This window comes from Populus alba, chromosome 18 (assembly GCF_005239225.2).
Source record: "Populus alba chromosome 18, ASM523922v2, whole genome shotgun sequence".
NCBI lineage: Eukaryota > Viridiplantae > Streptophyta > Magnoliopsida > Malpighiales > Salicaceae > Populus > Populus alba.
In genome coordinates, this window is record NC_133301.1 from 7,119,086 (window position 1) to 7,191,174 (window position 72,089).

General features: G+C 34.6%; 4 protein-coding genes, 1 long non-coding RNA gene and 1 pseudogene across 10 annotated transcripts in view; 4 read left to right on the forward strand and 2 right to left on the reverse strand.

Annotated features, from left to right (window-relative positions):
• Window positions 1–14,478: 14,478 nt before the first annotated feature.
• On the forward strand, window positions 14,479–17,424 carry LOC118062676 (IQ domain-containing protein IQM1). Its single transcript, XM_035076512.2, has 8 exons — window positions 14,479–14,610; window positions 14,826–15,354; window positions 15,440–15,554; window positions 15,653–15,718; window positions 15,852–15,940; window positions 16,067–16,154; window positions 16,265–16,597; window positions 16,708–17,424. The coding sequence occupies exons 2-8, from the start codon at window positions 14,870–14,872 to the stop codon at window positions 17,155–17,157; spliced, it is 1,626 nt and encodes a 541-aa protein (XP_034932403.1). The 5' UTR covers window positions 14,479–14,610; window positions 14,826–14,869; the 3' UTR covers window positions 17,158–17,424.
• Window positions 17,425–25,984: 8,560 nt separating this feature from the next.
• Window positions 25,985–33,320, forward strand: LOC118062675 (protein IQ-DOMAIN 6-like; annotated as a pseudogene).
• LOC140954966 (uncharacterized) lies at window positions 28,171–29,154 on the forward strand. The gene is made up of 4 exons (XR_012168657.1): window positions 28,171–28,521; window positions 28,603–28,665; window positions 28,742–28,923; window positions 29,005–29,154. It is a non-coding gene; the product is annotated as an uncharacterized lncRNA (long non-coding RNA).
• A 5,407-nt stretch (window positions 33,321–38,727) lies between the features above and the next one.
• On the reverse strand, window positions 38,728–42,136 carry LOC118062674 (cytochrome P450 711A1). Of its 2 annotated transcripts, none has more exons than XM_073406159.1 (5): window positions 41,703–42,136; window positions 41,000–41,179; window positions 40,055–40,844; window positions 39,783–39,878; window positions 38,728–39,505 (listed from the first exon to the last, which is right to left on the reverse strand). In XM_073406159.1, exons 1-5 carry the CDS (start codon window positions 41,924–41,926, stop codon window positions 39,176–39,178), a joined length of 1,620 nt encoding a protein of 539 aa, XP_073262260.1. In that variant the 5' UTR covers window positions 41,927–42,136; the 3' UTR covers window positions 38,728–39,175. The 2 variants fall into 2 exon arrangements, with proteins under 2 accessions (XP_073262260.1, XP_034932401.1); XM_035076510.2 differs by having other exon boundaries at window positions 41,000–41,152; window positions 41,703–42,133.
• Window positions 42,137–62,774: 20,638 nt separating this feature from the next.
• On the forward strand, window positions 62,775–70,627 carry LOC118062673 (mediator of RNA polymerase II transcription subunit 15a). 5 transcript variants are annotated; one of them, XR_012168602.1, is made up of 10 exons: window positions 62,775–63,342; window positions 64,312–64,701; window positions 65,490–65,619; window positions 66,033–66,073; window positions 67,194–67,264; window positions 68,194–68,268; window positions 68,527–68,683; window positions 69,216–69,397; window positions 69,496–69,712; window positions 69,851–70,627. XR_012168602.1 is itself a non-coding variant. In XM_073406132.1 (9 exons), the coding sequence occupies exons 3-6, from the start codon at window positions 66,046–66,048 to the stop codon at window positions 68,626–68,628; spliced, it is 276 nt and encodes a 91-aa protein (XP_073262233.1). In that variant the 5' UTR covers window positions 63,949–64,701; window positions 65,490–65,619; window positions 66,033–66,045; the 3' UTR covers window positions 68,629–68,683; window positions 69,216–69,397; window positions 69,496–69,712; window positions 69,851–70,627. The 5 variants fall into 5 exon arrangements, 1 of the variants encoding a protein (XP_073262233.1); XR_012168604.1 differs by having other exon boundaries at window positions 64,312–64,397; XR_012168605.1 differs by lacking the exon at window positions 64,312–64,701.
• Window positions 70,628–71,304: 677 nt separating this feature from the next.
• Window positions 71,305–72,089, reverse strand: part of LOC118062671 (cuscuta receptor 1-like) — a 1,653-nt gene continuing 868 nt past the window's right edge. The window contains exon 4 of the mRNA XM_035076508.2: window positions 71,305–72,089. This exon is cut by the window's right edge and continues 93 nt beyond it. Coding sequence (XP_034932399.2) covers window positions 71,320–72,089 — 770 coding nt within the window. The 3' untranslated portion in view covers window positions 71,305–71,319.

The following is a 72,089-nucleotide window of genomic DNA, read 5'->3' on the forward strand; positions in this document are numbered from 1 at the left end:
AATTTTGCATAAATCAACCAAGCTGCCTTTATCGGAGTGGGATTTATAATGGGAACCGATTCGGTGAGTTTGGTGGTGGGATTTGCTCATTTACTGCTGTGCTTCATTTGGTTTCCTTGTAATGATGGAATGGGGACCAAAACACATTGGTTCTTGGTCAAGAAATAAATGTGGTGACCAATCTTGAGTGACATCTGGAAACGTCCTTCCAAATGCTGAACATGCTGCAAAAAACTTCGAACATTTGCTGAGGTTGTCAATTACTAACCATACATGCCCAGAGGTGCTCGCTTTCATTTCTTTGTAACGTGTGGTGCTCTCTTGGTCAAGATTCACTGTTGTCATTAGAGTAAAAAAAAAAACTCTAAGGTGGGCAAAAAACCAACTAAACCAGATTTTTCCCAGATTTTTCCCTCAAAAAACCAGATTTAACCGGACTAGACCGGTGCGGTTTGAACCGGTTTCCTGTCCGGTTCGGTTAATTTTTAACAAGAATACTGTAATTCGGTTCAGTTGGTTTTTTGGGTCTAAACCGAACCGAACCGGACCGTGAACACCCCTAGTAGAGATTAATTCCCTAATTAATGAGATTAGTGTTTTGTTGAATGGACAGATGTTGAAACTAGTTCCTAGTTAATGGAACTAGTGTCTTATTGAATTGACAGATGTTGAAACTAGTTACTAGTTAATAGAACTAGTGTCTTGTTGAATATGTGAGTTGTGAAATCATTCCCTTATGAAATGATTTTAAATTTTTAATTGTTGTAAAGTGTAAAATTAGTAACTAAATCTTTTGTTGTAATATACTTTTGTGTTTAAAAATTGTAATGTTTAACTTATTTAATTATGAATGATGTAATTCAAGGAAGTTGGTTTATAGTCTTGTTATATATCTATTTAACCATATTTGTTTTCTAAAAAACAATGATGTATTTAATGGAGTAAAACTTTAAATAATTGTTTTATGGAATATCAAACTATTAATTCTACCAAAAAAATGGGAAGTTAATATTATGATTGAGTTATGAAATTCCTGTATGATGGGACATGCATTGTGATTAATGTTGCAAGTTGAGAAATTATTGAGTCGATAACTTGGTATTGAAAATACAAAGGAGATTCTGTTAAAAAGTTTGGTTAAAAAAATTTGTTAAAAAAATTGGTAATTACAAATAAATTATCATAAAATTGTGATTTAAATTTCTAGGATGTTACACCAATACATGGATTAATAGCCACAATATCATGAGACCATGATGCTTACAAGGTGAGTTCAATGACATTTCAAATTCTTGTAGTATCTTCTTTATTGTAAACTTTATTCATATTCTTAGAGAGAGGAATCATGTCGCAAATCATTTAGCAAAGTCCATAGAAAAGCAGATCTATTTCCTTGGTTTTAGTTTGTTTTAATTTCAAAGTTTGGTTTTTGTTATGGTTTTATGGGTTAATAGGTTATTGTTTTGTTTAGTTTGTTTGGTTTGTGAAGTATCTATTATGTTGTTTCTTTCTCTAGCTATAAGAGATCTTAATGAAGTTATCATCTTTTATATATAAAAAACAAATTGGATAAACAATTGTTTATTTTAATACGAAGCTATGATATGATTTTTTTTCATTAGACAAAAGAGGGGATGAAATGTGTTTTCAAATAACATGTATTGACATTTTATACACACACACTATAGATGGATGAAAACAATGAATAGCAATGCTTCGTGCATGTATAATTTAATCAAAAAGTCATTTTTCAATATTAAATGCTTTTCTATATGATATTCTCGCAATGTCTTCACCTAACTCTACATTCTCTACTCATTTTCATAGTTCCTTTTCCTTTTTATTTCCTTCCACCACAATCTTTTCTAAAATACAACTTACCAAAGACAATAGACTTCTGTAGCTCAAGACATTCAAGTCAAAATGGACAAAGGTCAACATTGACAGAATACGAAATTTGACTTTTAAGGCTGCGATTTCCATGATATTTCTCTTTTTATTTTTCTTTCCTTATATGTATAGAAATGTATGGATGTTAGCTTTCTAATTCCACTGGAATCACTTCGTTTCAACCGCTAAAGCTCAAGTTTTGTACAAAACATCGACTGGAGGTCAAATCTGTCAATTCTCTCCAATTTACTTTTTTTTTAATCTTTCATCCAAAAGTGCCTTTAAAACATAAAACAAAGAATATCAAGGCATTTTTGTATAAAACATAGGCAAAACACTAGGTAAATGTGTGTAAAATATCAAATAATATGGTTGCATCATCTAACGTTGTATTATATCGAAAGAAATTGTCATGAATGGTTGTATGATATTATGAAAGATCTACTGTTGTATTATACTGAATGTTAATTATCACGAATAGTTGTATGAGTACTACGAGAGATATATTGTTGTATTGTATTGAACATTAATTGCCAAGAATGGTTGGATGAGTAATACGTAGGGTGTATTGTTGTGTTATATTGAATGCTAAACTATTATGGAGTATTTTTTTGTGTATTAAAAAGGATCTATTATCGTGTTTACTGAATGTTAAACTATTATAGAATTTCTATACAAGTATCACGAAGGGTCTGCTATTATGTTACAGTGAATGTCAAATTGTTATAAATCGTTTGAATGAGCAATTCAAAGGATATTACCATGTTGTAGTGATTTCATAAACCGCCTCTAGAATATATGATTAACTTCGGCTAATGGCTAACTTCAGCTAATGGCATCTAAAGTGGATGGCCAGGATCAGCTATTGGCATCCGAAATGGATAATCGGGATTGACAACTGATTAGCTTTAGCTAATAGCATCCCAAATGGATGACTGGGATGAACAATAATTAGCTTCGGCTAATGGCATCAAAAATGGATGACCAAGATAAATAAATGATTAGCTTCGGTAATTGATGAATTATTAAGGGTGGTACTTACAAAAGAAGAAATGAAAGAATTATGCTATTTTGGTCCATGAATGAAATGTAACATTAATATTCTTTATCATGTTTTTAAATTGCCTATAATGCTAGAAATTATCTTGTGCTATAACATGGATATTATACCAACATGGCACGTGAGAAAATCCATTTTGCGGCTCACACATTTTGAAAAGAGCTATATTTTCACATGTTATGGGTGATATGAGTTTTGTATAAATAAAGGTGTTAATCGCTCGATTAGTCGTTTGACCTCTTTTGTAAAGGCTTGTAACGAAAAAATTGAAATGGAACATGGATGTGTATGTGCAAACATGTAGATATGATGTGTATGAATATACATATATGGTATTCTTCTTATAAGAATGTTATGTTGTGAAATTACATGAGGTTAGGATAACGAAAGTACTAGTTGTATATCTTACCATTCGGCACTCTTGTATGAACTCGTGATGATAACGAGACTAGAATAAGAATGTGAATTTATAAGTATGTCAATATGATGTAATATAAACCTATAAGTATGAAGATATAATATTATGGGCATGTGTATTGCAAACCTGTTTTATGAGAATGTTGATTTACATGATCCTACGTGGATTGTGTCTTGTTATTGAATGGAATGCAATTATAAATCTATAGAATAATCGATACAGTGAAAGATATCCAAAACCGGACCTAAAAAAAAATTCCATTGATTTTGGCCTTGAAAAAGTCAAGTCGTTACAACCAGCACCCAAACATCCTTTTTTATTTAAGAGATGTATAAGTGTAAGAGAGGAAGAGGAGGTGACCTTTCCTCTTCCCCAAAACCGGCCACAGCAAGGTGCAGCAGACCTCTCTCTTTTCCAACTAAACAATCTAGCTAGTTACATGTCCCCTTCATTGAATGTTTGAGTAAAAGGAGAGCTAGATAGTTAGGTTAATTACTGAAACCTTGGAAGGAGAGGGAGTATAGTAGGCTGATTGGACAACAGAAGAAGGGAGGAAGAAAATCGAACAGAAAAAGAAGAAACCACCAAACCTTACACTAGGACTGTCTAAAAATGTGAGGCAAGACCAATATCCTTCCCTTGGTTGGTCGTCACCCTAGATTTCAGACAAAAGAGAAGGGGAAAAAAACTCAAAAATAAAAGGGATAGTGTTCTTGCACCTTAACTCAAGAAATTTCAACTAAATGAACAGACCTAAGTAGAACAAAAGAATGAATGAAAAAATACACAGACCTTTACTCAAGAAACATGAACGATTTTGAATGCATGAACTTAGGGGAGGGCCCAATATAGTGAAGGCTGGACAAAATACAGATTAATATGACGAAATGCATAGATTTTAACCTTGTTAGAGTCTTAAATAATGCTGGAACCAAAACATAGTTTATGCTTGTGCTAATGATGTGACTTCTGCATATGAGATTAAAGAAATTATGTGAAAATATGTTGGAATGTTACTATGTGCAGAATCGTGTTGTCATTGAACCCTAGAAGCGTGCTAGAGCTGAAACAGAAACCATATTATGTTGCTGTCTTGATTTTGTTATGTGATTGATGAAATTACATCGTTATGAACCAAGTGAACGAAGGTGTTTTTATAAAATGTTGTTGTGATTATACTTGTGATAAAGATAAAGAATTGCATGTAAATTAGAGAACAATGGACAGCAGTGTCCGGTCAAAAGGAAGAGGGCGAAACAATGAAATACCTGTGAAACTCTCATTTTCTGGCTATTCTAGACTTGACTATTTCTATAGGATGTAGAAATTTATTAATGTACGGCTGTACAGGGAGTGAACTTTAGGACACTTGCTGTAACACTTTTTACGTATCTCCAGTATGAGTGAGTGCTGCATCTGGATCTCTGAATGTATAATAGATTTTAGATTTGCCGCTTCCTGAATTTATATTATTCAATGGACCATGTTGCTTGACCAATTGACCATCACACGCCTCTCCTGATAGGAAATGCATGTCAAACATAGTGTAACCTGCTCTGAATTTGCCAAAAAATTGACAGCTCTTTATTCAGAATTTTAGTGTCAGTACTTATCAGTTTGAAACTTTGATAAGCATTTTGGGATTTCAGGTTTACAAGCAGTTTGGGATTTCATGCTTAAGGAGCTACTACGATATGAGTTTCTTTCTTCTTGCAATGTGATGTGGCAAATATTTGGTTAAAATTTTAATGATTATTACGTCTCATTAGAGAAGATGAGAAAGAAATTTGATTTTTCTCCTGGGCTTGGAAGCAAACCTTTCCCTTTCCTTTCCTTTTCTTTCTTTCTTTCTCTTTCTTTCTTTTAAAGATGGCAATGTGATAGTTTCTTTTTTTTGTTTTTTTAATTCTCCTGAACTTTCTGGCAAATCACAAAAACTAATGCACTTGTGATTTCTGGAAATTTTAATCCCTTTTTCGGCTATCGGAGACAAACTTCAAATATATTACATGTTCCAATACCACCTTTGTTCTTGAAGGCCTGCTACACCTCTCTCATTTTGGTCGTGCGCTTGTAGAGCATTGGGGGAATGATGGAGGAGGTATCATTATCAGATATTTGACCAAATGTGAAAAGAAAAAAAGCAGAGAGTAAAAGTATTGTCACCAAATGTTTTTCTTTATCCTGTGACTGCTCATTAATCTGGATTAACAATGTTGTAATTAATAACACCTTCTCACTAGTCGCCAGGAGGTCACAGCGAATTAGAGTCGCTATCCAGTCCCATAATACTTGGTCTTATTTGGCAGGACGAGATTATTTTCCCTAGTCAGAACGAGCTATAACCACTCTGGCTCGAGTCAATTTTCTCTGAAAGTGGTTTTCCTGTTGGCAGGCATTTGGTTTTGGCATAAAAGTGTCCATTTCCATGTGAGAGATCCCTAGCCACCTTAATTGACTGTTTGATGGGAGTTGCCTACGCTTGTATTCATAACCAATGGTTGGTTTGGAAAAAAATAATAAAAATAAAATACACGACGGATGAACAAGTCCATTTCTTGATGCCTGGAATTTGATCGTTTTGGAAAGCTCGTCTAATTTTCTAGTTTTAGTTGTAGTCAAAGCTGATCAAGATTGTATCAATTGCAGGAAAAACAAGCTAGACTTGAATGGGAGGAAATAACACTTTTGTTGAATTGCTTCTGGGTGTTAAAATGATTTACTTTTTTTATTTTTTAATATTAATATAGAAATAATAAATTAATTAATTTTAAAAACTAACAAGATAGTGATGCAACCGCTGTGCTAAACAGTTCCTACCTTTGCAGCACAATTCAAATTTGTCCTTGAATATACTGTACGTATTATTGAATTCAAATGCGGTTTTGGACGTCATGTTTTCCAGGGCGCCAACTTGTTCGATGGGATTGATCGACCTCCCATTGCTGTCATTCATGGCTAAAAACGTGTTTGGCTGTGTATAGCAGGTATTTTTTAAATAATTTTTCATGTTAAAATATGTTAATGATATTTTTTATATTTTTTAAAAAATTATTTTTGATATCAACACATCAAAACGATTCCAAAAAATATAAACTGCATTAAATTTTAACAAAAAAAAATTCAAATTTGTTGGAACGCGGTTTCCACCGCGTTCCCAAACACATAAATAATAAAATAAAAGTAGCTGACCAGTAAACTACTTGTTTTCACTTAACCCCCCACTAATTTATGTTTAACAGGTAGACCTTGTCTGTGGTCATAGAAATAACAAGTATATTACTGAATTCAATTATACAATATAGTTTTGTTATATTACGAATGAAGTGGATGGGGCTGGTAAAAATTTCATGAAAACATACTTACACATAAAAATTCAACTCTACTTAATTGTAGCCACGACGATCCTAAATTTATATTAACAAAACTTTAAAAGTTTTGGATGTTTTACTGTAGCAATCACCATGAATACTTACTTATTTTATCATTCACAAATTAAATCTCAAAACTAGCTACATGGGATAATTTTGTTCCGCAAAGATTAATTGTTCATTGCCAAATTCAAATGAAACAATTAAGTATTTTTATTTTTACATTCCATAAAAATAATTATTATACCCTTAGATTCAAAAACTTTTAAACCTGACATACAACAGTGTTTTTATATTTTTCATTTTGAAACATACTAAATAACTTAAATATCTTTAAAAATATATTTTTCTTTAACTTAAATCCATAGGTATTTTTGTATTTTTCTTCGGGTTTTTTTTGTGTTATTATCATGGTGAGAGATGAGTAATTTTGTAATTTTAGATATAAATATTATTAGAAAAAAAGCGGTTGATATGTGCATTGCACGTATTAGTCCTTGGGTGATGGTCATTTTATTTGGGTAGCGTGTGTAGTGTTGCTCTATGGCCAAACACAGATTTTAAGAGCGGCATTTAAATCTTCCCGTCGGCCCTTCATTTCTAAGCGGTGCATGTCATGAACGAAACTCTAATTAGGCATAAGCAATCTTTTCTTCTTCTTTTCTCTCCTTTTTTAATTTTTGTGCCTAACCTTGCAAATTCTCAAAGAATCCCTTCATTTTGTTTTTCCTTTAAATTTAGTCCATTTTCTTTTAAGCTAACCTTTTCAACATTTATTTAATTGGAGATTGGACTCCGTTAGTTTTTTTTATTTGTTTTTTGTTTTGTTTAATTAACATTTTTTAAATAGTAGTTGTTTTTTTCATTATTTTTATGTAATTAATTTTTTGAAAATATTATTTTAATTCATCTATAATTTTTTTATGATTTTCTATAAATGAAATTTATTTTTTGGATAATATTTATTATATGTGTAACCTTACATAATTTTTTTTTCCATTTGATTTCATTCAATCAATTTCTTGTGTTTCGCTATTTTTATTATCATTTGATTTAATAAAAAAATAATTTTGATAAATAAAGTCATTAAACATAACCGGGTAAATGGTCCGTATTGTAAGGTCAAATATCTTGATCTACATCTATTTCTTGATTTTTTTAAAATTTTATATTTCGTTATTATTAATGATTTTTTTTCATTTATTAACACAAATTATTCTCAATTTATTTTATTAGATGCATGCATAATTTTTTTTTTTTACAATTATGCTTTTTTTTTTTATGTTAAAAAAACGTTGGAGAAGCCTGCATATTCAATTTTTTATATTGAAAAAAAAATATTCAACCTGCGACGCAACACAGGTCAAATATCTAGTTATACATCTACAGATGAACAAGCCACTTTTTTTTTTTTTTTTGGCAAATTCAAGGTAGGGGTCTTCAAGGTCTAAACTAAAAGTTTAGAAATAATCCATTGCCTACCTTTCTTAAATCTTTTAAAATTATTTATAATGGAAATTGCTAACTTTTTATTTGAATTCAAAAGACTAATCTTGGTTATTGAGTCAGATTTAAAGTCCTTGATTTGTTAAAGAGTAATTCTTTGTTGGTTCAAACACTGTTATTTTAGCTTGCAAAAATATTTGGATCCACATGCTTACCATATAGGATTTTTGAACATTAACCATCTATTTTTCATCAGTTTCACCATTACTTATAATACTAACTATCAGTCGTCCATGTTTTTGGTATCAATCTCGAGGTGACATCTTGACCATTCACTTTCCATCTTCTCTCCACATGTATCAAATTTCTTTAAAAGGCAACAATAATCCTAATTCTTTGTTATTAGAAGAAGAAATGATGTCATGAAATTAACCAACACCTTCAATTTCCCTAAGCCTGTTACAACTCCATCCCCCTCAAAAGACCTTTCCCTTAAGATGAGGATGAATGTTCTTTAACCATTGTTCTCTACTCATGTAGTATCCTCTAGAATTTGCCTTTCCCATTGAACTAACAACTCTTTATTGGCTCTTCTTTTAATATTTTACTATTGATTATTCAAGATCTTCACTAGTTCAGGCTGTGGAGTTCCTTTTAGCCTAAATGGTAGGAGTTTAGGCTTTAAAGTCATGTCCTTACCCATATATTTTTTTTTTCAAAAAAGAGACATAAAACATGGAATGGACCTTCTTTCCTCTAGAAGCTTAAGCTAGTAAGCTACTCGTCCAACTCTTTTAATTACTTTGAATGGGTTGTTATACTTGTAAGCTAACTTTTGTTTCTTTACTTGATGAATGCTGGATTAGAGGTATGGCTAGAGTTTGAGGTAAGCACAATCACTTGTGCTATTCGTTCAAAATTTACTTGTAAAAGTAGGATCTCTATTTATGATAATATTTTCTGATAGTCCATATAACTTGAAAACATAATGTGCAAATACTTGTGCTACTTGAATTATTGTGTAAGGATGAACCATGACTATAAAATGTTTATATTTGGACAATATGTCTATCACTACTAGAATAACAAAATACATGTTTGAGATAGAAAGACCCTCTATGAAGTTCATAGAGATAGAAAATCAAGGCCTTTTAAGAACAAGTTGTGGTTGTGAAACCCAAAAAGCCTCATGTTTGTTATCTTAGGGTTTTTCCATTCCATGAATGACCAACTTTAGGGTTGTTGTAATGTCCTCAACATTTAAAACATTATTTAACATATTCAAGGTTATAGGTAAATGTAAAACCAAAGATTTTTTTTTTTAATATGGTTTCTCTATTAAAATTTCCATATAATTTCCCTTAAATTTTAACATTTTCAAGTGTTGACATCATTAATAATCTATACAAATCACAATTTAACTTAACATCTAATATCCTAAATTATTCCCATATTAAAATCAATCATAAACTATATTTATCCTTTCGACATCCTATTTAACATTCCACATAATAATCATCACATATTTATCTTATAAAAATCAACATAAACAAGGTATTAAAGAATTGTAAATTAAATCCCATACATTCTTATTTATAGTATAAAAATAATAATATTATACATTAATATTTTAAAAAAAAAAAACTAGAGGATTTAAGTTAACAAGTACATTTTTAACATTAAATTTAATTACATATTAAAAGACCTTATCAAAATTACATTACATAAGAAGTTATGATATTTCTAGATACAACATTAAAGAGTACCACCCCAAGTAACAATAATTAGTTTATTGCTCAGCTCGAACTTGTAAGGATTTTGTAGTCAAATTAATTTAGATAAGAAACACTATCTAACAATTAATATATCTAGTTGGAACAATATTTATTAAATAACACACATCGTTAACCAACTCTTAAATAATTTGATTAATCCATTAATATCCCAACTAACAATACTATTAATTTCTCTAATATCATTAAAGTCATTTAGCCCAACACATCATCCTGGATATTTATCGCTTTGATGCTTCTGATCTCCTTAAGACAAATCAATCAAATAAAGTCACGATCATCAAATAAACTAACATCTTTAGTACCTTTAAGGGTACTAGTCAACTTAGATTCTCAGTCACAAGTCACACTGATGCCTCTAATACCACCTAGAGTACAAGTCAATTTTAAATTCATGTAAGTCAGTCAATTTTAAACTCTCGGTACACTGACGCCTATAGTACCACTTAGGATCCTAGTCAATTTTAAACTCCTGGTCCTCAGATAAATTGATGCCTCTAGCACCACTCATGATACTTTTTAATTTTGAAACTTTATTTTTCGTTACTCATGCTACAATTAACACACGCGCGTGCGCGTGCACATACACATATAAGCAATACATATAAAAAAAAAATCAGTTATTTAACATGAAATTTTAAGAACTTAAACGATGGAAGAGCAAACACCTATCTAGTGCTTGAGCTCTCGATATAGTCCTTTACTGTTGTTTTGAACTTGCAGCCTTTTTTGTTACCATAGAAATCCAAACATCATCACAATATGGACATCATTGGAAACTTATTCCAAAAAAAAAATCCAATCTTTTTAAAAGTTCCTATCACACACACACACACTTTTTCCTTTTACATCCATACTAACTTATTTAACAAGAAATCAAGGAGTATTTGACTCTTTCTCATTTGCTAAATTTTTGGGCGAGCTTGGTTTATAATGGTACTATATTTTGGTGTTCAAATTTTTCCTTCACTTTCCTCATCCTTTTGGTTATTAATACATTTAATCATAAATATCCTATCAATTTAAACAACTTAATTCATTTCTTTCAAAATATCATAGGCTAAATTTTTCATAAAGGAAAATATGAGTTTTTCTTACACTTTTTCATGCAATTCTATTCTTATTCACTCTTCACTTATTTTATTTAACACAATTGGATACAATTTCTATGTCAATTCAATCAACCACTTATATCCCCTCTTTATTAGGCAAATGGCCGAATTGTGCTTCTATAGATAAAGTATGAAATTTTCTCAATTTTCTATGGTTGATACATTACTCACTCATTTTTCATATAATGAACATAATTCCAACCAAAATTCATGAAAATTTCATTAAAAAAAAAAAGGAAGTAAAATCCCTTGCTGACCATAGGCCAAAACCTTCCAATAATAAAAGGGTATGTTCTTTTTCTTGGATTTTAGAAATTAATTTACTAACCATTAATTAAATTCTTTCTTATCATAAATTATAAGTCAATTGATCCAACAAGTCCAAGTTCTCATTTACACATGCACAATCATTTTTTTTTTAATTTTTCTTTCAATTATCACTTAACTCATCTATTATTCATATCTAAGAACATAGAAACAACAATACATAATCATAACATACATGATCCAAACTTTCATCATGAAATTAAAATGACCCACTTCTCAAATTGTAACAAAACTATAATCAATCAAGGTAAAAGTGTTTTGTTCTTTCAAATAACACTAAAACAAGGATTCCCTTTGTTCTTCCTCACCCTCACTACTTATATCAAACTCTAAACCTTAGTTTTGTAGTTTTTAATCCTTCCTAAAAGCTTAAAATATCTTCCTAAATCCTTAAAAGCTTCTCTAAATACTTAAATCTCCCTTTCTTAGTGTTTTAATGAGAGAAAATAATAAAAAAAAGAAATCAAGAAATTATTGGCTCGTTCCTTCTCATTTAATCAGCAACTCTTGGCTTTCTTGAGAAGCCAAAAAAGCTATTTATATACCCTTATCATTGATATTTACAATATTGCCATTAAACTTTAATTTAGGTAGTTTTTCATTTACCCAGACATCCCATCTCAATCTATTTTTATAGCTTACCTTACTTTGAAGTTTTAATCCATAAAACTTCATTTCAAGTACTTTAATGTGTGTGTATGTGTTTTATTCCAATTTATTAGTGATTTAAAATTTTTTCAATACTTTACTAGCACTATAATATTTTTAACTGGGGGTTTACATCCTCCCAACCTTTAAGAATTTCATCCTTGAAATTACACCTCTTACCTGCATAAAGAAATAATTCAGGATACTTTTTTCTTATTTTTTATACTCTTTCCCAAATCTCTTTTTTGATTTAGGAGTTTCTCTATAAAACTTTTATCATAAGAATCTTCTTCCTCTTAAACTCATTTTCATTCTTATCCAACACTTTTACAGGTTTTACTTCTAAGGATAAATCTTTCTCTATCTCCAGAGGAACTTACAATTATACTTGGGATGATTCTACTTCAGCCTTTTATAGCAGCAATACTTGAAACACATAATGAATATTGGCTAATTGCAAGGCAAGGCTAAATTATATGCTATATGACCAATCCTCTTCATAACTTCAAAGGCTCTAGTATACGTTGGTGCTAGCTTTCCTTTCATGCCAAACTGTAGCATATATTTTTAAAGGGTAACTTTCAAAAATACTTTATCTCCAACATTGAATTCTAGAGGCAACCTTTAAAAAATAATTTGTTTCCAACACATCATCAATCTTGCCCAATTACGGGGGGTAAGGCTAATTTGTTTGCTAAGGACCAATCCTCTTTATAACTTCAAAGGATCTGATACCTTGGTGTTAGCTTCCCCTTTATGCCAAACCGTAACTTATGTTTAAAATGGGAAACCTTCAAAAATACTTTGTCTTCGACATTGAATTTAAGAGGCAACCTTAAAAAATATCGTCTCCAACACATCATGAATCTTGGCCAATTGTGAGGGTAAAGCCAATTTGTATGCTACAAGACCAATTATTTTCATAACTTTAAAGGGACCAATATATTTTTGTGCTAGCTTCCTCTTCATGCCAAACCGTAGCATATATTTCAATGGGGAAACCTTTAAAAATACTTTGTCACCAACATTGAATTCTAGAGGCCTCATTTTTATTATCTACATAACTCTTTTGTCTATTCTAGGACACTTTCATTCTATCTTTTACGATTTTTACCTTATTCATGATAATCTGCACCAACTCTAGCCTAATTAATTTTCTATCACCAACCTCCTCTCAGCACATAGGCGTTTGACACCTTCTATTATAAAAAGTCTCATAAGGAGTCATTTCTATTATAGCTGGGTAATTGTTATTGTAAGTAAACTCTATAAAATATATGTGGTCTTTCTAATTTCTCCCAATCTTCACTATACATGCTCTTAACAAATTTTTCAGTGTCCGAATTGTTCCTTCAAATTGCCCATCAGCCAAAGGGTGGTGAAATCTCTATCTCTATATTAATTATGTGTTTGAGAGTGAGATTCTTTCTGTTTTCATGTGCTTCAAATTGCTTTTTTCTTTTTAAAAAATATTAAATTGATGATATTTTTAGTGTTTTTTTTTAATAATTTCAAAATCCTTAGCACGGAAAGCAGGCTGAAAGTCAGTAACTGCAATGAATGTCCAATGATGAGGCATGTGGACTTCTCTATTATTGGGATGTTGCCACCGTGTCCCTGCATTTTTATTTTTACTTCATTTCTTATTCTCGAGTAGAAAACATTAATGGTATATTATTATGCATGGATGCATGCCTGGACAGTGTTTTCTAATGTGCACTTGACTAACATCTTACGTGCTTTTCTGTAGAAACTTTGCGCAAGTATGGAAGTAAAGTCAACAACGAGTACTAAACTTTGAAAAGTTGAATTTCATTCAAATTAAAAAAAATATCAATATACAGTTATTGGTAAAACTTTGTTTTTATATTAACTTCACAATTATTCTTAAATTAGCTTTCATATGTGTACACACATTTTTTAGAAATATATATTTTTTTAATTTTCTACTTCTGCTATATCATAAGATTAATAATTTCAAATAAAAAATTAACTGATTTGAAATAAAGATTAAAGTTATAATTTGGTAAATTATTCATAGCATTTACATGAAATGAAAGAGAGGATTTAATAGAAGAATTCGATATTATATATACAATATTTCTGATTAGCCTTTACATTAGGGATTTGTCCTCTTGTCTTTTCCAACCCGAAAGAACTTAACAACTAAATAAATTAATCAGACATATATATATATATGCCTGGTTGATTGCTTCAACCTTTCTCCATAACTTCCTTGAAAGTCCCTAGCATTATCCCTCCCACCCTCCAAAGCCGTACTTTGGCTAGCAGACAGCAGCAGCGTCGCAGGAAGGAAATAGGTTTACTTTTTGACATGTTTACTTTGACTAAAAATATTATGTTGATTTTTCAAACCACTACCCCTATCTATATAAGATAGGATTTGGTAGTTAAATCGACCAAATTCATATCTTGCTCCTAACTAGCTAACCTCTCTTATACAGGAACCTCACACACACAAAAAATAAAGAAAGTGAAAGAGAGGCAGAGTTCAATTTCGCAGCCATTGTTGTGGGCGCTCTAGGTGAGCTATCTTGATTTAAGCCCTTCTCTTTCAGTTTTATGTGGATCCAATAGTGTACATTTTGATGGGTTATTGCAGTGGACTTGATGACTAATAAATAATTAGATTGTTTTCATGACTAAAGATTAAACCCTTTTATTTTTATGTTTTTTATTCTTGCTTTATTTATGTGATTATCTAGTTGACACGTTTGTGACTGTTTTCATGATGAACAGGCTTGTCAGTTCTGATACCACACATCAAGTTTGCTGGATATTCGATGGGCCTTTCTTTTTCATTACTCTTGTCTGCATGGTCTGCGATTCTGGGACACAAGTTTTTCGGCTCAAAGGATACTGTCGAAAAGATTGTTGTAAGGTCCCTCAGCTTTGCAAGGAAAGATGGAGAAATGGGTTCAAGGACAAACAGCTTCAAGAAAGATGTTTCAGAAACCATTGGAAAGGGTGATGGGTCAGATAAATTGAGTTTAGAGAGATCATTAAGCTTTAACCACTGGGATTCCGATGAAATCAAGGCTAAACCATCCGATTCATCCAGAAGTTCAAACTCTCTAAAGATAAAAGGTCATGAAACAGTCCACATAACAAAGCCTACAATATCACTCCCTGAACCACCTGTGATCTTCTTTTCTCCAAGACCTATTAGTGAGCTTGATGCTGCTGCAACTAAACTTCAAAAAGTCTACAAGAGTTACAGGACTAGGAGGAACCTTGCAGATTGTGCAGTTGTTGTTGAGGAACTCTGGTATGTCTCTCAATACATATTCTTGACTCTCAACTTATTTGTTGGAGTCCTTGGTGATATTCATTTGGGATTACAATTGTTGTAGGTGGAAGGCCTTGGATTTTGCAGCTTTGAAAAGGAGCTCGGTATCATTCTTCAACATAGAGAAACATGAAACTGCAATATCTAAGTGGGCCAGGGCCAGCACAAGGGTTGCTAAGGTACTGTACTTAATTGCTGGTTTCTTTCATACAAGTCAAGGAGTTGATTCATTAGCAGTATTATAGAATAATAACATGTATTGTTTTTGTGTTTGCAGCTTGGAAAGGGTTTGTCCAAGGATGAGAAGGCTCAAAAGTTGGCCCTGCAACACTGGCTTGAAGCTGTAAGTCCACACATGCCCTTTCATTAGAGTTTTCTTTAATTTAATCACTCAAAAATTTTACCTGTGGCTTTTATGGAACACATTTAATCTAATTAACGGATCACTTTACTTAATAAACTTCTCCCTGCTGCAGATCGATCCACGCCATCGTTATGGACACAATTTACACTTCTATTACGATGTTTGGTTTGACAGCAGGAGCACGCAACCTTTCTTTTACTGGTAAATACAGACTCATTCAAACCAAAATCATTGTATGATATGCAGTTGTATAAGTGCTGCCTCTTTCCTTAATTTAGTCCTCTATATATACTGTTCTTCAATTTAAATTTCCTTGTGGAATTGAAGGTTGGACATTGGTGATGGTAAAGAAGTAAACCTTGAGAAGTGTCCAAGGAGCAAGCTTCAAAGCCAATGCATTCAATACCTTGGACCAGTAATGTCTCATCACTAATACTGTGTGCAATTCTATTCTAATTTTACCAATCCTAATACAGTTTTTTGTCCATGTATTTAAATTCTCACGAAGTTGTTTTGTCCTCACAGAAAGAAAGGGAAGCATTTGAGGTGAATGTAGAAAGTGGCAAGCTCGTGTACCGCCAAACCGGATTGCTTGTTAACACCACGGATGATACGAGGTGGATTTTTGTGTTAAGCACTTCACGATCCTTGTATGTAGGGCAGAAGAAGAAGGGTGTTTTCCAGCACTCAAGTTTCCTAGCTGGAGGAGCTACAACAGCTGCTGGAAGATTAGTATCAGAAGATGGGGTTCTACAGGCAATATGGCCTTACAGTGGTCATTATCTCCCTACTGAGGACAATTTCAAAGAATTCATTAGTTTTCTTGAGGAGCATAATGTGGACTTAACAAATGTTAAGGTAATAAAAGACTTTAAGCATAATAAAAGATTTCCTAGTTGCCTTGGTATGATAGCCTTGATTATTTGTTCATTTATATGTAGCTTATTTTTTTTACCATTTGTTTGCAGAGATGTTCAATAGATGATGATGATTCTTCATTCAAAGTTACCGATGAAGAGTGTAAACAAGAGGAGATGAAGGAAACCACCACGAACACAAAAGCTAATGAGGTTGATGGTCCTATTGATAATAATAATAAAAAGACAACCAGTGATCAACAGGACAATATGGAAGTTAATGCAGCCATGTTGCAAGCTCCAGCATTTGATCTAAGCAAGCGTTTATCATGCAAGTGGGCAAGTGGATACGGTCCCCGTATTGGATGTGTGAGGGACTATCCAGCTGATTTACAATCTCGGGCACTAGAGCAAGTCAACTTATCGCCTCGGATCCATCCTGGCCTAGCAGGGAGTTGTGTTCCGATCCCTTCGCCGCGGCCGAGCCCAAAGGTTCGAGTCTCCCCAAGGCTTGCATACATGGGACTTCCTAGTCCAAGGGTAGCGGTTTCTACTTGTTAAAAGAGTTTGAATTTCACTAAATGGTGAATTACCATGGTCCATGGTCATCATGTTTCTTTGGATTTTTTGCATGATCAGCTAAGCTCTTGGCCTTAAAATGTTCAAGAGGGCTTGAGACCCTGATCTGGTGCCCTTCCAATCAGTTTTTCTAGAGGGGGAATATTTAGGTGATAATTAACCCATCATTCTTTATTCTTTTATTTATTTCGTTTTTTCATGGAAATCGTAAATATATTAAGCCAAATAAAGTTTTTCTTCTTTGAAAAATCTCAAATTTGTGATATGGTGTTGATAATTCATGCTCCTGTATGTAATGAATATGGGGTGTTAAATTTGTGCTATAGAGAATTCAAGGGTTAACATTAGTGATGCAAGAGATCGACATTTTTCTTCCCTTTGCGTGGGAACGGGGAAGGTTGGTTGTTGTTAACAGCCTTTTGTTTTTTTTCTTAGAGCATTCAATAATTAAAAGAAAACAAATCAAATGTGCTCCTCAAACCATATAAAAAAAAAAAAAAACAAAGAGAGAGAAAAGGAGAAGAAGAAAGAAGAAGAAAGCGCGCGCGTGATTGAGACTGTAGAAATGTTGCTGACCTTATCCCATGCACTTTCTGTCAACCATGTACCCAGGGCCATCCTCCTCCTCCCAAAAATAGAAGGGACGACCCTTTCTTTTTATTTTTTATTTTTTCTTAGGGTGGGAATGTTAATTATTGTGCCTGTTTTATTCTGTCTGTCCCGAAAACAAAAGGGTTATTGTGTTATGCAGTGAGGGGGCTTTGGTAAGAATAATGACACCCTGGGTTCCAGCTTGGTGGTCTGAGCCATGCGCCTCAAACCTTAACTCGAGGCTCCTGTGATGGCCCATCTCTTGAGGATAGTAAAGGACCGTTAAGACTTCTTGGACCACAAGCCGATGACTTGGGATTCCTCGAACATTTTCAAGGAGAAAGAAAAAGAATAAAGGACAAAGATACAATCCTAAAAAATGCCTCGAATTATTTGTGTGAAAATTACTCACTATTTGGATTGGTGATGCCACAATTTATTCCACATAAAACCCATTAAAAGATCCCATGATGAGTAATTTTTGAACATATTGGATTTTCTTAAACACATACACGCAGCAGTAAAAATAATAAATTTAAAAAAAATTTAGGAATTCCAAGGCCCGTTAGATAAATCTACAGTTATTTAGGGTTTATATGAAGATTAATTGAAAATCTAATTTTTTTTTGTTTTAAATATATGCTTCAAGACTACATTGTTGGAAACCACAAGTCATCCAATTGTCCAACCTCTAATGATAATCACACAAACTACCAATAAGAAAACTCCTAAATACTTTTAGGGGAGAAAGATTGTTATACTTCAGAGTACTAGCTCTCTCTCCTTTTGTATATAGGTGTTTCTATATTGTACTCTTCTCACCTTAAAACTCTCTACATGAAATAAAAAAAACATAACTTTTTATTTATAAGAAAATCTAAAAACCCTATAAATGATAAAAAGTCAATTTGCCACTTAAATAATATATATATATAAAAGGCTAATTTTAAAAATTTATTCAATCAAGTCCCTACTTGAGTTTTTCAAGTCTAGAATTATAATTCCTTGTATAAATTACACTCTAGTCCTCAATTTCTAAACTTATTTATAATCATCTCATTTTAATTTCTGACCAATGATTCTTATGTATATGACCCATTAAGTTCCCTAATAAGTTGATCCAAATATAAATTACAATCTTAAATAAATAGGATTAAATAAATTACACAAACCAATTTATTATTAATTCAATAATTGATTGATTTATTTTTTAAGATTAAGTATAATGTCTAACAATCTGTTATGATCCCTCGAATATTAAAAAAGTTATAAATGGTTTGACTTAACCTTTTAATAATCAATCTATCACTGTAATTATTATCTATTCATTAACAATTTTCTCATTTAGACATTATAGCTGGAAAGTGTCTACTATGTGAAATCATGTTTTTTCTTAACACTATAGTCATGGATTCTTTGAATAAGATTTAAAACTCTTAACAAATCTCATTTCACTTTGCACGAAAATTTACAATCAATACTATTTAAGAACATATGAAATGTTTTTCTTAATTCACCAAGGTGATGAATACTTTCTTGATTATTTAAATACCTTCATATAATTTATGTTATACTCAATATCTGCACATTTGTTACCCTTGAATAAGGGACCACATGAGTGGTGCAACAACAACAATAGTGAAGCATGGGTAAAGCTTCTATGCTTTCTAGTTAAATTCCATGATTTAATATATTATTGATGTGAAATGTGAATTAACAAATGTTGGACATTATATGAAAGAATAAAAGTTTGCGTGATGATGTTGTTATTTCGAATCGTATCTCAAATGTATATGTGTTCAAGAAGAATAGTCTTTTGTGTGAATTGCCAAATGATGGCAATACTGCTGACATAGAAAATATGAGAAGTGTGATATATGGCATGGACTAACATATGTTTAGTGTATGTTAGAATCCTAGGTAAGGGGATCACTATGTATTGATGCCTATGGGGCATGGACTAGCATATATTTAGTGTATGTTAAGATCCTGGGTAAGAAGATCACCATGTATCGGCTATCATACATTTAGTGTATGTTAGAGTCTCGAGTAAGGGGATCACTATGCATCGACGCCTACGGGGTGATGATGATACCGGTGAAATTGGTATCAGTAGTGTGTTAGGTGAAAATAGTTGTGGTTGATTTTATGGAATCTTGAAAGGAAATTGAAAATGGAAGATGAAACAGTTTTAGTAGTTGAATGAGAAAGAGTTCCAATGGAAACAAAAATGAAGAATTGAATATAATATGAATACATGTTTATCTTTTTAAATTATTGGATATTTGTGTTACTATACTTATTGTGATATTCATGTTTCAATAATATATATTTTATTTTAAGACCATCGCATGCACGACAAGAGTGGATCCTAGCTTTTGTTCACTTTTTGTTATCTAATTCTGAGTATATCCCTTGTATTTTGTAATATTAAAACATTTATATAACTTAATTTGTATAATTAATGTTTAAACTTGAATAGATGAACTTAACTTTAAAATTCATATAATCATGTTCCATGTATGATTGTTTATCTCATTTATTCCTTTAAAATGATATTTGTTATTTAGTGTATGTTATAAATATTGTGGTTATGATGATGATGATGTTTGTGGGATTGAGACCCAAGACTATTGAGTCATGATTGAACTATGAGATGTGGGATATTAGAAGTGTAAACTGGTTATATGTCGATAACTTGGGACCGCCTAGAATAGAAGAGACTCTTCTAAAATTTTGATAGAAATTTCAGTAAATTTTTATATGAAAATTGTATTAAAAAAATTTACCTTGTTTTCCATTTGATATGTGATTGGTATTTTATCCCGAATAAAGGGATGTTACATTTTTCAGGGGATGTTTTACCCTTAACCATATACCTTTTAATTCTTGTGTTGCATGTAATACTTAGTAGTAGAGATCAAATTGAAGAACAAACATGTGGTAGATCATAAAATGGAATGATTTTGAGTGAAAACACATAAGCTATAAACATTTTAGTGTTAAAGAACATAATAATGAGAGGACTTACTACTTTGATATGACAAGAATTTTATTCAAGTTCCAAAGGCTATGAAAGATTCAAAAGTTGCATTTTTAATAAAACCATGAAATCTTATGCTTTAATCTCTTTTAGCTTGTTTCTTGCCTATAATGCTTGTACGCTTTGATGTTGTTAGGTGATTGGAAGTAAAATTGAATGCTTATGTGGTTTTGATTTGGTTTTCTTTTTAATTTCATTGCTTTTGTTTTAATTCATTCCTTTTTCTTTCTTTTCAAGTTTTGAGTCTTATTTTTAGAGTCTATTGTCTTTACCTTTTCTTTTCCTTGCTCGAGATCATATAAGATCTAAGAGTGGGGGAATTTGATACACTCATATTACTCTATCTTTTAGCACCTTATTCTTAGTTTTTTTATGCATGTTTTATGTCTTACAATAGCTTACTTAAATTATTTTATGCTTAATAGTGCTATATCAACATAAGTATTCCTTTATGAATCATTTGTGTAGAAGATGCATCATTGCAACATCTGGATCTAATTTTTTTTTTTTACACCTCTTGCATGGACACCTAATACCGCATCCACTAATATTTCTTGGAATAGATATAGTGTAATTAATAAAATCCTGAACTTCATTACAATAATCCATCATTCATAGTCCTTGGGGTGAATCTTGATATATCCATGAATAATCATCCATGACTTTTATCAAACCTATATCAAATAATGATAACAACATGTATTAATTAACTACGTTAAATGAATAAATTTGTAAAAATATTAGTTTAGCTCAAGATTATCCAACCTACTTTCATACTTCTCTTAATTCATTATCAATTATCTACGTAGATACAAATTTAAACACATTAATTTATAAAAATTAAAACTTGACAATTAAAATTGACAAAATATAAAACAGACTCATTAAACAAACAATTATTTATTTCATCACAACGCACCTAAGTCGGAAATTTGACATACGTTTCAACAATTTACAAACAAATATAATTTTACAAAATCTAAAATAAACTATAACATGTACAAAATCATAAATCCATACAACAAGTTTGTTTGAGAAAAAAAATAATAAAACAAGTAAACACTCAAACAAAATACATATACTATAAAAATATGTAATACAAAAATTGACATTTAAAAATTATGTTAAAAAAAATGATTGACTTACTTAAAATGAAAAATTCATAATAAAATTTCAATCAGAATACAGATGTTGTGATTGGAAAAGTTGAAGAATGATGAGTTGCGTTGACATAAAGAGGGATGTTGTGGGGATGTTTGTTTAGTTGAAGAGGAGAAAAAGAAGAAATAGGGGAGGGGAGGGTCGATGACCAGGTAATATATTAACTATTACCGATGGAATGTTTCCATTTGTCAATGCATCGACAATTTTGTCGGTATAAGTGACATGTCACTATACGGGCTTCCTTATTTGATCCAATTGTAATTTTATCAGTAAAATCATCCATAAAAACTTACACGTCATCATACCATAAGGTTGTTTTTTTAATTCCTTCTAATTCGGTTAGGAATCCTTGGTATATACTGGAAAAAAAATTTATGTCGGTAAATACTAATGGAGCTAGTGATGAAAAAAAAATTGGATGGTAAATATCAACCTAAAATAACGACAGAAAAAATCCATAAGTGATTTCATTTGTATTCGTAGATTTTCTATGAGACCAAGTTCACACATTTGAATGTCATAAATAAAATTCATTGTAAGTTTAGAAATCAGATGTGTCTACAGAAGTTGTAGTGTGAAAGTATGCATGGGAGAACCATTAATAATTTCAAGAATCGGAGGTGAAAGCACATGGAACTAGGTGTCATGTGATTACAATTAACAATATAAAAAAACTAGGAGTAACATACATAATAAAAGAGTGAGTGGTTGAGCTAGATAAAACTTGAGATAATAAAGACTAAAGATCATCTAAGGATATACAGTAAAGGAAGGACATAAGCTTTAGTGGCAATATTATAGGTGGCAAATGTAGCAAAGCGAGATACATGTAAGAAAAAAAATGATAACAAGCCTTGGAATAAACGTATTTATCATGATGAGGGGACTTTACGTGATAATTCCTAAGGACATTATATGCCATAATCTTATTTTTTACCCCTCTCAAATACCAAAAAAAGGCAAAATTAAAAAATATTTCAGTGAAAAATTTGAAAAGAAAAAAAATTAAAAAAAATTGGAAAAAAATTAAAAAAGAAGAAAATATAATTAAGGGTGAAATTGGGAAGAAAAATTAAGAAGTTAAAATTGGTTAAAAATTAAAAATTAAAAATTAAAAATTAAAAGTCAATAAATAAGTGAATTGGAAAAGATGACAATATGGAGGGATTATTTTAATATAGTCAGAAACAAAATCCAGATAATGATTGAAATTGGCTAAAAATAAAAATAAAATAAAATAATTAAAGATCCAAAAAGTAAATTGGAAAAGTCGTCAATATTAAGGGACTATTTTAAATGTAATTAGGAACTAGACTGAAAGAAATTAAGAAAAAAAAGGTTGAAATTTACCAAAATTAAATTAAATAAAAATTCAAAAGACCAAACTAGAAAGAAAAAAAAAAACAACAAACTTTAGGGACCTATTTAAAAATATGAAAATTCTAACTTAAATGAAATGACACATTTTTTTACAATATTACATCATTTAATACTTTAATTGGAAGAAAAAGAACAAGTATGCCTAAAATAATGTTTTGGGCATGCATTATTAGTACTTCTTCTCCATGAATGATAGATCTACAATCGTTGCTTCATGTTTTGGCCTGCTTTTGGCCACTATTTTCTCTCTCTCATGCCTCCCAAAAATTCCAAACAACACACCATTCACCTTCCCTTCATGCGTGCTACATTCTCATAAAAAAGAAGAAGATATGTGTGCTATGGCCTTCTATAACCATTGAAAAACTAGTGCAAATAAGCCAACTTAAGCATGTTTAACCAAAGTGTACAATCATGGTGAGGGGTTGAGATTAACCCAAGAAAATCAATAGTCATGATCATTTTATCAAGAAAGATTTAAAGAGCTTTATCTCCACCTATAAATAAGGAGAGATGCAAGAAACAAGAGGAGCCAAGCTAAAGAGAGAAAATGCCAAGTTTGAGAGAGAGAATAAAAAGAGATTTTTTTTTTTGCTAGAAATTGGTTTAGTTTGAAACATGCAGTTTTGGAGGGGGAGAAAAGGAAGGGAGAAAGAAAATGGAAGAAAAGAAATAAGATAAAAAAGAAGCTAACTTGAAGAATAACAAAGAAAAGCTATAGGTAGAAAGAGAAACCACCCTTCACTGCCAACACCACCATCGACAAAAACCATAATAGCCCCTTCTTATCTAGAACTAGTTGAGGTAAGCCCTTGATCTCTTTTTATTTTTTTCTTTCTCATTTATGTTTTGCATTATTACTGTTTAAAATGCCTCATAATGACAATGTTACTACTCATGCATGGACATTATGATCACTTGTGCCTTTTTATTTTTATTTTCTTTGTGTTAATGTTATTTGTATTTTATAACACTAAACTTTCACCTTTTTACATATACATAAATATTTATTTCTAAAAAGGAACAAAAAACAACGTCAACGAGTTTTTGTCAAGTTAGTTTCATGTTTTGTTTTATTAAGTTTGTGTTTTTATAGCTAGGTTGGCGTGTCTCCTAGTTTTTAAAGACTGACAAATGTGTAGTGTGGTGCTTTTAAACTTATAATAGGTTCTATAATAAGCGACGTGTTTTTTGTTAAGTTAGAGTCAAGCTTGTATTAAGCTTAAATTTGGATTTTTAATAGTTAGATTCACATGTCTTCTAGTTTTAGAAACCGACATAGGTCTAGTGAGGTGTTTTAAAAAATATATAAAAAAATTGATAATAAGTCCACGAGTCTCCTTCGAGTAGGAACCGACATGGGTTAGACTTGGTATTGTGTTCAACTTTTTTTTTTTTTTTTTTAAAAAAATAAGATAATAAAAAGGTTCATGAAATAAATAAATAAATTATAAAGTTGTGAAATTCCTAATTCAGGGTGCAATGCTAACTCAACAAATATCTATCAATAATAAATAACTTATGAATAAACTCAAAAGATAAATTATATGTTAATGACATGTATGGAATACATTTTAAAAAAAATGCATAGTTAAGGTAAACTTTCATGTATTTTCTTTGAACTTAGAACTGGATTTAATTGACTAACGATTAACTGGTGTGGAATGGTGAGAGTAGCCAAAACCATGTTTTTTGTGGCGAGAGTAGAAAAGATGTAATAGATTCACCCGACTCTTCCGCAAACAATGAAAATCTTTCAAGAGTTGTTATTGGTGCGCAAGATCTATGGTAGTGTGTAACAGTTTGCAAGAAGATCCCATATATCTTCTGTGGTTCCTTGATGTCACCGTAGGTTATCAGAAATTTTATGATACTTAAAAAGTAATGATATTTTATTAGTTATAGTATTTAAAAAGTAGTGATATTCAAGTTTTATGAATATAATTATATTATATTGTATTTTTAAATTACTTAAATTATATATTAAATTTTTTTTTGAACTGTTTGAATTTTTTTTTTAATTTTGTTAAATTATTATTTATTATTTAACTAAAATTATCAATATATAATTAATTAAAATTTTTTACTAATAATTTTATAATTCAAGTTTATATTATATTTTTTTATGTATTATACCTTGATCTTGATAATATGAACACTTATTGTGGAAGTGGAATGCTTTTGTATTAACCAAAAGTTTTGTGCATCCTCTATGTGTTTTAACCAAAAAGAAAAAAAAGTGGGTTTATTTTCCATGCAGTACAAAAAACAAAATTAAAAAAAAAAAAAGTGTTTTTTTAGTATTATGATATAGGGTGTTTTTTAATTAAAATATATTAAAATAATATTTTTCAGAATTTTTTATTTATAACTTGAATATATTAAAATAATCTAATTTAAAAAAATACCAACTTAATATTTTTTAAAATAAAAAATAATTTAAAAAACTTATAACACAAAAACAATCATGGATATTCAGGATCGAAAATGAAAGTATAATACACGCTCTTCCTCCGTTTAGAAATCGAGCGGGACGAGTCGTTTTTGTCTCTTTGTTTGTTTGAATTTCAAATATCAAACGGGCACATTGGAACATGTATCTGCGCAACACAACGAAAACCCACTAACCCACGTCCCTCCCTCCCTCTCTTCTCTCTCATGTCTCTACCCACTTTGTATCTCTCTCCCTCTCTCTTGCTTTCTTTGGCTATTTTCCAAGCTCGGTTTCTTCGAAAAATTTCTACTTTTTGCAGCTCTGATGCTATCTGAAGCTACATTATTGCAACATTCTTGAAGTTTGCATCTTTCAAGTCTTAAGAGTTTATTGCTCTGCTTGAGCAAGAAAGTTTTAGTGATGGGTGCATCAGGAAAATGGGTGAAATCCCTTATAGGTTTTAAAAAGTCTGATAAAGATCAAGACCATGTAAGCTAAACCACACTCATTAACCAAACAAATCCAACCCTTTTGTTCTTTAATGTAGTAATAGTGATGTTAATGATTTTTTTTTTCCCTGTACGAGAAGGTAAATGGCAAGATTAAGAAATGGAAGCTATGGAGGAGCTCATCTGGTGACTTGGGGTCTTCATGGAAGGATTTTAAAGGGAAACATAGAGCAGCGTCAGAGGCATCATGTTCTTCACCATTAACTGATCCATTTACTACCGCAATGGCTACTGTGGTTAGAGCTCCTCCTAAGGGTTTTAGGGTTGTCAGGCAAGAGTGGGCTGCTATCAGGATTCAAACTGCTTTCCGTGGATTCTTGGTAAATGGGTTTCCCTTTTTGGTCTTGGATCTCTTTTAACTGTTTGTTTGCTGAGAAAATGGAGTAGGAGGGAGGGAAAGAAAGTTGAATGTTTTTATTTTATGAACTGGGTTTGGCATTTACTGTTTTGTGGAAAATTAGGAACTTTCTCCCTCTTTCAAGGAGGAAAAAATGGAACCTTTTGAATATACCTTACTGTTTGATTGCTGAGAAAATGGCAGAAAAGAGAGTTTGAATGTTTTTGACTTCATGATTTGGATTGACAGAATAGGAACTTTCTTCAAGCTTTGAAATTGACAAAATTTGAAGACACCACACATCTGAGTTGAATTCACACAAAGTCTGTGTTAATGCGTAACCACTAAACAGTGCGAAAAAAGCTGAACTTTTTTTTTTTTTAATGATCATTTGATAATTATTCACAATCAAAGTTACAGTCTTTATTATGTATACTGTTTCTTTATATGTACATTAGAAGAGAGAATAAAAGGAAAGAAAGATCAGTACAATCCTAGGCTATCTTTATCTCCCTTATTAACGGGATTTTCACATATTTGGAATGCCTAACAAATCTCCTAATTAGTTGCTATTACAGCTCACGCCAACACTCCCCCTCAAGTTGGTGCGTAGATGTCTCGCATGCATAACTTGCCAAGTGAGTTGTAGAAGTCCTTGCTAGACACTGCTTTTGTTAGAATATCTGCTAACTGATCTTTGGATTTCACAAATGGAAATCGAATTATCTTTGCTTCAAGATTCTCTTTGATGAAGTGACGGTCAACCTCCACATGTTTAGTACGGTCATGTTGGACAGGGTTGTGGGAAATAGAAATAGCTGCCTTGTTATCGCAGAAGAGGTCCATTTCAGAAGTGGGGGCAAATCCGATCTCTGCAAGTAGCTTTCTCAGCCAAAGGAGTTCACAGAGACCTTTAGACATACCTCTAAACTCAGCTTCAGCACTTGACAATGCTACCACTTTTTGCTTCTTGCTTCTCCAGGTTACAAGATTTCCTCCTACAAATGTAAAATACCCTGAGGTTGATTTTCTGTCAGTGATATTACCTGCCCAATCTGCATCCGTATATCCATCAACCTTCAACTGATTATCATGTTTTGAGAACATAAGCCCCTTGCCTGGAGATGACTTCAGGTACTGGAGAATTCGAGTCACTGCCTCCATGTGACTTTTGCTTGGATTGTGCATGAATTGGCTCACAACACTTACCGCATATGCAAATATCTGGCCGAGTGTGAGAGAGGTAAATGAGTTTACCAACTAACCTTTGATATCTCCCTTTATCTGTTGGTACCTGGTCTGGGTATTCTCCAAGTCTGTGGTTCTGAACAATGGGTGTGTCTGCAGGTCTGCATTCCAGCATTCCTACTTCTGTTAGCAGGTCTAATATGTACTTTCGTTGACAGAGGAATATACCTTGCTTAGACCTGGCAACTTCAATTCCCAAAAAATACTTTAGTCCCCCTAGATTTTTCATCTCAAATTCAGTTGCTAACTGTTTCTGAAGCTGAGACATTTTCTTCCACATCATCTCCTGTTATAATTATGTCATCTACATAAACTATCAATGCAGTTACCTTTCCCAGCTTGTGCTTGAGGAACAAAGTGTGGTCAGAGTTACTTTGTTGGAAGCCATATTTCTTCATTGCTAAACTGAATCTTCCGAACCATGCTCGTGGTGACTGCTTTAGTCCGTATAAAGCTCGCTGCAATTTGCACACCATTTCAGTTTTGGAAAGTGTTGTATAACCTGGAGGAACCTCCATATACACCTCCTCTTTGAGTTCGCCATGGAGGAAAGCATTCTTCACATCAAGTTGATGTAAAGGCCAGTCAAGATTTGCAGCAAGTGATAGTAGTACTCTGACTGTATTTAGCTTGGCAACAGGTGAGAAAGTTTCCTGATAGTCCACACCATATGTTTGTGTGTATCCCTTTGCTACTAATCTTGCTTTATATCGGTCAATAGATCCATCTGCTTTGTGTTTAACAGAGAACACCCATCTGCAACCCACTGTTCGTTTTCCTTCAGGTAATGGGACAAGAGTCCATGTATTATTCTTTAGTAATGCCTCCATTTCCTCATTTATCGCTTGTGTCCATTTCAGATCTGTCAATGCCTCATTAACACTGGTAGGAATTTGACATATGGAAAGATCCTGTGTAAATTTCTGAAGGGGTTTAGAAAGACCCTTAGTGGATACATAATTGGCAATTGGATACCTTGACCTTCGGTCTTCAATCTCTGGAGAGTATCTATTAGGTGGCTTGCCCCGATTGTACCTGTGAGGTAAGACATATCCCATAGAGACATCTATATTATTGATATGCAGAGGTGTTGTAGGAGTACTTACTTTAGGAGTATTCTCAGGAGATGATTCGGCTGGCACTTCAGAGAGGGGGGTTGCAGGTTCTGTCTCAGACAATATATGTTCCGTGCTAGGATGGGTATCAATCTGCCTATTAGAGTGTATATCATTGTCACCATGGACAACATTAAGGTCGTCATTTGGCCTCTCATGAAGCAACTCAACATTATGTGGTAGGTTCTCTTGACTGATCCAATTAAACTCGTTGAGCTTCTCTTGTTGGAACCAATTCACCTCTTCATCTTTATTATGTGTCTCCCCTGAAGAGGAGAAGTGGATGCCGAAGGAGAATAGAACATGTCAGCTTCTAAGAATTGAACATCCATAGTCACATAAAGTCTGCGTGCAGTAGGGTCATAGCACCGATACCCTTTCTGATGTATACCATAGCCCAGAAACAGACACCGACGTGCACATGGATCAAGTTTAGAGCGCTGGTTCTTATGAAGGTATACATATGCTACGCATCCAAAGACCCGAGGAGGGAGCATTAACACATTTGGCAGTGGCACATGAGTAGACAAGGATTGCAGTGGAGTCTGAAACGATAACACCTTAGAAGGCATTCGGTTGAGAAGATGAACAGCAGTGGATACTGCATCAGTCCAGAATCGTTGAGGCATATAAGCGCCAAGAAGCAGGGCACGTGCAGTCTCAAGAATGTGTCTATTTTTTCTCTCTGCAACACCGTTCTGTTGAGGTGTTTGTGGGCAGGAAGTTTCATGAATGAGGCCATGATGATTGAAATAAGTCTTAAGGTGCTTATTTACATATTCACCACCATTGTCGGAGCGGAGAACCTTAATAGTGGCTCCATACTGGGTGCACACCATCGCATGGAATGTTTCGAAGATATTGAGAACCTCATCTTTCTGTTTCATCAAGTAGAGCCAAGTCATACGTGTACAATCATCCACAAAAATAACAAACCAACGAATGCCGGACATATTCGTAACCGGTGAGGGTCCCCACACATCAGAGTGTATTAAAGCAAATGGAGTGTCACTCTTATTCATGCTTAATGGGTAAGTAGCACGGTGGCTTTTAGCCAAAATACAAGTGTCACACTTCAAATCAGAAATCTGAGTACTCATAAATAAATCCGGAAGAACATGCTTCAAGTAATGGAAAGATGGGTGTCCTAGACGACGATGCCATAACCAGATCTGTCTCTCTTTAGCAGTATGCAGATGGTGCATGTGATGTGCCTGGCCGATATTGATGTCGTCCACATAATAAAGTCCCCCCCTCTTAGTACCACGTCCAATTATCTCCTTGGTGAGAATGTCCTGAATAAGACAAAAGTTTTGAATACATCAGTACAACACACCTCAAGTCTGTAGTAAGTTGGCCTACAGACATCAATTTATGTGATAATGCTGGAACAAGTAAAGTGTTGGCTAAATGTAGGGATGAAGATAAAGTCACAGAGCCTGCTCCCAGTGACTGGTGAAAATACCACCGTTTGCATTGGCGATGCTGGTTCGACGTGGGGAGGATGTATGAGAGAAATCCGAGGCATCAAATGTCATATGGTCAGTGGGCCCCTGAGTCGAGGAGCCATGTATTACACGCCGCATCATTGTGGCTGCTAAGTAAGGCAAGACCAGAATTACCTGAGTTTAAGTGGGGAGGGGCCTCAGTAGATGTTGAAACTTGCTGTATAAGAGAAAGGTTAGGCTCAGCAACAGCAGCAACCGCAGCTTTGCCTGGACTCCCAGTAGTACCAGCTCCATCACGCCGTTTACGGGCCTGTATATCATGCCACCAATCTGGGTATCCATGTAACTGGAAACAGTTTTCACGTGTGTGTTTCTGGTTGCCACAGTGGGAACATTTTCTTCCATCATTGGTGGTTCGGGTCTTGGTTGTTTTATTTAGCATAAGACCTTTAGAGGCCAAGACAGCCCCTGGTATCCCATCAGTATTATGACTGGTCATGACTTGCTGTCGTATAGCCTCTCGTCTAACATGTGCATATGCTTTGCTCTACTGAGGGAAAAGGATTCAGCTGTAAAACATCTGCACGTATTTTGTCTAGTCGGTCATCAAGGCCATCCAAGAAACACATATACCCGATCTTCCTGGATGATCCTATTATAATGTTGAATATCAAACAGAGCATTCCATGGGATTTGGCCGGCGAAAAATCAATTTCACGCCACAACCCCTGCAGTTCAGTGTAATATTTTTTCAAGTGAACCAGAGGCTTTGCTTCAGACGAGTTACACGTCTTCGAAGATCATACACTTGTGATGTATCGCTTCCATCAAAAAAGGTAGTTGCAATAGAGTCCCATACTGCCTTTGCTGTAGGAAAAGCGAATAAAATTGCCAAATAAAGAGGATCCATAGAAGTAATTAACCAACCTTTAACAATAGCGTTATCAGTGCGCCACTTGCGAAAGGAGGGATCAGTCGGTGGTGGCTGAGGAAAGTCACCATTAATATACCCCAGCTTGTCTTTGCCAGAGATATACATCTCAACAACCTGGGACCAGAGAGCATAGTTTGGATCCATCCAACTTAATGCCAATAGGAGCAGCGGAGGGTTCAGAGGTGATGGTCGGGGTCTGTGTTCTATTCAACGCCTCAGTCATCCTTGTTGTTAATTCAAGGATAGAACCTGAGAGATGGGACGTGTTGCCATAGGTATTCTGATCTTCAGAGTCTGCCATAGATTACGTGGTGAGAGAACAATTGTGTTTTAGGGTGTAGTACAGGAAGCCAGATCGTAGGCTAGCTCTGATACCATGATAATTATTCACAATCAAAGTTACAGTCTTTATTATGTATACTGTTTCTTTATATGTACATTAGAAGAGAGAATAAAAGGAAAGAAAGATCAGTACAATCCTAGGCTATCTTTATCTCCCTTATTAACGGGATTTTCACATATTTGGAATGCCTAACAAATCTCCTAATTAGTTGCTATTACAGCTCACGCCAACATCATTGACTCTTTCTTTGCAATCTTACTGAATCTTAAGTGAGCAAATGAAACACTAATCGAACAAAGAAAACAGGTACTATAAGAGACGAATTTCCAGACTTAAAGCAAAAACTTTGAACATAATACTTGGCAAATCAATTTACAATGGTTGTTGAACAAGTGAGTGATTGGTCCTAGGCAAGAAGGGCTCTGAGGGCTTTGAAAGGAGTGGTGAGACTCCAAGCTATAGTTCGAGGTAGACAAGTGAGAAAGCAGGCTGCTGTGATGCTTAGGTGTATGCAGGCTCTTGTTCGAGTTCAAGCTCGAGTCAGGGCTCATCCTGTGCGAATGTCCATAGAAGGGCAGGCAGTGCAGAATATGCTAAATGAGCGGCATAGCAAGGCTGATCTCTTGAAACATGCTGAGGTATCATAAAAACCACTAAATAGATACGTGCTAATGATCCATTTTCATAGGCTGATCTCTTGAAACATTGCTCTAAGGAGTTTGATTCGATTTCAGGAAGGGTGGTGCGATGGCAAGGGGACATTGGAAGATGTGAAGTCAAAACTGCAAATGAGGCAAGAAGGAGCCTTCAAGAGAGAAAGAGCAATTGCATACTCCCTTGCTCAAAAAAGTATTCTGCTATCATATGTTTTAGTGCCTTACTTTTTCACATATGCTAACCATGTTCACTAACTAATTTATTTTTTTCAGCAATGGAGATCAAACCCCAGCTCAAATACTCGAACCAATGGTTCGGTAAACTCATTCAAGAATCAGGAGTTTGATAAGTATAGCTGGGGATGGAGTTGGCTTGAACGCTGGATGGCAGCCAAGCCATGGGAGTCTAGATTGATGGAGCAACCCTCAGTTACTCCACCGAAGTCTTGTGTAGATGTGAACAAACATTCAAAATCCCTGAACAAAGTTTAGTGAAAGTCAGAAAGAACAATGTAACTACTAGAATTTCAGCTAGGCCTCCAGTTGGGCATATTACTCGCTCATCTTCCATTCCAAGTTCTGAATTCCGCTTTTTGACGAATAGTTCAGCTTCTTCATCAATTTGTACATCTACAACACCAATATCAGGAAACACTGGCTTGGCCTCTGATAAAACAGAGGAGAGTGGTAACAGTAGGCCAAATTACATGAACCTGACCGAGTCAACCAAGGCAAAGCGAAAAACATCCGGTCATTTATCTCAAAGGATCCAAAGGCAGTCTATGGATGAGTTTCAGTTTCTCAAAATGTCAGGAGCATTCTCCAATGGAGATTCGAAAAGCAGTGCTGGTTCTGATCCGTCAGTTAATTTATCTAAGCCACTTTGCTTGCCAAACAAGATTTGACGAAACAACTAAGAGGAATGGATCATTTGTATGATTAAATGGGTTGACTAAGAAGTTTCAACAACTTGTTGAACTCCGTTGTTGAGATATGTGTATTAATTTAGAAGCATTTCTGCAATCATTATTGGCAAGCTGTAGCTAAGACAGCTGTGCCAGCACCTTCAAATATCGTGAAATCACATTAGTATTGTGGCGTGTTTCTCTGTCAAGAAGTGAGATTTAGCTTGGAACCAATCCGTTCCTACTAAATCATGGCCACAGATCATTGCATCTCAGAATATGCTTTGGATAAAAAATTTAGTTGCTCTGAAAGCATGTCCTTTCCATGTTAGTACTGGATAAATTCTTTGTACCGATCATCTTTTTAGTAGATTTATCAACATGAATATGTTTTTTTAATATTTATTTGAAAGCAAGCTCTTTCCATGATAATTCTTCGTACAGGATGTAACAATTTGAAGGAGAAAATAAATGATTAAGAGAGCTTTTCACGAAGAAATTTAGCTGTATTATTCACATTCAGCTTAATGCATAATAGTCATGTACAGTATTACTTATATACAATTTTACTTAACAAACTATTTTGTCTCTTATGATAACAGAGTCCTTAACTAACTAATCAAAACAGAATTAATTTATAATTAATCTACACAGAATCCATTCAGTTGCAGCATGTTTATGCTGCTGGTAGTCAGTTTGTTTGTTGCTTGGTTTGCGTTGCACGCCACACTGCATGACATGTTGTTGGTGATGTTTGTTGCTGCTGTTAATCTGTTGGCGTGATGCTGGCCATGCTCTTTATTTGCTGCGTTGGTTTCAGATGCAGGAGACCTTGCTGATGTGGTCTCTAATATCCCCCACAAGATGGAGAATAGAGATTAACTATTCCCATATTGGAAAGATGTTGTTGTAGAACTAAAGAAGCAAGAGCTTTGGTAAAAATGTCTGCTAGTTGTCATTGGGAAGCAACATGAGCAGTGGTGATGAGACCAACTTGTATCTTGTCACGAATAAGATGGCAGTCCAGTTCAATATGATTTGTCCGTTCCTGAAAGACTAGATTGGCAGCAATGTGAAGAGCCGCTTGGTTATCACAGTAAAGTTGAGCAGCTTGGGGATGAGAAAGAGAGAGATCCTGAAGGAGATAACGCAGCCAAGTTAATTCTGAGCAAGTGGAAGCCATTGAGCGGTATTCTGCCTCAGTTGATGAGCGGGAGACAACAGATTGCTTCTTGGACTTCCAAGAAATGAGAGAGTCTCCAAGAAATATGCAATAACCCGTGATTGATCTTCTAGTGTCAGGGCAGGAAGCCCAATCAGAGTCACAGAAGGCTTGAAGCTGAAGCTGTGAGGAAGAAGGCAAGAAAATACCTTGGCTAGGTGCAGTTTTAATGTATCGAAGAACACGATGGGCTATGGCGAGATGGACGTTGGTAGGTGTATCCATATATTGGCTAAGGATTTGGACAGGATAACAAATGTCGGGCCTAGTGATGGTGAGGTATAAAAGGCGTCCAATAAGACGACGATACAAGCTGGGATCTGATAAAGGAGTGCTAGAGATTTTGTTAAGTTTAAAGTTCTGTTCGAGAGGCAACTTGAGGGGTTTGTTGGCTAAAGTTTTTGAATCAGCCAAAATATCCAAGGCATACTTCCTCTGACATAAATGAATACCTTTGGATGACCGAGCAACTTCTAAGCCAAGGAAGTAGCGTAAGCAGCCAAGGTCTTTGATTTTAAACTACTGATGTAGGAAGGTTTTAAGGGAGGAGATAGAGACCGAACAATTTCCAGCAACAATGATATCATCAACATAAATGAGTAGGGCAGTAAACGAATTTTTATCCACTTTAGTAAATAGGCTGTAATCAGCTTTGGATTGTGTAAAACCAAAAGCAATGAGAGAAAGAGAAAATTTAGAATACCACTGGTGTGAGGCTTGCTTAAGGCCATAGACTTTTAAGAAGTTTGCAGACTTGAGTGGCCACACCTACATAATAACCAGGCGGTTTGCGCATGTATATTTCTTCGTTCAAGTCACCATGAAGAAATGCGTTGTTGACGTCAAATTGTAAGAGAAACCATCCTTTGATTGCTGCAATGGAGAGTAAGACCCTGATAGTAACAAGCTTGGCGACAGGGGAAAAGGTTTTTGTGTAATCAATACCTGCCTTCTGTGTGAAACCCTTGGCAACGAGTCTGGCTTTTAATCTCTCAATAGTGCCATCAACATGGAATTTAGTTTTGTAAACATACTTGCAGTCAATGGCTGATTTTCCAGGAGGTAGGTCCGTGACAATCCAGGTGTGATTTTGTTCCAAGGCCAATAATTCATCACTCATAGCGCTGCACCAGCCAGGATGTTTTATGGCTTGGTTGTATGTGATAGGTTCAACATGGATGGAGATGGAACTAGAAAATGCAGTGAATGATGGAGAACATTGTTTATAAGAAATAAAGTTGGCCAAGGAGTAGAGATTACCATTGGCAGGAGGCTCAGACTTGGACAATGATTGAGAAGGCATAGTAAGTGAGGACTGATTGCAATGAAAGTCATGTAGATATTGTGGTGCTCGTTGGACCCTTGTAGTTCTACGAGGGTTGCCATTAGGCAGAATAGCAGGAGTGCATGATGGAGAAGTAGATGAGGGGTCTGAGGTGGAGATGATAGAATCGTTTATATCTGGTGAGTTTGTGTGGGGGAGTGACACAGGTATATTATTTGGTGTAAGTGGAGGAGGAATGACATGAAAATCTAAAGTGTCAGGTAAAGGCTTAGTAAAAACACAGGTTGTGCTGTCAGATGTATTATTGGAGAGGTGAGGTAAAGATTGGAAAGGAAAAGTGGATTCATGGAAGGTGACGTCCCTAGATATAAAAGTGGTATTGGTTTGGAGATCAAGCAATTTGTAACCTTTTATGCCAAAAGGATAGCCAAGAAAAACAGAAATGCGACCACGAGAATCAAATTTAGTTCTCTAGCGGGAGAGAGTGGAAGCAAAACAAAGAGAACCGAATACTCTTAAGTGTGTATAGGAGGGTGATTTGTTGAATAGGAGTTCAAATGGTGTTTTGTTTTTAAGCAAAGGGCTAGGTGTGCGATTAATGAGGTATGTGGCAGTCAAGACACAGTCACTCCAATATTGAAGAGGGAGATTGGCCTGAAATCTTAAAGCTCGGGCAACATTAAGGAGGTGCTGGTGTTTTCGTTCTACAATCCTATTTTGTTGAGGAGTTTCGACACAACTAGTTTGGTGAATGATGCCTTTGGTATGGAAGAACTCTTTCATGTGAAATTCCCCCCCATTATCATTACGCATAATTTTAATCTTGTAATTGAATTGGTTTTCAACCAGGTTGGCAAAAGACTCTATGTTATGTTTAGTGTCAGCTTTAATGGGAAGGAGATAAAGCCATGTGCTGCAAGTGAAGTAATCGACCAAGGTGAGAAAGTATTTGAAACCATCGTATGAAGGCATGGAGCAGGGTTCCCAAAGATTGCAATGCACAATTTCAAAAGGATGAGAAGCATGCTGCGTGTTATAGGAAAAGGGCAAGCAATGAAATTTTGCTAAAGGACAAGCATAGCAAGGTTGTTGACTGTTATTTGAAATGTTGTTCTTGACTACAGGATCTAGAATTAAAGACATAACAGGAGATGATGGATGTCCTAGACGACAGTGCCATAAATTGGCAGTAGTATGATGATGTGAAACAGAAGCTGTAACAGATTCTTTAGAAAAATGAGATAATGTGTTGGCCAGGAGAGAAGGGGAGATGTTGGTGTTGACAAAATGATAGAGTCCATTCCTTACTTCACCCTTCCCAATTGTTGTCCAAGAGAAAAGGTCCTGAATAACACAGAGATTAGAGAGAAATATGATGGAACAGGTAAGAGTAGTCGTAAGCCTTTTTACAGAGATCAAATTAAAATTAAAAGAAGGAACACACAAAACTTGTGTGAGGCAAATAGAGGGAGTTAATTGGATGGTGCCAATGTGTGTAGCAGGAACATGTGTTCCATTTGGCAAAGCAACAAGATGTGAGATAGTAGAAATAATGGTAGTAAAAAGGGAGGGGCAGCAGACCATATGGTCTGTTGCACCTGTGTCGATGATCCAATGAAGAGGATGGGATGAAGATGTAGTGTGCGTGTGAGCATTTAAACAGTGTGATATACCAGAGATATGAGGAGTGGGAGGTGCATGGAGTCGTGATGAGGTCTGAGCAGTGGTAGATGCACCTGGTGGAAGCAGAGCCATGAGTTGATTATATTGATCCTTAGTTAAACCAATACGAGTGTCACTGATGTCTGCAATATTGGTAGCAGGAGTGGAAATTGATTGTGCTGCAAGAATATGAGAACTTCTGGATTTGGTGAAGAATTTGTGGCCAGGAGGGTAGCCATTCAACTTGTAACATTTGTCGATTGTATGACCAGTGAAGTTGCAATGAGAACATACAGGGGTCTCAGCATTGCCAACTTTGAAGCAAGTTTCAAGTATGTGTCCTGTAATTTTATAGTGAGTGCAGTAGGTTCTGTCCTTTTTGTATTTAGAATGGGATGGAAACTTGGTAGGGAAGGAGGAGGGTTTTCTAATGGCAAAGGCCATAGCATCATGTTGTGTGGAGTTAGAGGTAAGTTGGTGCTGGCGTTCTTGTTGTTGAATGATAGAGAAAACTCGAGTAATGGTGGGGATGGGATCGAGCAACATGATTTGATCCCGTATGGGAGAATAAAAGTTGTTTAACCCATCAGAAATTGGAAAACACAGTCACGTTGATAGCGTTCAGATATAGTCTTCATGGTGCCACAACTACAAGATGGTATGGGATCATAAATCAATGTTTCATCCCAAAGGGTTTTGAGCTTGCCATAGTAAACACTCACAGGATCAGTATCTTGTGAGAGGTTAGCTAAACTCTTTCGTAGCTAGTAAATACGTGGACCATTTTGATGAGTGAATCTGTCCTGTAGGTCAAGCCAAATGTTTTGAGCACTATCGACAAATGCTATACTGGACTTAATAGAATTGCTGATAGAATTCTAGAGCCATGAAACCACCATATCATTACATCGCTCAAACAAATCAAAAAGGGGATCTTCTTGATTAGTTGGCTGACTAATAGTTCCTGTGATGAATGCTAATTTGTTCTTGGCACGAAGAGCTCTTCGCATTGCACGAGACCAGGTTGCGTAGTTGTCGCCAGTGAGTAAGTCTGTGACCAGAATTATTGTTGGATTGTCACTGATATCTAACCGAAAAGGATTGTTGTGACTGTGAAGATTCAAATACTGATCAACATTTGGTGTATGGTTGGTGTTTGGGTTATGTGGTGTGTTTGGGGAAGATTGATCTTCTAATGAAGTATCCATGAAGAAAGCTCTCTATAGCTCTGATACCATGTAACAATTTGAAGGAGAAAATAAATGATTAAGAGAGCTTTTCACGAAGAAATTTAGCTGTATTATTCACATTCAGCTTAATGCATAATAGTCATGTACAGTATTACTTATATACAATTTTACTTAACAAACTATCTTGTCTCTTATGATAACAGAGTCCTTGACTAACTAATCAAAACAGAATTTATTCATAATTAATCAACACAGAATCCATTCAGTTGCAGCACGTTTATGCTGCTAGTAGTCAGTTTGTTTGTTGCTTGGTTTGCGTTGCACGGCACACTGCATGGCATGTTGTTGGTGATGTTTGTTGCTGCTGTTAATCTGTTGGTGTGATGCTGGCCATGCTCTTTATTTGTTGCGTTGGTTTCAGATGCAGGAGACCCTCCTGATGTAGTCTCTAATACAAGAGATATTTCTAGTTGATAGGAGATCTTTCTAGGAGATTTATAGAAACAAAGAAGTTACAACCCAGCATAACAATCTTCAAGTTCGTTTTACAATTCTAAGCTTTACGCCATGCCTGAAGTTGAGAACCATGCCAAATTCAAGTTCAAGAGGTTTTTCCATGTTAGGGGAATGTCGAAATAAATATTTCCGGTATAAATGTACCAGTGAGAGCTTGATTTCTTGAATGGAAAATTTCTGGCCAATACAAGCTCTAGGTCCAAGTCCAAAGGGTATGAGAGCATAAGGATGTCTTCGTTTCTCTTCTTCACAATTTGGATCAAACCTCTCCGGCTTGAACTTGTCTGGCTCTGGGAAATTCTTGGGATCTTTTGCTAGAACTCCAGGTGCTAACCAGATCCATGTACCCTGCTCGTCAAAAAAGAAAAAGAAAAAAGTAATACATCTAATAGTTAAGGGATCCGTCGGCGCATATTCCGATCAAAAACTTTATTTCTTAAAAGGATTTAATCCTTTACCTCTCAATGAAAAATTCGAGGAAGAATATATATTCTCGTGATTTGTATTCAAGAGTCAATTATAAATTGAAAAATTGGATTATGAAATTACGAAACATAATTTTTTTTTATTGGATCAGTACTTCCAATTGAATGTATACTAGTTATAGGTACATGATCAATTATACCTTTGGGAGAAGATAACCTCCTATCTCTACTTCTTTCGATGTTTCTCTTGCGATTAATGGAGAGACAACGTAAAACCTCATTGCCTCTTTAACTACCTACAATTAAACCATAAATCAAAAAATCGAACTCCACAGTTCGATAACACACACCATGAAACATGGAGATCAAATTTGCAATGAAATGGACATCATTGTAGGTCAGATAGATTGGAGAAAATAATAACTCGGCATAATTGACCGATAGAAAACTCGAAGTGAACTTCAAGACTTGCCTGGTCAAGGTAGGGGAATTCGTTTTGAAGATCTTGAGCTGTTGGCATCTGCTCATGTGGACCAAACCCATCAATTTCAGCAAGCAGTTTCTTCTCGACTTCTGGATGTTGAGCAATTAAATAAACAACTGAAGATAATGTGAATGCTGTTGTAGCTGATCCTGCAAGCAGATGCTCATAAGTAACTGCACTGATATAGTCCGGAGTGAAAGCATTCTTTGACAGAGTCTCTGATTCCCTTGCCCGTAATATGAGTGACAAGAAGTCCTTTGAACCCTTATTTTTCTCTTCCATTTTCTTTCTAACAATCTCCTCAAGCCGGCCATTTATATTCTTATTAGTCCTATCAACTTTCCAGTCCATAGTGCCAGGAATTCGCTTAAGGATCTGCCTAAAGGGCTCCTGCAGTATTGGGACAAGGAGACCAAGAATAATAGAAAAGGAGCCTGATAAGTCCATCTTAAGTTGTGTTGTTGAGTAGATATGTTGTTTAATGAACTCTGAGACATCAGTGTTGTCTTTTCCTTGGCTATGGAAACTGTTGACTGAATCACTGGTTGATTGTGGTGGTTTGGAGAGGCCAAAGTCAACACCGAATGCAGCTTGTCCTATTACATCTGTGGCCAATTTGAGGGAGAGGTTGGAGAAAGTGATATCTTCTTCTTTAAGAGATTGGAAATTCTCAGTTGCAGACTCAATGAATGATTGCATGGTGGGCACGAGGCTGGCCAAGTGTGATGGCTGGTAGACTGACAGTATTGAGTTTCTCATGGTTGACCATATTGCATCCCTGCAAGTTCAAATTTCACCAGAAACTTTTGAAAATCCGCTCATAATCCGCTCTTACCTGTTTACCATTTTGGGTGAAGCCTTGGTGAAAGTAAATGAATGAATAGATATATACAAGAAAAGCACGCTTGTTCCTGCAGTCATGTTACAAATTACCTGGTGAAGAAGAGACCTTTCTGATGAAGAGGTGAAGCTGAGATGGGAGAGGGTATACTTCTATTTGGGATGTCTTTGAACTTCTTTATTCCAATTTCTCTACAAAGCTCTGGGTCAGCTACTATGATCAGTGGTTGTCTCCCCATATGAAACCTGCTCCACACCAGCCTAAAATTTAGTCTGTTTTTCAATTCCAAATTTGTCAGTCCCTAACCGAGTTTCAGCGTTTCACCATTTTAACCTAAGGGCTCTAGCAAAACAATAGCCGTTATGTAGATATTACATTTGACATTTACAATATCAGATGCAAATCCACAAGCTATACTTTTATGAGACAAGAGTGCACAATACAAGTTCAAAATGCTAAAATTTTGTTATGTTTTCCTGATGAAGTGGTCATTGTTTCATCTTCTATTCATATTCAAGCGAAGCTAGACATCAATCTCTCCACTTCCATCAACCCTTCTTTCTTCTCCAATTACGAAGTTAGAAGAATATAAAATATATCTAACCTGTCACAAAATGTCTTTCCAGAGACCGTAATATCACAACTCATTTTACTAAGAAACCCACAAAAAAGAAGAAGCAAAATTCGACTTTAAATTAATCCTCTAAACAAGCTCAAAGTCGAAGTCACAGAGAATGAAGCAAAAGCTAAACATTAATAAGAACTTTCACCAGTCTCTAAAAGCAGTAAGCTGACCTGAAAATGGGGCCATAAAGCTTTGCAAGAAGTGCGAACACATCAGGGCCATGCTTTGCCATCAAGGGAAGGTGACCCAACAAGGGGATCACAGGCGGGCCCGGTACCTTCCTAACACCCCAGTAGGGCCCATACAAGTAACCCAATAGGCCTAATAGCGAAGCCAGCACTATACATAAAGGTGTGACCATAGGTGTGAACAATACCTGTAAATCCGTACTCATCGTCCTTTGGAGAGTATTAAAGCGCTCTAAGCTGATGCTCTCGTTTCAGAGATTAGAAGAAAGGGGAGAGCCATGTTTATAGCCCTACCAAAAAGGTGGGGAATGGAGAACAAGTGGTTTTCTCTCTAAGCATCTTTTTGGGCACTATGTCTTTGTCGGTTTTCTGAATCATTATACCGGTGACTCTGTCTTTGATGCCCCTACCCTGTACACTATTTCTCAAGACTTGTTTATATACTTTTTTAGTGTGTGTGAGATAATCGATCCTCTCAACTTTTTTACATGGTCTATTCAACGGTTGGTGATTTAATATTGAGAAGGCAAATAGACACAAAATACATTTCGTATGGTTGGCTGGCTGGCACAGGAAGTAGGAGATCAAGTGACAAGGATATATGGATTATTCCTATTTTGCCTTTGTCTTTGTGAATAATCACAATCATTATTCTATATCTCGGAGAATTTGTTTTACCACATGGTAACTCTATCTTTTGCCGTGGTGGAAGAAAGTGAGACAAGTATGATTTCCACTATATAATATATTATATAATCCCCGTAACTCGATTTGACCCATTTTCCTATTATATATTTTTTTAAAAATAAAAATACAAGAAAATCCCAAAAGATATTTCAACTAATTCAACTAATTTTCAGCTATTTCATAATGAATTTTAAAAAAAATCAAAAAAACACTTCTAAAAATAATTAAAAAAAAAAGCAAAGAAAAAAAATTTAACCACCTATCAACAACTGTGACAACCATTGTCATCAATCCCATGACACCAAAATAGTAGCAGCAGCAACCATCTATAAGAATAATAGAGAGAGAATTGAGAGAGAGAGAAATAAGAGAATTGAAAAAATGCTGAAAGTTTTTCGGGCAACAAATCTCCTATTCTAGGCAACGGTGGATCTCATCGCTAATACATAAGGAAGTAAACAAAAGCACACCCATCCCAACAATTCATGCGTCTCGAGCATCTTCAGAGCATGAATCCACATGCCAACAACCTTCTCAATGCGCTATAGTGTCTTAGACATGCGACATCTTTGTTGAAACAATTCCAATAAACTCTGATGAACCTTAACCACTTTAAAAGGTAAATTTTGAACCCCATATGATTTTTGGACAATTTGCAAGATGATTTTGAACATTGTGATTAATTATTATTGGTTGTTTGAGATGATTTTGAGATTGATTGTGTATTATTGTAAATTATTGTGATATTTGAAGTGTTGAGATCCACTTCATTGTATGGCAACCCCTGGGGTTTGATGCTACTAGAAAATCTATTTATGGTAGAATAAGGATGAAATCAATAACATATGACAGGGTTGGGAGGATCAGATTGTAACAAGTTTATCTGATGTGTAATGGCTTGGTCTCAATGTGAAATTTGTGTGTTGATATTGTTTTTAATTGTTATTTTATGTGTGTAGGATGTTGTTTTCAAATTGTTTTATTTTGGTGAAATCAAATTGCTTGTTAAAACTCTTATATGTGTTTGTTTATGTCAATGTTTGTTCATTAATTATGAGTTTTTGTTATTAAATGTTGAAAAAAGTTTGATTTTAAAAAAAGTTGTTTTTATTTGTTTTGAGTATGATGGCTAACAAAAACAAATTGATTATGGTTTTATGTGTTAATTGTTTCTACTACCCATTAGGTAACCTAGGATGGTACGTGTTCAATGTTAGCCCCTATCCCTTGGATGTTGGTTATTAGGTAATATACTCATTTAATACATGACCTAATTGAAGATATGATTTTAAACTTGTTTTTATATGTTAATTGTTTCTAATATTTATCGAGATTCCTAGGATGGGATGTGTGAGATGTTGGGCCATGTCTTTTGGATGTTGTTTATCAGGTAATAGAACCAATTGATGTATGATCTTTTTTTTTTTAAGATAAGAATATGAACTCATTTTATTAATTATTTCTATTACTCGTTGGGCAACCCAAGAAGGCATGTATCTGACGTTGAACACTATCCTTCAAATGTTGTTTACAGGTAATAACATCAATGAATTTATTACCTTTTTTTTTTTAAGATATGTTATTTAAGCCTGTCTTTGTTAATTGTTTCTATTTTTTAAGATATCCTTTGAATGTTTCTTAGTAGGTAATGCAATTGATTAATACATGACCCTTTTTTAAAGTGCAAACTTAAATTTGTTTTTATATGTTAATTATTTTTATTATCCGTTAATCAACCTAGGATGATATGGTCTAATGCCAAGCCTTGTCTTTCGGTGTTGCATAGTAGATAATAGGGTCAATTAATACATGATCCTTTTAATATGATTTTCATCATTTTACTTTAAAATAAATAATAAAGGTATTTCTTATTTCTTATGTGAATATAGACCGGTGGGTTTGAGGGTGCCCTTAATAGTACTTTTTAGAGCTACTGTTCCAGTTATATAGTCATTCACCTTTAAAGAGCAGAGTCACTTTTGGTGACAACATTATTTGTTGATAAATGTAAATATTTTTTAAAACAATACTTTTTAGAGCTACTAATATTTATTGCAAATATTATTTATTTATTTGAATTGTATTTATTATGCTCGTGTTGATGTGTGCGTTGAATTTATTCTAGTGTTCTTGTTTTTAGGATATTTTCTTTGATGTGGCGAGCGAAATTGACTGGATCAATATGATCCTATATAGGCCCACAAAGTAGGAGTGGTGGTCTTCAGTCCCATTTCCATCATGTAATCTTGAATACGATAATGCCTATCATTGGTACACTATCCTCTTGAATCCAATGTTAGTATTTAAAAAAAAAGGATTAGGCTTTATCACCATGCTCAAATCCCAAATCACTATCTTAGGTCATACCCCTTATCCAAAATTTCTGAAAGATCAGTTAGGATTTCTAGTTACTATAAAATTAGGTGACGATACATGTTTCTACATTTACCCTTTTTCACATTTAGTTTGCCTTGATGTCCCTTACAACAAAATGACGAATCCACTATGATCTTGTTAAGGGCTAAGGTTTATTTGTTTATTTTCTAATGATAATGTGCTCGATGAGCTTTGATATATGCTTTGAATGTCTGTTTACCTAAACTGATTAATATGTGGTTATTGTTTGGTATCCTTTCATGTTTATTTTAATTTTTTTAAAACTGTTTCTTGTATGCCTAAATTTAATTCATTGTTCCTTTAAATTGGTTTGTTTAGATTGGATATGAAGTTATGCCAATGCACACATAACTCAACACTTATATTTTGCACAAACATTGCTTGAGGTTATGATAAGGAAGTGGTGATGCCTCAATGATCTTTGACCTTGGAAACACTCATTAAATAACCAAAATCTTATGGATAGTCTACTTGGTTGTGATGAGTATTCAATGTGATATTGCCATGGTCTATACTTTTTACAGCCTCAATTCAGTTCATTGAGATTGTTAACTAAACAATGGGGGACCTTTAGAAACCGATTTAGTTAGTTAACCTACCGATTTAGAATATGATGTTTCCTTATGTTATCATTACTTCACCTAATCAATCATTTTCTTTGTATTTGTGAATATTTGTATATACAAAGTTAGTTTTGAGTTCTTATAAAAAAAAAAAAGGAAATAAATACAAGTTGTATTTTGAAAGCTTAATTTTCCCACAATATGTTGTTTTCCCTTCTAAAAACCAAGTACCCTAAGCATCTCTATCCTTTTTTCAACCTAGATATCATGCTTTTTAAAACATATAAATTCTAAAAACTCCTTTTCTTTTCCAGGACTGGATCAACCGAAAACACAAATATTTCTTATGTGATGACTTGAGGAATCTGCTATTTCTACACACTTCTATATTTGTTGAATGTATTGGTTGAGTAAAAATGAAGGGAAGGAAGAGAAGATTTTATAAATGAGAAATTGAAAATACAATCATACCACATATATAAAGGCCAGCTGTAGTCTCACTCTCTCTCCCTCTCTTTATTTATTTATTTATTTTGAAATAGCATGTGTATGTACAGGTAGTTGTGATTTTGGCTCACATCTTCCCTTGGTTTTACGTTCAATAACGGCTTAAACGCCCTCTATGAGTTGGGGATAGCTTCTCATCCAGTTTTCTTAAAAACTAGCAAACAGGGTCTTTTTTAGTCAGATTCCCAGGAATAAGTCGATTATGTTCTTTATGGAATTGTAGCCATAAATCATGAATTGCACAATGCACATTTCCACTAAGATGCGTCTCAAGAGTCAATAAAAGACTATCTAAAGATCCCTTACTCAGGCCATTCGTAATGAATTGTATTTTATCTTCACGGTTTACAGATATAATTTCTAAAGAATGACATGTCGCATTACAAGTCCATCTGGCATATTTGTGACAAGCTTTCAGTCGTTTTGCACGGTGTTTCTTTGCAAAAGTGTTTTTACCTATTCCAAGCATGTATGAAATAAAAGAATTGGAGGACTCACTTAATAATCAGACCTTTGCTTCAATCAGCCAACGAATATCTTCAGGAATTCCATGATTCATTAACAACCTCGATCTTGCACACCTAACACGGTATATTTTTGCAATCGCATTTTGAGGTAAAGTGGGAAAATATTTTTTAATTTTTCAAGAGTGGTGTCCATTTTCAAATGAGAATTGAAGAAGAGATTCAAAGAAGGGAAAAAAAAGCAAAGAATTGCACAAATATATATACAAATATCAGTTATTATGGGAAACTGAAAGAACCGACTTAAGTCACGGAGTACCGTTATCTGTCATTTGACTGGGGTGAGAGAGACTAGCAAAACAAAAGTTACACCAAAATGAAGCACAAACCAATGTGAGAAAAAGAATCAATCTTTATATACAGGATCACTCAATTCAATAGAGTTATTTTCAACTGAAAAATTATCAAAATAAACTTTTAAACAATGCCCATTTACGTTGAAAACATTGCCATTATTTAGATTCTCGATATCACAAGCCTCATATGGATATACATGTTTCATAACAAAAGGACTGCTCCATCTTGATCTTAGTTTTTCAAGAAATAAATGGAGTCGAGAATTATAAAGCAAGACTTTTTGACTAATATTGAATGTTTTTCTCAGTATTTTCTTGTCATGAAACTCTTTGATTCTTGCTTTATGAATTCTTGAATTTTCATATGCATCATTTCTTATTTCCTCAAACTCATTGATTTGTAATTTTTGCAGCTGACTAGCATCATCAAGGTTTGAATTGAAAGCTTTAATAGCCCAATAAGCTTTATGTTCAAGTTCTACAGGCAAGTGATAAGGTTTGTCGCACCCGACATCGCGGCGATCCTAAAAAATAATAATTCTCTCGAATTATTTAAAAAAAAAGAACAGATTCTGGCATCCGGTTCTTTTAGAAAAAATGTCTTGTTTGAGGAGTCGCCACCTAGTATTATGGTCACTAGGAACCCTAACTGGTCAACAGAGATTCTATGACTCGGGATTGGTTACGTAAAAGGGAAGATATTATCACCCCTTAAACGTTCTGCCTAAGGCAGACTGCATTGTTGGTGTTGTCTTAAATTGCTAAATATTTATTGATTTATGCTGTGATGATTTGTTTATAATATTCCTGACTCTGGCGCCAGTGAATATTCGAGCTCGAATAATTCCAACTCTGGCGTTGGTAAAAATTCGTAGCTACGAAAAAATTAGATTAATGTTTTTTATTCCCTACTCTAGCGCTAGTGAATAAATAAAAAGAAATTTATTTTTTTACGCATGCATATATTTTTTATTTTTTAGCTAAATAAAATAAAAATACAACGAATAAAAATAATATAAATTTAAACTGGTATTTTTATTCCTGACTCTGGCGTCAGTGAATAAACCAATAAATTTACATTATTTTTATTCATGCATACACATTTTTTATTTTTTTTATTTTTCTGCTTTTTATTTTTCTATTATTTATTTATTTTTATTTTTTTTGGGCTGGGCCCAGCTCAGCCCACATGGGCTGGGCTAGACCTAGCCCAGCCCAGCCGGTCACTGGCCCAAGCCGGTGACCAGGCTGGGCTGAGCAACACGCGTGCGCTAACGCACGCGTGTTGCTTCAGTGTGCAAGTGAATTAACATTCACTTGCACAGGCCACTGCTAATTAAATTACCAAAGAAGCAAAGGTTTGCTTACCTGGTGCTGGAGACCGAAGACGCTTGCAGTGCTGATGGATCGTCGCCCGCTGCTTCCCTTTATCTTCCTTCTGCACTCACCTGCCTGCGTGTTCCTTTTGTTTTCTCAGCAGCTTTTGAAGCCGAGAAGGTGATGAAGAGGCCGACCTGCTTTGAATTGGTTTTTTCGGGGTCTCTCTGTCCTCTCTCTCCCTCTACTGGTTTTGGTACTCCCTCTCTCGGTTCTGTGGTTCCCAGGTTTTAGTCTGCCGTCTGTGGTTGCTGAGAGACAGACGAAGACGATGATATACGTAGGTGTGGTGGCTTTTTCCTTTCTTTCTTTTTTTCCTCTTTCGGTTCTGTGATTCCCCCCTTGTGACCTTTCATTCTCTGGCTTTTATAGCCAGAGAACAAATCCGTTTCTTCCAAACATTGATTGCAGGTGTAATGGCAGAGGCGGGCGTCCGTTTGAAGAAGATGAACAGCGTATCCACAGACGGCACCGTTTTGAAGTTTAATGATTATTTGCGTCTTGGCCCTTGAATTTTTAAAAGGTTTGTGATTAAGCCCCTAGTTCAAACTGTAATTGGCCCCCTGCATTTGCGCGTCATTTTCAATTGAATCCTTGGATTTTAATTTTGCAATTTGGACCCTAAATGTTAATATTTCTTCAATTAAGTCCCTGATTTCATTAATTCAATTCAATCCAAGTCCAATTAAGTCTCAAAACTTATCAATTCCCCAATTAAACCCTTAATTGGATTAATTAAATCAATTCCAAGCTTAATTAAGTCTCAAAACTTATTAATTCTCCAATTAAATCCTTGATTGGATGAATTAAATCAATTCCAAGCTTAATTAAGTCTCCAAACTTATCAATTCTCCAATTAAACCCTTATTTGGATTAAATAAATTAATTCCAAGCTTAATTAATTTCAAAGTTTAATTAAACCCCAAAACTTCCATTCATATTGCCCTTAACCCAAAATTTAATTCATTCTTCATTTTATTTCATTTTACTTTTTTTTCATCATCATTATTATTTTTTCATCAAAATTTTTTATCCTTTTCAATAAATAAAATAATAATAATAAAAAAAATTAAAATGGTCAAAAATTGGGTTATGACAGTTGCCCCCTCTTTATAATATTTACTGTGCAAAGATATTGCGAAAATTTCATTTTCTTTTATCTTTGTGTAGTAAATTTATAAAGAAAAGTAGATAGAGAAAGAACCATTTTTTTCTTTTTTTTTTTTCCTTGAAAACTTAAAAAACAGTAGATTGACACACGACCTTTAGAGAGAGATGTAGAAAACAAGAGACAAGTCATTTGGAAGACGACCCACTTTTTTTGTATTTTTTTTTTTTTTGCTTTTTGTTTTTTTGTTTTTTTTGTTTTTTTGTTTTTTTTTTTTTAGAAGTGGTCTCATTATGATGGGTGACCTACCCAAGTAAAAAAAGAAAATGAGGGCTCGAAGGCGCACTCAAAAGAATGTGAGGGCTCAAAGGCACTCGAAAAGGAAAACGAGTGCTCAAAGGCAACTCAAAGAGGAAAGGGAGGGCTGAAAGGTGCTCCCAGAAGAAAGCGAGTGCTCAAAGGCACTCAAAGAGAAAAACGAGTGCTCAAAGGCACTCAAAAAGGAAAGCGAGCGCTCAAAGGTGCTCGAAAAAGGAAAGCGAGTGCTCAAAGGCACTTCGAGAAGAAAATGAGTGCTCAAAGGCGCTCCGAGAAGAAAATGAGTGCTCAAAGGCACTTGAAGGGGAAAATGAGTGCTCAAAGGCACTCGAGGAGGAGGGTGAGTGCTGAAAGGCACTTGAAAAGGAAAGCGGGTGCTCAAAGGCACTCAAAGAGGAAGCGAGTGTTCAGAGGCACTAGTGCTCAAAGGCACTTGAAGGGTAAAGCGAATGCTCAGAGGCACTAGTGCTCAAAGGCACTTGAAGGGGAAATGAGTGCTCAGAGGCACTGGTGCTCAAAGGCACTTAAAGGGGAAGCGAGTGCTCAGAGGCACTTGAAGGGAAAGGGAGTGCTCAGAGGCACTGGTGCTCAGAGGCACTTGAAGGGAAAGGGAGTGCTCAGAGGCACTTGAAGGGAAAAGCGAGTGCTCAGAGGCACTGGTGCTCAGAGGCACTTGAAGGGAAAAACGAGTGCTCAGAGGCACTTAAAGGGGAACCGTGTGCTCAGAGGCATTGGTGCCCAAAGGCACTTGAAGGGAAAATCGAGTGCTCAGAGGCACTGGTGCTCAAAGGCACTTGAAAGGGAAAGCGAGTGCTCAGAGGCACTGGTGCTCAAAGGCACTTGAAGGGAAAAGCGAGTGCTCAGAGGCACTGGAAGAGGAAAGCGAAGGCTCGGAGGCCTTCGAGGAGGAAGGCAAGTGCTCAAAGGCACTCGAGGAGAAGCGAAAAGCGCTCAAAGGCGCTCTAAGAGGAGGGCGAGGGCTCAGAGACGCTCGAAGAGGAAAGCTAGTGCTCAAAGGCACTCAAAGAGGAAAGTAAGGGCTCAGAGGCGCTCGAGAAGGAAGACGAGTGCTCAAAGGCACTCGAAAGGAAGGCAAGTGCTCAAAGGCACTCGAGGAGGATGGTGAGTGCTCAAAGGCATTCGAAGGGGGAAGTGAGGGCTCAAAGGCGCTCAAGAGAGGTGGAAAAGCATGAAGATTTTTCAGATGGCCTATTTCTTATGGGCGGCCTTCCCATGTTGAAAAATTCTCAAAAGTGAAAAAATTTCAACAACAATTTCGATCTTTGGCCATTTCAAGTTGGCCTTCCACTTGATGGATTCAGCTGGAATTTTCTCTAATGAGATTTGCAAAACTCATTGTCCAATGTCTCAAAGTTTAGATGATATGCATGCATCTTTACCTGATTTGAAATATAGGCCCCCATTTCTTCTTAGTCTTCTCGTTGCTTGACTGATGAGGACTTGCCAATTCTGATTTGGGTCATCTTTGTCACTTGGCTTCTAGCCCACTTGAGTTGGCCCATGTAAGTCTATTTCCAGATTTGTTCCCATAACTCAGCCTTTGTGGCGCCCATCGTGACCCACTTGCTTGCTAAAGATTTTCTGACTTGTCAAATATTTTAAAAGGATCATTCATTACTCCTCGTCTCACTGATAAAAACATTCGGTGTCACTTGCTGAAAGGATTAAATTGTCTTTCGTAAACCAAAATGCCCCCTTGTCTTGATGTAGGAAATATTCCTCTCTTTTTTCTAGAAGAGAAAATACAATGTTGCCCCCTTGTACTGGTCATTGTCCCTAAGTGTGCTTTGCCAGCGACTTAGATAAATAATGGTTTTGAAAGACCATTCTCTCATTTCTCTTTTTGTTCATTTTGGTGAAGGAATGTGGGTCTAGAATGAATCTTGAAATCTTGATCTTGCATTTTGAAAACAAAAATTATTTCGATGTGAATCTAAAACAATTTGCTTTTGAAATCTTGCAACTCCTTGGTTATTTCCTTTATTGGAAAAAGAGGTTATTTGCTCTTGTGTTTGGCAATGAGATCTTCAGTCATGAGATGACCTTTTGTTTCAAAGTGAAGGGCTCGAGAAAAAGCTCGAGGTTTTATATGAGAAAAATTTATCTCTTTTTGAATCATTCATTTTTATCATCATGAATAATAATGAATAGTTTATTCTTGATGTCATGAATCTTATGAAAAAGTATTCTTTGCATTTTGAGAGCATTGTTTATTGTTCTAGGTCGCTTGCATGCTTGATTAGAAAGGACTTCTACAGGGACGTAACGTAGGCTGTGGTTGTTGGCTATGAAAGAAAATGATTCATAAGGCTCAAAGAGTGTTTCAGGGTTTCAAAGACTAAGGATCACTATCAACAGTTTGACTCTTGACGTCATTCCTATTTTCTTTTGCCGCACTTCTTTGATTTGTTGCTTCTTCTTTTTTATTGCTTTGCTAGGGCATACTCTTTTTACCTTGGATGTCACTTTTTCTAGTGATTTGGGCATGCCCCCTAGCATTTGAGTTTCTTGAGCTCTTATGCCTTTTAGGCTTTCTCACGGCTTTTTCTCTTTTCTCATTGAAATTTTCTCTTGCCCCCCAGTGTGGGGTGTGATCCTAGTCGGGATTTTTTCATGAAAGAAAAATTATTCAGGCTCAAAAAGGGATAGCAAGGGATGTACTTATTTCAGAATGTGAAAGGAATAACAAAGATGGCCTTTCCTCATTTCAAGCGCAAGCAGTTAAGATCAATAAACTTTGACCTCATCCAGTGTGATGGTTTGGTCTTTACAAAGATGCATTTCATGGATCATGAGCAACAAGTGTACTACATACCATTATTCATACATTTAAAAACAAATGATTCAAGAGTCATGGGTAAGGGTGTTCATTCATTTGTTTTTTTTTCTTTCTTTTTTTTGGTTTATAATTTAGTCACCTCAATGATGGAGTTGCTTGATTCAATTGTCATTCTACAAGTAGAATGTTAAAAATATCATTTTTGAAAGAACATCAAATTATTTTTGAAATCAAAATACCAGATCAATTTTTTTCAAAACTCCAATAGGGGAAATGAATTTTTGGTACAAGAGATGAATTACGTCTATGAGATCACACGCGGCTTCAAAGGTGTATTCGTGAGTCCTTATAAGAAAACTCTCTTAAGAAGATAAATAATGATTGGTCGCAAAACACAATTGAATGAGAAACTCATTATTTCATGAAGCTTTGGAAAAGAAGTTTAACAACAAAGAACTTATGCCAACATGAATATGGGCATGATATCACATAAAAGGGCTAAAACACTTAATGATCATTCATTTGGAATTTTCAGGGATCTTTCAATCATTCATTCTCCTTGACAAGGGGCATCTCTTCAACACTTAGTTTCAGTCACATGTAGACCATTCTTGACCTATTATCACCATAGCTTTATCTTCAAAATAGTTGATTTCTGGGAGTCGGTGTGTGAAGGAATTAGCTATAGGAACGACAAGTGTCTTGGCAACCACCTTCAGTGGAAACCGTTCTTCTTAGTCGGGTTAGCAATCTTACCTAACCCAATGGCTTGTTCAATCCTCTCAGCTATAATAACCAGGTCAGTGAAATGTTTGTGCAGAGCTTCTAACCAAGTATTCAAAGTACGGAGCTTTAAATGTATTGGAAATAAACTGATCATCTCTTTTTCCAACATGGAGGATTAACTTGTGCAGCTACCTCGCTCCATCTCCGGGCATATTCTCTTATGGACTCCTTGTTGTTCTTCTCCATAGCTTGCAAGCTTTAACCGATCAGGGCCCACGTCTATATTGAACTTATATTGCCTCATGAAGGCATCAACTAAGTCCTTCCATTTTTTAACCTTGGTATATTGTCCAACCGCATATACCAAGTAAGGGCAGCATCACTCAAGCTGTCTTGGAAGAAATGAATCAGCAATTTCTCATCATCAACCACCTCATCCCATTTTGTTGCAGTATGCTTTGAGATGAGTTATAGGGCAATTGAGTTCCCGTATATTTAATGAATTCTGGCACCCTAAACTTCTTAGGAATGATTATGTTAGGTACCAAACACATATTAACAGCTTTCACCAAGGTCACACAAATGGTTTCCCTCAACTACCCTTATCCTCTCTTTTAGGGGCGGTCCATTTTTCCAAATCCTCTTCTTTCAGCATTCTTGCCCTTTTGAGATTCTTTCTCGGTAGAATCAATGGTAGACGAAATTCTTTGAGGGGTATGCTGGCTGGAAATGCATAGCTTGTTGAAAATTCAGATGACATCCTACTTGCCCCCAGATTTTGTGGATCGAAATGAGTTACATGCATATCTTCAGGCTGAGCTATAAGTGTTTCTTTTCCAGATTTATCTCTCAAGGCCTGCTCGAGTAGACTAGTAAGCCTTGCGACTTCTTCCTTAAGATTGTCTACCTCTTTTTGATGTTGGGCTTCCAACTGGGCTTTTTTCTTCGTTTTCCATTTTGTCTTTTTTCTCGAACGAGTGTTATAAATGAGTTTCAATGGGGGACCTATATTTCAACCTGGTAAATGTTAAATCATGCAATTATGCAAAAATGCTAAAAGCAATAAAAAAAAATGCGTATGAAATGCGAACTTGCCTTTCACAGGAATGAACAACCTAAAAATAGAAAGATCCTAACTATTGAGTGCCATCAAAGGGTTGGTCATTAATCTAGTTTCAAAGGGTCTCTCGCATGCTCAGTGATCGTCCATGAAAGGTCAATATGAGGATTACAAGTAGTGTGTTAAAGATAGAGGCCCTGAGTAAATATCAGTTTGGCATATCAACCACTTCCAAGTAAACAATCAAGCGAGAGTTGGATGGTTTCACGAGTCTTTACCCAGGCTAAAGCCATTGGGGTACCGTTACTTTTGCCCACTTATCCTAGGGTTTGTAAAGTGTGTGCTCCCAAAGTGATGCATGAATAAACATAAACAAGGATGCATGCTAAAGCAGTAAATGCAGGAAAAATAAACAAAATAAACCCAACAACAAAAAACAAATAAAAAAAATAGCAATAATAAGACAAAAGACAAAGCTTAATCCTAAAGTCCCTCAGTGGAGTCGCCATTCTGTCGCACCCGACATCGCGGCGGCCCTCAAAATATTTATAATTCTCTCGAATTATTTGGAAAAAAAAAAAACAGATTCTGGCATCCGGTTCTTTTAGAAAAAATGTCTTCGTTTGAGGAGTCGCCACCTAGTATTATGGTCACTAGGAACCCTAACTGGTCAACAGAGATTCTATGGTTCGGGATTGGTTACGTAAAAGGAAGATATTATCACCCCTTAAACGTTCTGCCTAAGGCAAACTGCCATTGCTGGTTTTGTCTTAAATTGCTAAATGTTTATTAGTTTATGCTATGATGATTTGTTTAAATATTCCTGACTATGCTTGTCCTAAGAGCCAGTGAATATTCGAGCTCGAATAATTCCAACTATGGCGTTGGTAAAAAATTCGTAGCTACGAAAAAAAAATTAGATTAATGTTTTTTTTTATTCCCTACTCTAGCACTAGTGAATAAATAAAAAAATTAAATGTTTATTTTTTTACGCATGCACATATTTTTTATTTTTTAGCCTAAATAAAATAAAAATACAACGAATAAAAATAATATAAATTTAAACCGGTATTTTTATTCCTGACTCTGGCGTCAGTAAATAAACCAATAAATTTACATTATTTTTATTCATGCATACATATTTAATTTTAATTTTTTCTAAAAAATAGATTTACATTTCATAGTAAAAAACAATCCACGGATTAATTATACAGTGAAATACAAAGAAAAAATGCAAGAATCTACAAATAAATTCACAGGACCCACAATATTTTTGGATTTATATATATATATATATAATATATATATAATATATATATATATATATTATATAAATAACTTGTTTGACTAAATATAAAATAAAATACAATAATAAAAAAACTAAAAAAGAAAGAAAGAAAAAAAAAAAAAAAAGGCTGGGACCCAGCCTGGTCACTGGTTCAAACCAGTGACCCGGCTGGGCACTTTGCATGCATGCGTGAATTATTCACGCATTGCTTTGCATAGGTGACAGGGTAATTATATTTCTAAAGGCATGGAAAACGAAAGCTTACCTGTGTAGCTAGGGACGAGGTCGAAAAGATTATGGTGTATCGGACGATGCTCCCTCTGTTCCTCGTTTCGTCTGTTCGGGAGGGGGAAGGAGGTGGTGCCACCGGATTCGCGGCTAACACTGGCCTGAAAGAAGGACGATGATGAAGGTGCAGTGGCTGGCCAAAGTTTGCTCTCTCCTCTGTATAATCTCCCTCCCTCTGTTTCGTTGCTTTTTCTTTGATCTTCTCTGTTTCCTTGACAAGAAACAAAGGAACGAAAGCCAGTTTATCTTCTCCTCTCCAACCCTTTCGTTTCTGTGATCCTCCTGTGTTTTTGCCGTCTGTGGTTGCTGTATTTCGTTTGTTCTCTGTGACCCCCCGGTTCTATCTTCTCCGTCTCCCCCTCTCTTTCGGTTCTGCTCCTCCTCCCCTCTCAACCCCTCGGTTCTGTATTTCCCTTGGGTATTTTTTTTTCGGGTTTTTCCTCCTCTGTTTCCTTGAGAAGAAACAGAGGAACAAAAGTCTGTTTTGTTCTTCCCCCTCGTCTCAGGTTTTTTCACCGTCTTTCTTTTCTGTCATTTCTCTCCCCCTGTGACCTTTCATTCTCTAGCTTTTATAAGCCAGAGAACAAATCTGTTTCTTCCAACCATTGAACAAATCCGTTTCATTCTCTGGATTTTAATTTTGCAATTTGGACCCTAAATGTTAATATTTCTTCAATTAAGTTCCCTGATTTCATTAATTCAATTCAATCCAAGTCCAATTAAGTCTCAAAACTTATCAATTCTCCAATTAAACCCTTAATTAAATTAATTCCAAGCTCAATTAAGTCTCAAAACTTATCAATTCTCCAATTAAACACTTAATTGGATTAATTAAATTAATTTCAAGCTCAATTAAGTCTCAAAACTTATCAATTCTCCAATTAAACCCTTAATTGGATTAATTAAAATTAAGTCCAAGCTTAATTAAGTCTCAAAACTTATTAATTCTCCAATTAAATCCTTGATTGGATGAATTAAATTAATTTCAAGCTTAATTAGATTAATTCCAAACTTTAATTAAACTCCAAAAACTTCCAATCATATTGCCCTTAACCCAAATTTAATTCATTCTTCATTTATTTCATTTTACTTGTTTTTTCATCATCATTATTATTTTTTCATCAAATTTTTTATCCTTTTCAATAAATAATAATAAAAAATAAAAATTAAAATGGTCAAAAATTGGGTTATGACACACAGTACAATGTGTGTGGGTGAACAATGATTTTTTCACACCCTTTAATTTTTGTTACTTTATAAAGTTTAATAACATGACTTTTTCTGTAATGTTTTTTTAATTATAAGAGAAAAAAAAATAGACTATTAAAAAAGTCAAATTCAATTTTTTTTAAAAAATACAATCCACCAAAGTCGTAAACCATGGTACCCTAGGTTATTTTGGCAAACTTGTAAACTACACTAATCTCATATAAAGAAATTTTTTTTTAAAAAAAAAAAGCAAATTACGAAGCTCATTTGTCAACAATTTCAATTTTAAAAGATAATATTGACAAAAATAGATTTGAAAAAAAAAATCATAACAAAAATTCAAAAAGAAAAAAAGAAGAAGCAAAATATGGTGGATTTACTATTGCAATCCATAGTGTAATGTGTGTTGGGTGAACAATGGTTTTCCCCTACATCCTTTAATTTTTGTTACTTCATAAAATTTAATAACATGGTTTTTCTCTAAAATTATTTTTTAACAATATGAGAAAAAAAAACATACTATAAAAAAGCCAAGTTCAATTAAAAAAAACCTCACTACATCCATAAACTAGGGCACCCTAAGTTACCTCGATAAAATCACAAATCACATAGAAAGACAAAATAAAAAGAAAAAAATTTTGAAGTTAAATTCTCAACCATCTCAGTATTAAAAATAAAATCAATAAAAATATATTTTTTAAAAAATCATATATAATAAAAAAAATAAAAAGAAAAAAAAGGAAAAAATCATGTGTTCAAGACAAAAAAAATAAAAATAAAAAAATAATGTCAGGAAATATTATAGCAATCTATAATGTTTTGTGAGAAAAATTGTAGTGCTATCCCCATATATTTTAGTTTTTTATTATGATAATAATAATTATAGTCTCTCATGTCTCACAACTTTATTTGTTTTTCTTGAATAAGTGCTAATGTTCTTTGAGGGGTCCAAGCACCATATATATATTGAAAGAAAGAACTAGTTAAAATTGAAGCACCATGAGTTTCTCTATGGCTTGGTTTACCAACACTCACCATCTGCTGGTGCGGCAAGTTATAAACTAGCTGGCTAGTTCTTTGCTTCCTTGGTTTTAGAAGCACCATGTGTTCAAGGAATAGTCAACAAAATGTAAGTATCTGTTTCCTGATATGTGCAAGTGCTGCAAAATAGTAAATATTGTATTTAAATGAAAGAAAAAGAGAAGGGCAAAAGACTGCCATGAGGCAACCTCAAGCATCATACACCTCTGTTTTCGTCTTTTTCTTTTTTCACTTGTTTCTCACAAGAAGCGAACATAAAGTGATGGGAAGTAATTTTTTGTTGCAGCGTGAGATAAGGTTAACTCATTGCATTTTCATAAATTAAAGGGATTTCTCTTCTTTCTTTGTCAATGCTATTGTAATGTTTTCACAGAGCTCCCCTGGTTTGCAACTAATTCACTTATATATCTTGGAGCAAGAATTTTACAAAGAAAATTAACCATGAAGCTCGTTGCTAGAATTTTACAAAGAAGGGTAGCCAAGTAAACTCCTATATCCTGTAATCTAGAACCTTATTTAGGCTGCTGTGATGAAACATAAGCTATAGGGTCAGTAAGTTAAGCCTGATATTATTAGTGAAGCAAAATAAAAGATCTAATTTCTAAAACACATAAGATTTTATAGAATGAGGGAGAGGAGAAGCTTTTTTTTTTGTTTTTCATTTTTTTTTTTGTGATAGGAACATTAAAGAAAAAAAGTATTCGGCTGGTTCATGTGCGAAAATATGAGGCATGTCACTACAAGATTTAACAGTTTCACCGATGGAATTTTTCCATCGGCGTAAGACATATATTTCATCGGTAATAAATTTACCGATGAAATCACCGACGAATAATTTCCATCAGTGAATCTTTCGTCGGTAATTTTTTATCCGTCAGTAAATCCGTTGGTAATAAAAAAATTATTACCGACGGATTTACTGGCAGAACAGACGCATCGGTAAAAATATTTTTTTATTACCAACGGATTTACTGACGGAAATTTCCATCGGTAAATCCGTTGGTAATTATTTAAAAACATTAAAAAAAATTCATTTTATAAAATTATAAAATAATTAAATTAGCATAAATCAACATTGTATAATATATACTCAAAATGCTTGGAAAAAAGAGTAAGAAAATCAACTCAAACAAATTTGCAATAAATAAATAAAACAAAAAATTAATTCAACTAAAAAAATTCATATGAAAAAAATAAAGTTGCAATTGCTAAAAAATTTAAAAATCGTATAAATAAATCAATTAAAAATTGATCTCATATGAAAAAAAAAATCTCACAACAACATTTATACAATTATCAAGAACAAAATCAATTAAAAATAAAATAAAAAACAAATATAGTGAAAAAAATCATGAAAAAATAAGAAAAAAGAAAAATATTACCTTAATATACTTGCAAGTGAAGCTAAGGAAAAAAAATTTCGTAAAGCATATTAATTAAAAATAAATAAGAGGATAAAAGAAGAAAGAAGAAAGAAGAAGAAGACATACCCGAGCATGGAGGAAAAGAGAAGGAGATGAGGAGAGAAAAGAAGAGAAAGAAATAGATATTGATGTTTTTGACATATAGTGAAGAAGAAGAAGAAGAAGTAGAAGTAGAAGAAGAAGAAGAAGAAGAAGAAGAAGAAATAATGAGTCTGTCTCTTGTGAAATAAGCGGATTCAAGTTTTTTATTGTGGCGCGTTACTGACGGATATTTAAATATTAATATTTTTTAATTATTCCGTCGGTAATATTTAATTTAAATTTTAAATCAAATCGAATTTTTTTAGAAAACCACCAAATAACACCGACGAATTTTCAATCCGTCGGTGATTTTGTCCGTAAAGAACAACAATTAACAATGTAATTGGAAGGTGAACATTTCTCTCTGGAAAATACCGACAGAAAATTTCGAAGGTAATTCCCTTTGTAATTGACATGATAAAAAGTGTTCACAGTTTACCAACGGATTTAACGACGGATTTACCAACGGAATTACCGACGGAAAAAATTTCATCGGTAATTCCATTGGTAAAAAATGACACGTCATCATGTTTTTTGCTTTGTTTTAATTTTTTTTCCCACGGTAATTCCCTCGGTATATACCGAGGGAATATTTCCGTCTGTAAAATCCCTCGGAAATTTACCGACCGAAATATTCCCTCGGTATTTCCGTTTGTATTTATTAATTTTCTGGTAGTGTGTTAAGCAATTGGACCAGACTTGACATGCTTTTTTTTTTTTGTTTTTTTCTCATTTGAGTAACACAATTAAGGTACCCTTTTCAGTTCATTCGTAAATCTCGTCTCAAAACTGAAATTATTTATGAAGCAATCAAGTTTAAAGTGACAAATAGTAGTTTCCTCCTTGTTTCGGCAGGTAACTTTTGATGGGTCATTATTGGTGATTGTATTAATTTGGCTACAGAAATAGTGCACACTGTGAAATGATGTTTGCTGGAGTAATGGGGCTGGATGAAGGAGGGGGTTTTCGAGCTCAACGAAGTAGTGGATGTCTGGTGCAGCAGCTGCTCCAGATGGTCCTCACCATTGGGGCAGCCTATCGAGATTGTTTTCAGGGACATTTTGCCAAACAAGGTCGATCTCTCAGAAGACTTTTGCCAAACAAGTAGCATGCAAGAAACACATGTAAAGAAAACCAAGTAAACTTCCTTTCAAGACACATGCCACCTTGTGCGCAACAAAGACAACACCACCTCTATAAAGAACGGATAGTAGAGGGCTGAAGCTAACCAAAAGACTATGCCCAAGAAACCTCGTAACTGTAGCAAAAAAAGGCAGCCAAAGCCTCAATAAACACACATATAGCCTAACAATGCAACTAAAAACAGAAAGACAATCAACAAAGAGTAAGGCATCTTCCGAAGAAACAAAGAAATTTAATACCCTAAACTAAGCAGCAGGTAGAAGGCAAAAACTGAGCGTAAATTTTCAGGAAGGGATGAACAAAAAACACCAAAAAGAAGGTAGAGAAAAATGCAGACTCAAATTCACAACACCCATTTTCTTTCCATTGGAACACTTTAAATAATTTATTAAATTTATAATGATCTGATTTCTATGCATATATACAAATCAGCTTAATGATCAATTCTCTATAATTTCAGCATGACTAAAACATCCAAACTAATAAACTATTAATTATTTTAGTCATTTTAATAAACATTTTAGTTATGAAGTCACCAAACATTTTAAACAATTCATATTGATGAATTAACATGTAATTTTAGATTTTTTAACTTATTAGTTTCTTTATGAGTAACTTATTGTAAAGCATGCTATATATCTCTAAGCATTTTTATTTAATATAATTATGTCAAATTTAGTTTTGCCCGATGTATAATATAAAATATTCATTGCTTTAACATCTATAAAAAGTAACTTTTTATCGTTGTCCGCATATTTACTTATAGTTTTAGAAAATTTCAATACCATTTTCAATTTTTATAGGTCTATAAGATCTATTTTGTACGATAGCTACAAATTAAAATAAATAGATTCACAATAAATTATCATAAAACAATTTATTACCTACTCCTCGGTGCTAGCAATGTAATTGTAATATTATTTTTCAAGCTTACTCAATCTTTAATTCTTGATAGCACAACCAAGAATAAATGACGAACTAAAATTTTTATGTTACTCTTTGTAAGAATTTTGACTCAAGAAATGTAAAAGAGAACAGTTTTAAAAAGACTAGAAGTTTTCTTCATTATCAAAACCATGTCAGAAGTGTCTCTTTTTATAGGTAATTTTAACATTTAATTTTAACATAACTTTTAAGACAAAAGATTACAACTTTCTAGTTTAAAAGTATACGATTATATTTCAAGTAGAGTTTTAACAAACACAACTTTTCATTCACACCCTAACAATCCCTCCACATGATAAAATAAAATACAAAGTACACACGAAAATAAAATACAAAGTAGATACGAAAATAGAAAGTAGGAGCGAAAAGTCATTGCATTGAGCAAGATAGCTTTTGACCTTGAACCTTCCATAGTTAAAACTATTGGATTCACTCGGCTAACCAATGATTATGATGTCTTGAGTTGTTTAGTCGTTTGTGTTAAACCAAATAATAGAGATTATATAGTTTATTTTCTTACAATTTTGGTTTTTAATGGTTATATTTCATTTTGGCCTTGAATGCGTCTTGATTTCAAAGAGCATTAGAGAATTTGCATTTTCAATTCTCATAGAAGTGGCCTCGTTTCAAACTCACATATGTGATTCTTATTAAAAGTATCATGTAATACACCACTTGAATTTCTCAAGTTATAAAAGTCATTAAAAGCTTAGCTTATACTATTTTCACTGTTGATAGCACTTAATATAATATGAATAGGTAAGAGGGATACTATTAAATTGACAGATGATTTGGTTACCTATTTGAACCTAGAACTTGGGATCTCCAGTAAACTATATTGCGTCGCTATCATGACAATTCATTGAATCGTGTCTTAATCTTATTCCTCTTGATAATTATCGACTTGCTCTATTGTTAAGCATTTTATAAGCGAATCCATGATATTATCATATGACTTTACATGGTCATTAAAAATAATCTCATTTTAGATCAACTATCTTACAATATTGACAATTGTGTTAATACTTAAGATAAATTCTGGTTTATTATTTATTATGCCCTTTCAATTACAAATTAGTCATTGAAAAATTACATTATTATTTCTTGATTTACTCAATATTATATTTTTGATATTACATCCAAGAATAAATAATAAACCAGAATTTATCTTATATTCTCTATAAAAAATTAGATAAAAAAAATATAATAGAAAAGAGTTTATAAGAACAAAAACAATGTCTCAGTTAGAATATTTTTTTCATTAATGAGAAGGCCCGCCACAGACCAAGAGGACATCTTCAACGAAGCCATCCCAGCCGATGCAGGTGATTACCCGTCGGCTGACATCTCCTCGCGCGCCTAGCACCAGCCAAACCGCCTCAATCTGAACATGCACCAGACAAAAGTAGATGAAAAGACGCCAGGGAGCCTCAGCAGCCGAGAAGAAAGCGCGGGAACACCTATCGCGCGAGAAGAAACGCGAAAAACAGAGACGGAGCGCGGTAAAGACTGTGAAGCCACAGGATTCACACACAGTGCACCGTGTTTTAACTTTTAACGATCACTCTTAGTTTTTTTTTTTACATATATTTATAATTATAATTCTTTTAGTTTTAGTTTGTTAGTTATGAACAGTGAAGCAGCACAAGAATACAATTCTTTTAGTTTGCTAGCGAATCTTGAAAAGAATAAAGTCATCTGTCAAGCTCTGTCCACTCTAGTCCGACATTCCTCACCTCTCCCCACCTGAGCTCTCTCTCTTTCCCTCCTCCGCTGTCGGAAACCTCTGCCTCCGTCGCTGCCGCCGCCACCTCAACCAATAAGGCTTCAAATCTCCCTGGTGCTTCCTTTTCTATCATGTTTTTGTTTTTTAAAATTGAAGACTGCGTTTTCATTTATTTAATTGAAATTACTTTCCAGAGAGAGAAAATCGATTTTAATAAGTAAATTAAAAGAATATATAATCGGATCCGATGAAATCGCTGCTCGTGAACGCAACTCGAAGAAAGGCGCAATCAGCCGATTCTACTATGGGTGGAGCATTTAGTATGGTCAGGGTTATTGTGTTGTCTATTCAAAGAAAGATGTGCCTCTAAATTTTGTAACTTACCTCAAGAGTTGTGTTGTCTATTCCGAGAAAGATGTGCCTGTAAATTTAATCTTATTTCAACAAGAGTTGTTAAATTGATTGTTATCAGTCTGCTCTTTAGAGTTGATGATAACATGAGATATTCATTGTTAATGCTCGTTGTTTTCTGGCCTCTTCATCTTCTATTTGTGCTGTGGTATTTAGTCTGTTGATATTCATTGGGGATTGAAATTAAAGCCTCGTTTTATGACTTTGTTTTGTTTTCTTCTTATTTCTTTATTCTTTTAGGGATGTGGTATTTTCCTCTTTTCTATTTACACTACTTGCTCCCTACAATATTTATTCTTTCAGAGAAGTAAATATATACAGAAATAACAAGAACAGGAGGGGAAGGGGGAGGGGGGTTTGACAGTAAGTATTTGCTTAGAAGGGATTGCAGAATGCTTCTTTGGTTTTAGAAGCACCATGAAGTTCCTAGCACCTTGCCCTAAATATTTGTGTATATTTGTTATGCATCCATGTTTGGCTGGTTTCTTTAATAAAGTACATGCTATTAGACGGAAGTTCTTTTTAAATCTATTCAAGTCTCAATAAACTGATTTCCATTTTTCATGATCTTGATGTGCTTTCACTCTTCTTGCCGCTCCTGACTTTCTTTTTAGGGTCTATTCGAACATGCAATATGATTATTTTTTCTTTTTGGTTGGCCCACTGTCCCAGGCGGAGAACCTGTCATGGACATGGGTGATTGGAGAATTCAATTGCAGCCTGACTCACGGAAAAGAATACTAGTCGACAAAATCTAAGTATTTGTTTTCTAATATGTGCAAGTGCTGCAAAATAATATTTTTTTTTATTTATATGAAAGAAAAGGAGAAGGGCAAAAGGTTAATTAAAATCAGCAGGATTGCCATGAGGCAACCTCAAGTATCACACGCCTCTTTTTTTGTTTTTTTTTCCCATCTTCTCATGTGTTTCTCACAAGAAGCAAACTTGAGGGAACATAAAGTGCTGGGAAGTAATTTTTGTTGGAACTTCTTGTGTAATCTCTTCTTTCGATGATGACCTCTTGGATGGCTGCATGAAGCTTGTTCCGCTTTAAATTTCAAGGTTAATCTATTGCTATGAACATATGTGTTTCAATTTAAAACTCAAGTTGCAACTGAACTTAAATGAATGGTGTTGGATTTGGGCCTTCTACTTGTTTTAACTTATACAGGGTTGAAATGATAGTGATCTTAAAGTAAAAGCAGCAGACAAAAATCAATTAGCCACAATGGTGTATGGTTTCCTAGTTTCTCAGCATAAAGTTGAATGTTTTGTTGACCTCTCTACATTCAAAATCATATAGACAGCTACTGCTGGCACTTGCAGTTGCCGATGAATACTGTAGAGTATATATTGCAGTATGAGATAAGGTTAACTCATTGCATTTTCATAAATTGAAAGGATTTCTCTTCTTTTCTTTGTCAGAGAAAAAGAAGAGAAGTCCTCTTGCACAGAGTAAATGCTATTGTAATGTTTTCACAGAGATTCCCCTGTTTGCAACTAATTCACTTATATATCTTGGAACATAGTCATAAATGAAAGGTTCTTCCAGTTCAACAAAATTAACCATGAAGCTCTTAGCTAGAATTTTTCGACAGAAGGGTGACCAAGTAAACTCCTATACTCTGTACCTCTGGAGGAAGTAAAAATAGATGTCTAAGTATTTTGATGCCGTATATTACTTGACCGACACTTGCTTATGTCATTATTTGTTTTTACTTTTTGCTAATGATTCCACACATTTTTTATATTTGTGTGCTTTATGAGTTCAGGGTTCTTGCTCGCTGCTACTAGCTTCTCTATACTTGCCTGGTCATTAAAAATGAAAACATAATGATTTACATGTGCAGAATGGAGACATTAAAGAGGCATCTTCTGTTTTCTGGTCCAGAGGGATTACAAGAACTCAAGAAAATTACCATACGGCTTGAGGAAAAGATTTATACTACCGCCACCAATCAAGTATTTGCCTAATGCGAGGTTCGATAATTACAATATTCTCTAGACATGATTATACACACGCATTTATGCATGTACAAATGTGTGTGTATTGTGCCTACACTTCCTCACCGTTCATTCTGTATGCAAGGCTGATTGGGAGTTCGCATCTTCTTGTTAATTCTCTTGACAAGTGTTTTATTTAGAGTGACCAAGTTCACGTATAGGGGAAGTGTGCAAAAAGCAAACAGCGAATCAATACATAAATAACTAAATTAAAAATAGAGGAAACAAAAGTATATCCTCATAGAAGATGAAATGATAGAGCACATATCCATTTCCCCCTTCTCTTGTAACATGGATTGCTCTGCGAGCTAGTGTTTTGTTATTGATATCTGATTTCAGTCTGATTATCTGCGTAAAATATAACTAGAGATTCTTTCAATGGATATCAGGTCTCAAAACGCCATGCCCACTGCCCCCATGGATACAAAAGGTAATAATGCAGCCAAGCATTGAATTTCTAAACATCTTACCTTTTGTTTTTCTTTTCGCATTGTTATCAAACTCTTTTACATTTTATTGCTGCATATTGCTATGTATTTCGCCTTGCTGGAAAAATCTCATGATCACCTCCATGATGCTAATTCTGTAATGCATGTGAAGTGTTTCATCCTTAACTTGTTAAGGAACATGGACTGTGATGCATGGCTATTTTATATTTTTTGATTGAGATGGTAGATTTTAAAGATTTTCATGCTTAGGAGGTAAGACGTCACTTTCTTGCTTTTATTTTGAGATGAGGAAGTATTTGATCCTTTTTTCATATATAATAATGCTGCCGAGCATTGAATTTCTAAACATCTTACCTTTTGTTTTGTTTGTCGCATTGTTATCAAACTCTTTTGCATTTTATTGCAGCATATTGCTATATGTATGACATGCTTTAATAAAAAAGTTGAGCAATCGATTAATGTTAGGCAAGAAAATTTCTGCCTCCTCCTTTTCTTTCCCCCACCCCCAAAAATTGTCATATTATTTTTGTTTTCAGCCGCCTCTTCTTCCCCCAACCCTGGAAATTGTCAGATGATGCTTTTATGCTTTGAATCAAATCCATCCTAATTCTTTCGCACATAACTTTATGTGTGAACTGCCGATGTTTCATTTGTCTTCCTTGTTCAGTGCCTTCTTGCAACTTATGGCATAAGTAATGCCACTGCTATTGAAACCATTGCAATCACACACGCATTTGTTACCACATCATACCCTCCAGTGCATTGCACCAGCTGTTCACCTCTCATTCTGGTTTTATAGCGTCTGTCTGTCAGTTTGAATGATTACATAATGTTTAGATGGAGTTCCTAGTACTCCTAGTCCGAAAAGGACTTGTATTCCTCTGTAGGAAAATACTAATAGTCCTATCTAGAATAGGAAAAACTTAATGAAGCTCGCTATACTTTCGGATAATAAAATACTAAATGGAAAATAAAACTGAGACTTGCAATATTCCATAATTTTCAGAAAGTGTGAAAATTACAGAAATACCCTTGTATATGGAAAACACACAGAAATACATGAATTCTAATCTTTTGTTGCCCGCATTGAAATTTTTGCAGCATCCCTAGATTCTACAGCACAGACTGGACATGCAAAAGGCGCTGATTGGCAAGAGGAGATCTATCAGAAGGTAATTTCTGTGATTTACTGTTCATTAGATGGAGTTCATGTTTGCCATAGTCTTGCAAGATTTCAATGGAAAAAGGTCTCCTAGGATTGGTCCAAGGAATTTTATTCAGCTATGGTTGGGATTAGTTAGGAAGCATTGTAAGTTCCATGATTGCAGCAACTAAGAAATGATTAATCATTGATAAGATGAATGAAGGTAAAAATATTCAGATTTGTAGGTCAAGAGGATTGCTTTTTTATTGCAAACCTCTCCCTTTCGATTTTTCCCCCTATATTTGTTGTGTGGTGAATTATTATTTATTTCCAACGAGTCCTATTGTCCGTACTTCTTACTGCATTAGACAGAATTAGAAATAAGAGTGCACTATTTCTGAATGACTTGGAAGTTTGCCTTTGGTCAAGTGAAGAGTTATTTGCACGATTGCAATCAACTTGTTCTGAAACATTTGACAATGGAAGGAAAAGAAAATAAGTGGGACTTATTCTATTGAATCATGACCATATTTGAATTTTATAGAAAATGAGGTTGAAATTCTGAATGTCTCATGTCATAACTGCATATTTGATAAGAAGCGTTGCTAAAGTTGTGACATCCAATGACTTGAGCTATGACAGCAGAAAACAATGATGAGTAGTTTGCAGGGAGACAAAGTAACTGAACTTAACCAACCCCTGAATCTTGTCAGGTGTACTTAAACAGCCCTTTTCATCTTTCCATTCCATCAATATCGACATCCTCTTGAGTTTCCAGCATTAATTCCACTCTGCTATTTTTATCTCAATTAATATATGCTGTCCTCTGCCCTTTTTTTTTTAATTTTATTTTTATAAATTCCCTCAAGTTTGTTTGTGCTGCTTTCTTTCTGACTGGCACCTGAAGAAATCAAGCATATGACTGATAATGTTTTGCTGGTTATTTGTACTTCCTAGATCAAAGTCATGAAGGAGACTTATTTCCAAGAAATAAATGAAAGGTACCAGAGAATTGCTGCCAAGTTACAACAGGTAAATTGTCTCTGCAATTTCTTGCAGATTATCTGCCCATGCATGATTATCTGCAATTTCCCACGTTGAGCTTTTGTATTAATTTGTTTTCCTCATCAGCATTGCCTGTCACTGTATCATCCACACTAATCACCTACCCCTCCCCCCAACCGCCCCGCAACAGAAGAATTTGAATAGAAACATTTTTTTTCACTAATGTTTTGCAACAAAGGATCAATGCAATTTTTAATTCTCGTGTATGTTAACTTTGCTTTCCAGCTTGACTCTCATCTGCAACAACCGAAGTCAGAACAACTTGAAAAAGCTGGAGGTATTCAAGGCCATGTTGGAGCACTTGATAACATTCTTACAGGTCTCTAAAAACATCACAACACCCAGTTTCAAGGAGAAATTGGGTTCCTATGAGAAGCAGATTGTAAGTTTTCTAAACCCAAGCAGATTCAGGAGGCCTATTCCTAATCTACAGCTAGGACAACTTCCCCAGCCTCCAGTTCCTCAATTGCAGTCCCATGAAAATCAATTGAATCCATTTATGTTTTTCGCAATCCAACATCAGCTTTTACATTTGCTCTTTCTCGACTTGGCGAAAATGTTTTTTCCTCCTTCATTGTCCCTGATATAATGAGATGGTAAATGTAGACAATTTTCTCTTAGCCTAGCCTTCATAGCTTGCTTTTCTACTAATGGGTTCCACATAAATTAAAGAAAAACCACCCTTGAAGCACCAAAATATTTATTCCTTCATAACAAGTCCTGGTTGATATGAGCAGCACTTTTACCTTGCTACTTGCATTGTTACATGTTTAATCAATGTTTGATGTTTATCTACTTTAAGCTTTTTATGAATATATAATATATCTTCTCCTTTGATCTAACTAGATTTTTTTAAAGCATAAGGCAGATTTTTATGATTTTTCTTCCTTTTGGTCATTAAATTTTCTTAAAAGGGGCTTTGGTTTGATTCCTACAAGCTGCGGGCAAATCTTCAGCGTGACAGGCAGCCTCATGAGCCAAAGAAAGACAATCTGCGACCACTCCAAGCTTCTCATTGCTCCCCTGTTCCGATTAGAAACAGAGATTAAAGAAGCTATGCTACTGTCTTGAGACAAGAGTTCCAACGAAATCTACTGTAAGTTCCCAAGACACTCTTTTCCCAAGGTTTGATTCTTGATCATTTAGCAATAGGTGCATTTGTGACTCATTGAGGATGGAACTCAACTCTTGAAGGCATAAGGCCAATAATTGCTGAGCAATTTTATAATGAAAAGTTGGTGACTGGAGTTAAGGAATGGCCTAGAATGCATGGAGATCATGTTAAAAGTGAAGCTGTAGAGAAGTCAAATTATGATGGGTGAAGAATCAGAGGAAATGAGGAGCAGAGCAAAGAAGCTACTAGAAACGGCCAGGAAGGCTGTTGAAGGTCACCCTTGAAACAAAGGCAAATGTAAGTGTTGTCACACAGGCATAGAATATTTTGTTTCTACTTAGTAGTGGTTTTGGCAATTTATTTTCGGACAAGTCTTGAGAGTTGAAAGAGTCATCACATCCGAGTCAATGATCAGTTCCCTTCCTCATGGTTCAGGAATGACAAGTCCAGCTTATATATTTAGCCCCATAACTAATCAAGTAGAAAGGCTGAGCTTAGAGACAGTACACTACAAATGAAGCACCCAATAGCTAGACATACAATCATAACAAATTCATCCTCTGAAGTCGGAGAACTTGTGAAAACTAGCCACCACAAAATAGTAGCAAGTATCTATGCAGTCTTCAATGAAGTAAAACCACCTGCGTCACCAATATGGATTGATGTAGAGAATTGCTGCAATCGTCATCACCACAACTGTGTAACATACACCAAAACTGATGTAGAAGAACTCCATGTCAATGAAACCATCATCTCCTTGTTCATCATCAGGCACTGGCTGCGACAACACTGCTTCCTCGCTACAATTGTTTCGCAATGGAGGTCCACACAAGAAATGATTTCCTTCGTAAGAGCTTTCATCGAAGGTCCCAAACTGATATTTTCTCTCAGGTGTCCTACCTGACAAGTTATTGTGCGCCACACTAAAAACTTCCAGTGTGGTAATTCCAGTAAGTTGTGGAGGGATGGCACCATTCAAGTTATTGTAAGAAACATCCAAACTCTCAATGTGCTTTAGATTTGAGAATGTTGCAGGGATAGATCCAGTGAGATTGTTGTGTGATAAGTTTAATGACAGTATCTCACTTAAGTTTCCAAATTCTGGTGGGATTGCTCCTCTGAAGTTGTTATTGGAGAGATCAATACCAGACATGTAGCTGAGAATTTTCCCCTTGTAACCATAATGCATATTTTTAGTTGTAAATTCCATCACTTCTTCTGTAAAGTTAAACCACATATGATTTTCCAAGTTGAAAATACTATCCACTAGTGGTGGACCCATTGTTTCATAATAAGCTTTTTCAATGAACTCTAGTAGAACACCACTTTTAGGATACGCCAATGCTTTATGGGAATTTTCCTTTAAAGTAAGATTACCCAAACAGGAGGGTAGTGGACCAGAAGAGCTGATTTTGTGAAACATCCAAAATGCTTAATTGTTCTAACAAGCATAACTGAACAGGGAGCTCACCATCAAAGTGATTAGCCCTCAAAACAAGAACACTCAATGATGAAAGTTTGCCAATCCAATTTGGAATGAAGCCGGTGAAGCTGTTATCTCGAAGATCCATCGTAACCAGAGAAGAGCTGTTATAAAATCCATATGTTAATGGACCGCTCAATCTATTTTTGGATAGATGCACATGGACTAAAGATGATGGAATGAAACAAGATGGTATATATCCAGACAAGTTGTTCTCAGAAAAGTCCAAATATTCAAGGTTGTCAAGCTTACAAAATTCTCTTGGGATCGAACCCTTAAAATTGTTTTTGGACAAATCAATTGATCTAAGGACCGTAGAATTGACGAACCACCTTGGAAGCATGCCTGAAAATTGATTATTACTCAAATCCAATACAGTCCACATTTTTTGCTCATATAATGATAAATCTAATAACTGACCTCAAAAGTTGTTACCACCTAGGTAGAGAAATACTAAGTTAGAAGAATTGAACGTCGAGATCGGTATTTTCCCACCCAAATTGTTATTTGACAGCTTGAGAAACCATATTGTTGTTAGTTGTTCTAGTTTTACTGTGGACAATTGATTGTTGGATAAATCTAAAATTTCCAAAGAGCTAATATTTCCTAAACAAGAAGGAATATAACCTGTGAATCTATTCTTAGCCATACTTAAGTCTTCTATATTTTGAAAGATCAAACAAATATCTTTTGGAATTTGACCGATCATGTTGTTGTTGGATATATCTAATTCGATCATATTCGGATATGGGTGATCTAGCAATTGCAAAGTACCAACAAAGGAGTTCTCGCTCAGATATAGTTCCTCCAATCGTGTATTGTTCTTAAGCAACCATGATGGAAACAATCCAGTGATGTTGTTGTGGGAGAGATCAAGGACTCTCAAGTCATATTGGTTATAGAGGAAGTCAGGAATTTCTACATTGAGTGCTTCTGTTGTTTTTGACAAGCTAAAAAAGACTAGTTGGAACTTTGGAATCAAATTATCAAAGGCAGCAGGTTCTGTTACTAGTTTGTTGTTCTTACTAAAGAAGAATTTGAGGCTTGAGTGGTTCATAAAAGGCTTCATTGAAATGGGAACTTCAAAGAGGTTATTTGATAGTAAGAGGAATTCAAGGGATACGAGGTTGGTAAGAGAACTAGAGGCAATATTTCCAGTAAACTGGTTACCAGAAACATCTAATAGTTGTA

Coding starts and splice junctions, on each gene's coding strand:
- LOC118062674 (XM_073406159.1), bottom strand. CDS start 41,926: ATGAGTACGGATTTACAGGTATTGTTCACACCTATGGTCACACCTTTA. Junction 41,180..41,702: donor CTTTATGGCCCCATTTTCAG/GTCAGCTTACTG, acceptor ATTGAAAAACAG/ACTAAATTTTAGGCTGGTGT. Junction 39,879..40,054: donor AATTCCCCTACCTTGACCAG/GCAAGTCTTGAA, acceptor GTTTAATTGTAG/GTAGTTAAAGAGGCAATGAG.
- LOC118062676 (XM_035076512.2), top strand. CDS start 14,870: ATGGGCCTTTCTTTTTCATTACTCTTGTCTGCATGGTCTGCGATTCTG. Junction 15,941..16,066: donor ACGCAACCTTTCTTTTACTG/GTAAATACAGAC, acceptor GTGGAATTGAAG/GTTGGACATTGGTGATGGTA. Junction 16,598..16,707: donor TGGACTTAACAAATGTTAAG/GTAATAAAAGAC, acceptor ATTTGTTTGCAG/AGATGTTCAATAGATGATGA.
- LOC118062673 (XM_073406132.1), top strand. CDS start 66,046: ATGCCCACTGCCCCCATGGATACAAAAG. Junction 67,265..68,193: donor AAGAGGAGATCTATCAGAAG/GTAATTTCTGTG, acceptor TGTACTTCCTAG/ATCAAAGTCATGAAGGAGAC. Junction 68,269..68,526: donor TTGCTGCCAAGTTACAACAG/GTAAATTGTCTC, acceptor TTTGCTTTCCAG/CTTGACTCTCATCTGCAACA.